We start from the raw sequence: 71,437 nt of genomic DNA on the forward strand, positions 1-71,437 counted from the left end.
CATTTCTTTTATAAAACAATGTGCTTTGAGAAGTTTCTGCATTAAAATGCTTTGTTTTTCAAAAATCTGATTTTTCCAGATTTTCGATCGATCGAACCTGTTTTTGGATCAATCGAAATTGCGATTAAAATTTTAGGGTTGAGTCTGCCTGACTCGATTGATGTTTGATCGATTCTTGATCAATCGAAACTGAAAAATTGTCAGTTTCTATGTTTTTGACCAAAATTTTTTTTATGCATCATTTGTGTTTAGGATTCACATGCATTGCATTGTTTTCTTTTTTCCATTTTGCAATTTTGCAGTCATATCTCTCATTGTTTTCACACATAGCATGCATACACTTTGCTACATTGGGTACTCAACTTGATTTAAAAATTGATTGATTAATTTTTAAGTTTTGTACATTCTAGTATATGCTATTTCTTATGTGTGAATTGTAGAAAATATTTTTCTTAAGAGATATGATAGATAATCAATGTGCTAATATTTTCTCTACTCATGCAACTTTTTATGGGTCACATAGTGCCATGTTTGCATTTATTGAAAGAGAGAATATTTTTTCTTCATGTGTATCCTCACCTTAGTTTTTAACTTTGGTTTGTGTGTTTTTAACTTTGATCTTGCTTGTGAGGATGTTCCTGATTCTGTTGGTGATGTTGCTACTGCTGCTATTTTTCCCCCAACCTCCTTTTTTTTTTCCCCAAAACTGTTTTTCCCAAAACTTGTTTTGTTTTTCCTATTTTTGATAGGGGGAGAAAAGTTTTTTTTTTTAACCTGTGTTGTTCATAGGGGGAGCTGTCTCTATTTTCTATAGAGTTGAATTGTTTTGTGTCCCCTTCTTTCTCTATTTTCTCTTATCCTTTGTTGCGTATGTTGACTGTTTCCTCTTTGTATCAGTTGTCTTTGTCAATATGTGACAAAAAGGGAGAGAAATAGTTGATATGTGAGAATATGTGTGGAAAATACAAGAATGTTATGTTTAGGGGGAGTTAACATTGTTTTTGATGTATCTAATTTAGGGGGAGAGTTAGTTTGCATATTTGTTGATTTACTGTTTTTTCTATCACACATGCGTTTATGCGTTTGTTGAGTATTTCAGGAAATATACAGGTTGATTCAACTAAGCTGTTGTCTACACTTGCAACTGATGGATAGTAGTTAAGATTGGATTTGTTGTTATGAGCATTATTTTTGTAATGGGCTTTTACTTTGTAAACTTTGAGCTTTTAGTTTGTGTTTTGTCACGGATTGCCAAAGGGGGAGTTTGTTAGGTTCTAAAGATTTAGGATTTTATGTATTTAGAACTCTAATGTGTAATGTTGGTAAACCATGATCAAAACAATATGTTTAGTCTTGTTTAGGCTTGCTCAAAGTATGTTTATTTGTAAAACTGGAATCGAGTGATTGCAGATTTATTGGACTAAATCTGTAAGGCTCGATCGATCTCTTTCCTCATTCTCTCTATCTCTTTTCAGGGATCAATTGAGTATTTTGGCCAAAAATATCTAATTTCTTTTATATGTTCAAAAACAAGTTTATGTTAGAAAATAATTGTTAACTTAATTGTATTTAACAACTAATTAAATGTAGGTCGGTGATTTTATAATTTGAAGATACTTGTAAAAGTTTAAACTTTAAATTCTTTGGTATATTAACTGAACACCATTTATTGTAATATTTTTGTTTAGTAATAATAATCCTACTAACAATGGCATAATAATAATATATCTTGCATCCAGGGGCAGAGCCACCTTATGCATTGGGGGGGCCATGGCCCCTCCGAAATTTTTTAAAACCTCTCTAATTATAGGTAAAACTAGGCTAGAATCATTTTGAGTTAAGAGTTGGCCCCACAAGATTAAAAGATTGCCCCCCCCCCCCCTCTCCAACACGTCACTTATAAAATTCTTCCCACCCCAAATACCAATTGTGCAATCATAAAAATTAACTCATTTTGTCTTTTCTATTCTTCTCTAAAGCATGATAGCCACGACCATATTTTTTTAGTCTTTAGTTATTCAATTTTTGTGAAGGAATAAAATTGAGGTGTAGTACATCAAATTACCTAATTAAAATCATATGTATTGAATTTAATTGTCTTTAAAAATAATAACATTAGTTGTATTTTATTGGTCATGTTAAACACGTGCTTGAATTTAATTGAAGAACTTAATGTATTACACTTAGGATATTGTACTTAAGTTTTGCACTTTCTCAAAACTATTACAATATCCCTTTACACTTAAAAACCACTGAAAAGACTCTCCTCATCACTTGGTGCTCTCTCTTCAGTTACTCTTCATTAACTCTTCCATGGGATGCTCTCACATAATCACATTTTCATTAGTTTCTCACTCTTCCTTAACAAAGAGTTTTCTTATTTAAAGCTAAGCAAATATTGAGAAATACCAACTTCTTCTTTTTCATCTTCTTCTGCAGTTTTGTTGTATACTTATATTTGATTTCTATGAACGTTATGGAATTCTGGTTTTTCAAAAGAATAGGAGAAACTCAATAAAAAAATACTTAAGATGCTCAATTGGTCAATTAACTTGTTAGTATTTTGATATTTGAGTGCTATAGAATTACACCAACAAAAAAATTCTATCAATAATCTTGTGTTATAAATATATTGTACTTTGAGTTTTTTGTTGAATTGCAAATCAAAATGATAATTTTACCTTGGCCACTCCAAGCAAAAATTCCTGACTACGCCTCTGCTTGCATTATTCCTATTTCAATCATGTACTTTATTAAGAATGTTACGATAATAATTATTCTATATCGATCATTCTATTTTTCAATCTTCTCTACTCAGCACCCATTTTGTAAAATACTTTTTTTTTTTTTTTTTATATAATCCTCACAGCATTTTCCATACTCCCAATCAAACAGAGCCAAGGTAGGTTATGAATTTACCCAATAAAGCTTTCATCTACCTCTCTTATTCTCTTTACTCGGGAAAAAAAAAAAGGCTATAGTAAAGTCTGGGAACACATTAATTATTCCTTGTTTTTTTAGACGGTTTCTTGTTATTGTTTGCAAATTATAGCTTAAACAATTTTTGTCCAGCCATAAATAGTACACACATATAATTGTCAAGCTTATTATAGTCGAGAGGAAAAAAAGGTGAAAAAGCTTAAACAATTTTTGTCCAGCCATAAATAGTACACACATATAATTGTCAAGCTTATTATAGTTGAGAGGAAAAAAAAAAGTGAAAAACAAACTCGTAGAGACACATTAAATGTCTCTTTCTTTCTTTTCTCATTTTTTCCCGAGTAAGAAATTTGCATAAAAGCACAAAATAGGAAATAGAAAGAGGATCGAACCCCATCTTTAATATGTTCTCAAATCGGGAACAAAAGAGATGGGTATGTTTCCCTCTTTACAACTTAAAAGGGCCCATTTGACTAAATTATGGGCAACAAAGTTAACTTCCTTATATGTATGCATTTTCCCAAACTCAATTTGGTCTTATCAATAATATGTTTAATCGCCCAATGAGGAGATGACCTAATGTTTTGTAGGAGAAGAGCTACATTCAAAGCGTCTCCTTCGCAAATTACGTGTTTGCACCTGAACTTCGCTGCCTTTGTTTTTGTTAGCCTGGTTGCTTTAGCTTATGCTTTTAGCTGGTATTGATCTTGTGTCAACTCTGTCCATACAAAAGTAATTATTTCTTGTGTTCTACCAATCACTGCTAAGCAAGCTTTCTCCTTATTGATGGTTGCATCAAAGTGTTAAGAATCCGGTGGTTACTAATGGGAATGGATAGGAATTATAGAGAAATTTATGGGAATTGTAGAAAAATTAATTTAATTCAAGGTAGTTACCCTCTATAAAGAAATATTAAGAGAGAGGATATACACTAAACAATGAGTTGGTTTACAAATAGGTATTTATATAACCATAAAATTATTCTATTAGCTCACATGACCTTATTCTAATGGTTCTATTATTCTCCATGTGCATTAATAATTCCAATACATGTTAAATGTGATTGATATGCTTGGAACTGTAACTAATTTACTAACTAACCAAATGCATTATTATTATTATTATTATTATTATTATTATTATTTTGAGAATAACACAAAGTTTACTTTTAGTATCCCAATAAATGGTTCTAGATATCTCCTCACCTACAGACTCCTAAAACAATAGTTTGATATTGTATGTTTTGTTAATTTGACCACTTAAGAGCATCCACATCAGTGGATGTAAAATTATGTAAAATAGAAAAAGAAGCTGTTTTTACACATTTTGCCTCAAAAATACACTACATCAGTCCTTCTAAAAATGTCTAAAAGTGTGTATATCTTTACACGAGCTACAGTAACCGTGTAATTTTACATGGTTACTGTAGCTTGTGTAAAGATTATTTTATTAATTTTTGTTCGCTCCTTTTTTCTCTCTCTTCTCCGTGCTCAACAAACTCAGTAGCTTCACCATTTCTCATCTTCTTCTTTTTCCTCAGATGCACACAAACACAAACACACTCACACACAAACACATCCACATAGAGCTCAGATCAATACAGAGATTCACTTGCTAAAAAAAAAAAAAAGAAAAAAAAAACACGAGATACACAAACACACCCACACACAAACAAACCCACACGGACAAACAACAAAGAGATAGATCGGAGCCTGATCGGAGCTTGACTGGAACGATCGGAGCTCGTTGATGTGTGGATCGGAGCTAGGTGAGATCACAGCTCATTGATGCGTGGATCGGAGCTAGGTGAGATCATAGCTGTGAGGGAGAGTGAGGGGTGGGATCGGAGCTGTGAGGTGAGATCGGAGTTGTGAGGGAGAGTGAGGGGTGGGATCAGAGCTGTGAAGGGTGGAATCGGAGTGGGATCGGAGCTGTGAGGTGAGATCGAAGTTGTGAGGGAGAGTGAGGCGTGGGATCGGAGCTGTGAGGGGTGGATCAGAGTGGGATCGGAGCTGTGAGGGAGAGTGATGTGTGGGTATGGAGCTTGTGATCGAAGCTAGTGTGGATTAGATAGAGAGAGAGAGAGAGAGAGATGGGTATAGAAAGATAGACCGAGAGGGAGATCGAAAGGGAGAGAGATGGGTATAAAGAATCAGAAAAAATGGAAAGAGAGAGAGAGATAGAGAGAGATAGAGCACGTATAAAAAGGGGTTAGTTGAGAAATAATAAAATAATTGAAAAAATTGATTATTTAAATAAAAAGGTGATAGAATAAATGAACTGATGTGGGTGTATTGTAAAAGTGAATGTGTAAAATAGAAAAAGTAGGTTTTTATGTATAAAATAGACAGAAATTTTACATGAGTTGATGTGAATGCTCAAAGCATAAGATCATGAACTTCCTATCATTTTTCCTCAAGATGTGATTTCTTGTCATCCAAATTATATTCGCACCAAATTGCTGTGAATATATAAAGTCTCTCTATTCCTTTTTGGCACCTTCAAAGTTGCATCTAAATGTAGCACACCTCAACCACCATTCAATAATGGAATTAAAATAGAACTCAAAAGAATCTGAATGACAAAGGTGATTATACTCATACTATTTTAGCAATTGGACAGTCTATAAAGAGGTGCTTTATGTTCTCTTCCTCAGCTTCACTCAAGATACATCCCTGAACGGTTTTAGACCCCTTAAAACACAACCAGATTGGTTAGCCTAGATTAATTAGCCAAGTTGTTACTTAGTCAAATTATGTAATTCTAGGTTAAAGCAATCAAATAATCATATCAAAATAATAAAGTAGCGGAATAATAAAAGACACAATGATATGATCACCCAGGAAACTACACGGTAAAAACCTGGGGAGGATTTGACCCACCGATCCTCAAGGTAAACCTGAATCTACTATGAAAGAATCGAAGTTCATACAAAAGGACTACAAGTTCCCCGCTTAACTTCCTAATGCTACCCACCAGTAGAACTTATTGACACGACCACGTGCAAGCTCCGAATCCACGGACTCCTTCTTTCTTGGATTCTTCAATCAGCTACAAGCACCCACGCTTGATATTCTTTAAGTTCTTGAATCTACAACTAAATGATCATCAAGGTTTTGATAATATCTCCACCTTGAAAACCCTAAGTTTTGTGTAAAGGAAAGCTCCTCAAAGATCTCACAAGAGATTTATACAAAACAGTAATATGAGCAACAAAGGATTAGAGAGGTTTGGGTACAAAACCCTAAAAATAAAAGGAGGCACAAGAGGCACTCTAATCTTTCTCTTCAAAAAAGCTGCAAAAACGTTCTAGGGTTTTCTTATATATAGGAGTGTTTTTCTTGAACCCCAAGACGTTTAAATAGAGTTTGGGCTGAATTGGAACTCTGCAGAAAAATAAATCTGNAACACATATGTAGATACCTTCTGCTATCAATGCCAAAGTAAAATAGAGTCTTGTAAAGAATTTTTTTTTTTTTTTTTTTTTAATGGAGAAAAAATTGGAAACTTTTTTTTTTCTTTCTTACAAAATTAAAAGATTTTAAGAGTAATGCTACTGACATAAAAATGTTACAAAAAATTTACAACAAAATCTAGGTGGCAAGTTATTAATGGTAGGTAAAAAAGTGATGTCAGTTGTGGATGTTGATAAAACTAATTACAACTTGTCACTTAAGGGGTTCATTTGAACCCCTTGGGTTGGTCAGGGAGCCGCCCCTACTCTGCCACTCAATCTTAACTACCTTCTCTTCTCTCAAAACCTTCACTCTGTTAGCACCTAACTATTCTCAAGGTGTGTGCAATCTCTCATCTTACACACACACACACACAAGGTAATTATAGGGAGAAATTTCATAGGAGTTTTCCTTGGTTCAAATCTCTTCCTTTCATTTCTAAATCAGAATTATTGGCATTAACACACACAAATAGAGATTAAAAATTGTTTTTAAATGTACGTATTAACCATTAGTTTTTTAGGTATTGTGTGCACATGCCCCTCGTAAAGTAATAGCTTAGTATATATATGCTTTATTTGAGAAATTTCAAATAGATTTGTTAATAGGTAGGTAATAATAGATTTCTTTCTACCGCATCGATCTACGTCATATAGAGTTGGCATTTGCAAATGTACCATTCCCTGACCCATATATTGGAGAAATCATCTCACAAGCACCAGAGCCATGAAAGAAAGGGAGGAAGAGCCCTATTTCTTTTCCATCTACCACAAGTTGCATTTCAGTAATTTCTTTTATTTTCCCACTCTATGACTTCAATATTCAATAGCCTAGCTGCTTCAAAGTCATCATCTCGCTTGGACTCATCGTCTCGCTTAGACTCATCATCCAAAGAACACGATACATATAGCAAGCCCCCTGGTTTGTGAGATTTTGGCTTAAGTATCTATGTCATTAGGTACTCATCTCGAATATTATCATCCCAGATATTCTTCAACCCTCGTCGAACATTACCCCAAGCATGCTTCAAATTACCCAAGATCCCCCCCCTTCGATGCGGGAACTAAGAAGAGCAATACAAAAAGTGATATGGTGAGAAACTTGTTTTTGCTATCAAAGGGTCCCATATTCCAAGACTTTACTATAGCCTTATTTTTTTTTTTCAAGTAAAGAGAATAAGAGGAGTAGATGAAAGTTTTAAATGTGTGAGCTTATAAGTAATCTACCTTTGCTCTCTTTGATTGGGATATGGAAAATGTTGTGACTTGAGGATAAAAAAAGAAAAAGAAAAAAAGAAGAAGAGTATTTTACATCATGTGTGCTTAGTAGAGAAAATTGAAAAGTGGAATGATATAGAAAAAATTATTATTGTGCCCTTCTTAATAAAGGCACATGATTAAAATTGGAATGATATGAAGTAAATTACTCTTATGCCATTCTTGGTAGGATTATTATTAATGAACACAAATATTACAATAAATGATGTTCAACTTATATACCAAAGATTTAAACTTTGATGAGTAACTTCAAATTATAAAATCATCAACTTGTACTTAAACATAAACTTTTTTTTTTTTTTTTGAGAAGGTACTTAAACATAAATTTATATTTTAAACATATGAAAGAAATTAGATATTTTTCAGGCTAAAATACACAATTGGCCCCCTAAGGTTAGTGAGCGCAATTGGTCTCTCAAGTTTCAGGTGAACGTTATTAGTCCCTCAAATTTAAAAAATGAGTCTTTTTAGTCAATTTGTTAAATGTCAATAGTGTCAATGCCTATGTAGCTAAAAGAGCAATGATATGTCAACTTGTAAAGTGATGTGAAAGTTTTTATGTTTAAAAAAATTACAAATACTCAAATGGCACATTAGAAATCCATAATCGCCACACTTCACCTGATTTCTAATGGATTACCCAAATCAAATCTCCCAAATTCTAAAATCTTCAATCTAAAATGCATTATGATTAGGGTCAATATTTTGATTTTCTCCTCAACTACCACTATACAAGAAGGATAATGCAAATTTTGGACTGGAATGACTATTCCAGCGTTGTAACAACGAGCAAAGTTGCAGAAGTTGAAATCCATCCAATGTGAATCATATTGTTCTTTTTAGTTTACACCTCTCATTCATAAAGATGAATCAAATGATCCAAAGTACTTTACTAAAGTTCATGAAAATATTGCTAGTTGTTACTTCTTAAAAAAATTCACAGGACACAATAAGTTTTGTTGTATTTCTTTTAAAAAATATTTGTCGGCAGGCACTACAGGCAAACTAACGAATGAAAAAAGATCAGACTTTCATTTGCTTCTATTTACTTCACACATTGAGGGAAACGCAATACAATAAAGAATTCCCTTCTTAATCATTACTCGCTGACAACACCATACTTAATGCCAGTATCTTTCCTTTGTTTTCTTGAGTTGTGTTATGAAAGGAGATGTGAGGAAAAAGCAACAAAAACACATAAAGAGGGAAAATAATTTCACATATAACAACAGTTTTTTCTTATTGAAGATTTCATATTTAGGATATTTGATTTGGGTAACCTATTAGGAATAAGGTCAAGTGTGCGGATTATGGGTTTCAAATGTGTCGTTTGAGTTTATATATATTTTTAATGAAATATTGCCACAGCGCTGCTCTATTAGCCATGTAAACATTACAATAATAACAGTTAACATAACTAACAATGCTCAACTTTAAGACCTGAGGGATCAAAATAGTTAACTTAAAAATTTAGGGGGACTGATATTACTCATTAAGTAAATTTGAGGGACCAACAATGTATTTTGGACAAAAAATTATCTAATTTCTTCATATTTTCAAAACACAAGTTTATGTTTACGTACATGTTTATGTTATAGAAAATTGTTGAATTCATCGTATTTAACAAATAATTAAATGCAAGTTGATGATTTTATAGTTTTATGTTACTCATAAAAATTTAATTTCTTTGATATATAAATTGAACATAATTTATTGTAATATTTACCTTCACTAATAGGAATCCTACTAGCATATAAGTTTGAAAGAAAGCGTTTTTTGAGTGTCTCGATAATTGTCATAATTTTTGAGTTAGCATGTGTATTCGTATTTATTGAAGGACCATTGGCAACCATTATAGTATATGCTCATTATATATACTTAAGTTACATTTCCACTATGGAGAGCACTTACATTGTTGTGGTTTTTCCTCCCACTTTTAAAGGGTTTGGTTGTAGGGTCATCAATGCAACAAATTGGTTCACAACTCTTCTAGTGACAACATGTGTTAATAATCTTATCAAAGTTTAAGAAATACTGGTCTGGCGTTGTTGTTAGAGGTATATTCCACTTAATGTAATACTTTAATCATTACCGAGATAAGAGGATTGCTTAAATAGTACAGTGCAGCTGACTAATTAGAGTTTATAATTATCTAATTTAATTTAATTTCTTAAAAAAATATTTCACTTCATAATTTATTTTATTTTATGTTCTATGTCTTTATGTAATTATATTACATATGACCCAAAAAAAAGTCATCTTCTTCAAAAATAAAATTAGAAAATGACAAATTTTCCATTCTTTTTAGGCATTTACTTAAAGTTGACTCATTGAAGTGAATTTTTTTTTTTCTTTTGTTATTTACATCACGACAGGCACATTTGTTCACTTTTCCGGAATGTACCTAGAAATAATTAAGAACTAATCACATACCAAAGCGACAAGAAAATATGTAGAAACAATTAATAATTAATCACATATAATTCTTAAATAACAATCTATGAATTCCTAAATGAGGACACTATAGTCTCCTTAATTATGATTTTTTTTTATAAAAAAAATTATGATTTTTTTTTGTTATTTACATGTTGAATTTAGAAAAATATTTATAATTTTATAGAATTTTATTTTATTTCCTTTTTCCTCTTCCTAAAAGTTTTTTTCCTTTATATGTTAGAAGCCAAAAATGTTTTGCAACTCAATTTTTGGTTTTAACGTAAAAGATCTTAATATTTTCTCTTTTATCTGTATAATATAGTACAAAAAATGTAGTGTACATATGGAATGAAAGTTATAAAATAAAATAAAATAAAATAAAATAAAAACTATTTAATTTCTTCTAGATATTTTCTTACTTTTATCCATATTTAAAATAAAAGTTTATGAATACTTTCTTAGAACTTCTTTCTATACATGTTAAATTTAAAAGAGAAAACATTATGTAGCTTAAACCGTGGTTCCATCATTAAAAAAATCCCAATATTTTCTATTTTATAGAATAGCATAGTACACAATATAAACATGTGGGATGAACGTAAAAATAATTTAATTTCTTTCGTATGTTAAAATATATATTTAAGAATATGTTCATTTTAAAATGTTTGTTATCTTTGGCTTGAGACATTTCCTTTCTTTTTAGCTTAGGAGACCTTGGGAAAGCCCTAGTTAATTATGAAATTAAAATAAATTAGACATATGCAACTAATCACATCTATAACCATAGCTAATGGCAATTACAAAAAAATGGAAAATTAAGTAAAAAAGACTCACTCTTGCACACGCATCACCTTAAGTGTCACATGTTACACACACATCATGCACCTGCATGTCACCTTGAACTTCATTAAGGATGTGGGGGTTGAATGCCGAAAAAACCCGGTACTGACACCAATTTTGCTATCTTATTGAGAGCTAATCGTGTCCTCACATGTAGCCAAATCATTGTACCTACATAATTAAATGTTTCACCGATTTCCTTACCACTTTGTTAGGCTTAACTTTGAAAATTCATTGGCATCCCTAGCTTATTGAGCGCTGTTTGTGCCCTTGCATATTGCGAATCACCTTGCTTGAATTATAATGTTTATCAGCTTTCTTATCGCTTTGTAAGGTTAGAATTTGAAACTACGTCGGCTTTTCTACCTTATTGAGGGCTAGTTGTAACCTCGCATGTAGCAAATTATCATACGAAAATAATAGAGTGCTTCGCCAGCTTCCTTACTACTTTGTAAGACTTTCTTTTGAAAATTCATTGGCTTTTTCTACCTTATTAAGGGATGTTTGTACCCTCAAGTGTAGCATATCATCCTACTTGAATAATAAAGTATTTCAACCGCTTTTTTACCAATATGTAAGGCTTGCCTTTCAAACATCGGTATTTTTTTCCTTATTAAGGGCTAATTGTATCCTTGCATACAGTGGATCACCGTGCTTGAATAATATAATGTTTAGCTAGCTTTCTTACCATTTTGTAATAACACTAACATCCGAGGATGCCAAAAAAAAAAAAATTTTATTTTACATCTTCAAACATCATTTTATTTATTTTACCAACCTATTTTATAACTTACTTAACATCTCAGTTCTTATTTTTACATATAATATAATAAAATAATATAAATTACCTAATAAAATAATAAAAAATACTATTTTCTCTCTTTTTCCTCCCACTTTCTTTTTCTCTTTACTCACAATCACAATTAATTTTTTTTTTAATTACAACCCATGAATAGTAAAGTTGCATATATGCAACCTTACTATAGTAAGATGGCAAAATTTTTTAAGAATATAAACCTCAATGTAGTGAGTTTTGGATATTTTGAGTTGTAAAATAGCAATTAGGGGTATTCACGCCCGTAATGTGCTTTAAGATCTGTCTTTGAAAAAGTACTGGCTTTTCTACCTCATTGTGGGCCCGTTGTACCCTTGCATGTTGCAAATCACCGTGCTTGCAATGAATAATAACGTGCCTTAAAATGCATCAACTTTTCAACCTTATTAAGGTTTGGTTGTGCACATGCATGTAGCGGATCATTGTGCATGAATAATAAAGTGCTTCACTGGGGAAATGGCCTAATTCAGTGATGGCCTTCTCAACGGCCCTTGGCAGTTGGCATCATGAAGAGTATTTTCAGCTCTAAAAGTTAAAGTAACCATTGAGCAAGTTCCCTAGAAAAGATCGGTCCTCGTAGTCATAGGAGTGATCTTATCGAATTGGACTTGGTAACGAGGTATACGGTGTGCCACTCTACAATGCCACTCAATATTGTTACTCAAAAATTGAAAACTAATATGGATGTGTTTTCAAAATGTGGTGTTTAAATACAATAAATTGAGAACTATAACTCAAATACTCTTGATAAAAAATAAATAAAAAATAAAAAAATTCTAACCAAACACATTTTTTCGGGGCCTACAGGTTTTAGTGTTTAAACACTGAAAGCTGTTGTTTAAGCTTGCTTAAGGGCCTGTTTGATAGTGATGTTCAAGTATTATTGTTTAAAATGTTGTGAAAACTGTATGTAAGGACTAGATTTGAGTTCCTAGCCCAAAAGGTGGATGTACTTAGGCCCAAAAAGCCCAATATATTGAATTTGTAGAGAGTGAGTTGAAAAACTGGATTTTAAAGAGTTGAACAGCAAATATAATGTATTCAAGAGACAAGAAAAAGAAGATAAATTGTTTTAAGCTAAAGAAAATCATTCTCGACACGGTCTGAGGAGATTAGTTTTTATGTATTTCTTTCAAGTGTGATTACAAAGTCAGTTCTTTATGGCTACAGTATTTCACTCTTAATTTCTCGATCCCCTTTTCCTCGGGGGTCTCTTACATTATATACCTCCCTTTAAATGATCTTGGCCCTCCATTTGTTGATCATGCAGGCCACTACTTGAGTGCTTATCCCATCAGACACCCTCTCTGAATCTTTGTGAGTTAGGGTAGCCAAGATAGCACTGTTCAGGAATCTTCTCCACATAAATGCGGATAGAAAGTTAGCTGCAAAGTACTTAATGCGGTGACAACAGTTTTTCCTTAGATATTTCCTAACTCCCATTCTTCCAGTTCGTTCATAGTGCATGTTTTTATCAATAGAACCTCCTAGAACTTCACCCTGGATGACAGGAGGTACATCTTGATCCTCCATTGCGTTTAGCCGAGGGGATATTCCTCCTCAGACAACCTCTTTCAGTCTTTACAGTCACAGTTTGCTTGTGAAGTTTGAAGTATTACGTCTTCCTTGCTGTTGATCCATTCTTGGACCATTGAACCTCCTTGGACAAGGCCCAAGGCCCAACATACACTTGGGCCTGCATCCCTACAATAGCCCCTCAAAACTCCGGTTTTCCCTTCTTATCCGAGGAGAAAAATGGGGTTTTGATGTTTAAATAATAATCCCCACTCGTTTCTTTGATTTCCGCACGTGGGAATGTCATTTCTCGTGTCCCATAACCGTTCTTGACGCTTTGGAGCTCACGACGTCCCATTAAATGCTCCAGGTGGCATTATGTTCCCTGTGTTCAACAGTGAGATATGGATCCTACGGCTAGTATTTCTCCTTGAATTTTAAGCGAGATAACTCCCACTTAATTTCGCCTCCTATATAAGGCGCCTGGGGGGAGTTATTTCCCTTCACTTTACCAACTCTCAAGCTTTCCAGAAGTTCCTAACTCTCAAGCCTCCAAGGCTTCCCAAGCTTCCAAAATCTTCAAGTCTTTCTCTTTAAAAAGTTTAAACCTTTAAGAAGTACCAGAAGCAACACACGTGCTCGTTCTTGTAAGTTTCTTCTTTTTTATGATCTTTTCTTCTCGACCAATCTCCTTGGCCTTCCCTTCTTTATTCCCTTCCTTGAAGACTTCACCCGTTTCCTATTAGCTTAACTAAATGGGTAGATTCAAGCATCTCGTAGATTCTCCCGCCGGTATAAAGGGCTTCAGGGCTAAGTACCACATTTCGCAAGGGGTGGCCCTGTGGTATTGTGCTCTGGACCAGATAGTCACTAATAAGAGAGAAGGGGAGGTCGTCATTCCAATGATCATTTTCATAAAAGGAGGAATGATGCTTCCCATGGGTAGGGTGACTCGAGACTACCTGCTTAACCATAGGTTGTGTCATCACCAATGCACGCCTAACCTATTTAGAGTCTTGGGTAGCGTTGATGCTTTTAACGAGCAAATGGGTTTGAGGCTCACTTAGCACAATGTTGTTCATATGTACGAGTGTCATTCACTTGCCGACGTCTAGCTCATATCATGTCTTCCCAAGTCCAACAAGGGCCTGAAAGATAATTACCTAATTGCCTCTGGGGAATGGCACGACAGTCTTCACTGCCTAACTTGGGAGGGAGAGCTAGGTGGGGTACCCTAGGGTTAGGTCCCATGAAATGGGATTTAGTTCTTTCAGCTTTTCTATTCTTCTCTCTTGCGTTTTCTTTGCCCTTGATGATGAATTTAATCAATCTGACTATGCTTTTGCTCCTCGGCCGTTTATGCAGATAAACAGCACGTAGCACCTTGTCTTAGTTTGGTCAACACCATGGGCCTCAACAAAATTCTAAGGTTCGAGGTGTTTGTGAGTGAGGACGGGCAGTTAAAAGTAGTCCACCTCATCCTTGATTTTGAGTCGTTAATAGACGCTTTCCAGGACATTGGCAACACCATCAGGGCAGGTGACCCTCAGCTACAGAGGATAAACATCTCAATTCCCGACTTTCTGGCCTGAAGAGACCTTCCACCCATCGAGTTGCCCGTCCGCCTTGCTATCCCCAAAGCAGTAGCCCCAAGGGAAGAAGCTACTTCCTCGTGCTCATCACTCGAGAGGGAAATTGATCAATTCCGACTCGAGGAAGAAGAAGAGGTGCGAAAGGAGCCTATTGAAATCCCAAGTTCTGAGGGTGAGCTCGACAGAGCCTCAGTAGTTGGTCATCCCCAATTGATAATCGCTGTGATCGATAGCAGTTCCGAGGGGGAAGATTTGATGTCTTTGATTCTGAGAAGAGGTTTAAAGGACTTTATGACCAGGCGGAACAAGGGGTCGTCATCCAAGGAGGTCCCCAAACCTCAGGATCTCGCCAATCTCTTTCCTTCCCCTCCTTCCGCCACAACCGCGCTCGGCCTACTTCTCATTCCTAACTTGAAGAAGAAGAGAAAGGAGCAGAAACTAGAAGAGGGGGAGATGATCCCTCAGAAGGGGGCCAAGCAGCAAAAGACTGTTAAGGATAAACGGGCCTCCTCCGTGGACAGTAGGGAGGACCCAAGTGGGGCCGAGGTGCGCTAACAGCAGCGCTCCTAGGATCCTCGGCTGGAGTTGGATGGCACTGCCATCCCCTGGGACACCTTAATCTAGGAGTTCCAGAAAGGGCACTCAGCTTATATTGCCGAGGCCTTGGAGCAGCCCCTCCTCCTGCCTAAAGATATGGAGGCTCTACGACATATGAGGTAGCTAGACCTCTTCATGTCCTTGAAGAGGGATCTCGCTATGGTAAGTTCACCACCAAATGCTTTAGATAAATGATAAGTTCCCTTTTTCAATTTCCTTTACATGGGATTCCTTTATTGTCTTTAAGCAGGTTACTCAGTAGGTTTTTGTGGTCGAGGAGTGGGTCAGGGATGTTCGTAATGCAGCTAGGGCTGAGGCTCATTCCCATGCCGAGGCTGAGAAGACACTGGGAGCCCTGAAGTAGGAGCAGCTGAAGTTGGCCACCAAGTTGACTGTTGAAGAGAGGGCGAGGAGGAGCACCGAGGCGGGGATGAAGAACACCGAGGATCAAGCTGAGGACCAACGCAAGAAGCTCTATCTTACTGAGATAGAGCTTGCCACATAGAAGCAGCAAGTCCTAGACTTGAAAGCCGAATTGGAGAAGGCTAAAGCTGCTGCCCGGGTAGCCGAGGAAGCTATGGTGGCCTCGAGGCAAGCAGCTTACAATCTTAAGGTGGAAGAAATCAAGATACGGCTGGCTGAGGAGTAGGGATTACTACAAGGATACCTGGAAAGAGGCCCTCAACCTTGCAGGGGTCCTTGCTGACTCAGAGTAGAGGCATGCTAGATGTATATATTATCATCATGATATCCGTGAAGCCATAGTTGTCCTCCTACCTCCCTCTACCCTTACCCCGGAGTCCTCTGAACAGCCCTTAACTATTCAGGCCATCCTCCCCCTTGGTGATCAGGGCTAAGGGGCCGAGGTGGCCAAGGACAAAGGCAATGTCAAGGAGGTCAAGCCGCCCTCAGAGGCTAAAGATGCTACCAAGGCCAAAGATGCAGTTGAGGCCATGAATGCTGCAATCAAAGCTAAAGAAGCTGAGGCCAAATCCAAATAGGCTAATCCTAAAGCCACAAATGCTCCTGCCTCTTAGTCGAATAAGAAAGAAGACCCTCCTCCTCTAGCCAAGGCCTAGATCTTAGGATTTTGTTTCCTTTCTACTATTTTCCTTTTCTTTTTGTATTTTTTGTTTTGTATTGTCTTTAATGACAATTTTTTATTGTATATGATGTACTTTCTTTTTATTCAATCAAAAGACTTCACTTTTTACTTCATGAATCCTTCTATTTCTTGTAAAATTAGCGCAGTTGTTGTGTTGTCTTCTGTTGAGACTTAGGATTGATAAGGTTGTTAACAGTAGTGGGTTTTTGTCACCCAAACTTTGACAAAAGCTAACAGTAGTGCATTACTGCTAATTCAAATAAATTGAACAAGTAAAAACAGTAAAGAAAATGATCATAGGTTTGAGATGAGAGCCGGACCTCTAGCAGGGCAAGTTGAATCTCATGGAGATGAGCAATATACTTAGTGAAGAATAAGTAGGGCAGACAACTAAGGACATTAACTTGCTTAAGGTAGGTGATCTGTGAAGTTAAGTTTAATCTGGGACCTGTTTATCACTTAGAAAAATAAATAGAAAGTGTCAATCTACTCAAAACATGTGGTCTGAGGAACCAGACGTAAGTAGGATTCTGTTTGATACTTAGGAAAGTGAGCTGAAGCGTTAATTTACCCAAAGTATGTAGTCCGAGAAGCCAGCCATGACTAAAGCTTTGTTTAACACATAGTGAAATAAACTGAAGTGTTAATATACCCAAAGTATATGGTCCGAGAGACCAGGCATAACTAAGGTTCTGTTTAACACTTATTGAAATGAGTTTAAGTATTAATTTACCCAAAGTATGTGGTCCAAGGGACCAGGCACAACTGAGATTTTGTTTAATACTTAGAAAAGTAACTTGATATGTCAATTTACCCAAGATATGTGGTCTGGGGAGCCAGGCATAACCAAGGTTCTATTTGATACTTAGAAAAATAAATTGAATTGTTAATTTACCCAAAGTATGTGGTCCGAGAGACCAAACATGACTAAGGTTTTGTTTAACACTTAGTAAAATAAACTGAAGTGTTAATTTAACCAAAGTATGTGGTTCGAGAGACTAGGCATAACTAAGGTTCTGTTTAACACTTAATAAAATAGCTTGATATATCAATTTACCCAAGGTATGTGGTCCGGGGAGCATGACTAAGGTTCTATTTGATATTTGGAAAAATAAACTGAAGTATTAATTTACCCAAAGTATGTGGTCCGAGAGACCATGCATGATTAAAGTTCTGTTTAACACTTAGTGAAATAAACTGAAATGTTAATTTACCCAAAGTATGTGGTCCGAGAGACCAGGTATGACTAAGGTTCTGTTTAATACTTACTAAAATAAACTAAAGTGTTAATTTATCCAAAATATGTGGTCCGAGAGACCAGACATAACTAAGGTTCTGTTTAACACTTAGTAAAATAGTATGTAGCGACTAATGTTATCAACAAAAGTATGGCAGAAAAGACTTTCATTAATAATAGTACCTTCGTAGGTTATTTACATTTCAAGGGCGTGGGATAACATGTCCATCCAGATCTTCAAGATAGTATGCACCTATTCTAGCCACTAAGGTGATGCAATACGACCCTTCCTAGTTGGTAACTAGCTTTCCCCATGCAAGGTTCTTTGCAGTACCCAAAACCTTTCTCAATACCAAGTTTCCAAGTGATAATGGTCTAAGCATTACATTGGCATTGTACTGTTGCTTGATCTTATGCTGATAATACGCCAATTGGACCATGGCATTTTCTCTCCGCTCTTCAAATAAGTCCAAGCTCTTCTCAAGCAACCTATTATTGCTGCTTGGAGTGAAAGAACTTGTTCTCAGTGTTGGGAATCCAGTCTCTAGAGGGATAATGACCTCAGTTCCATAAGTCATTGAAAAGAGTGTCTTTCCTGTTAATCTGTGAGGTGTTGTCCGATATGTTCAGAGGATATGAGGCAGCTCTTCCACCCACTTTCCTTTCGCATCGTCCAACTTCTTCTTGAGTCCGCTCACTATGAGCTTATTAACAACCCACAACCGTCGGTAACCCAAAATCAAAATCAAAACCACGACCCAGTAACACCGCACCGTGACCCAGGAAGAACACCATGACCATCGAACCATTAGACCACATCGAACCCATGACCATCAGACCACCATCACCGGACCACAACCATTGCCGGACCAAAACCATCGAGAGAGAGAAGAGAGAAGTGAGAAAAGAGAGGAGTTGTGAGAATAAAAAAGTTTTTTTTTTTTTTTTTTTTTTTACAATCTAGCTACAGTGAGCTATTATTGATAACAGCTCACTATAGTTGAATGCTAAAATCTTTAGCATTTAGCATCTTTGATGTATGTATGTTTTTATGATTTGAGGTGTTAAAAATGCTAAAAAATAGCATTTAGCATTTTTAACACCTTTGATGAGAATTATCTAAAATGTTCACAACAATTTTGTAGCATGTCTAAATTAGCATATAAGAATTTACCACATTCTATAATTTATAGGTCAATTTGAAAATGTTGTAAAATTATGATATTTTTATCAAATATCATAATTTTTATGAAATTATGATATTTTGTCTTTAAAGCTTATGGATTTCTACCTAAATTTTAGAAAAAAAAATAGTTTTTTTACCCCCTTAAATTACTTAAAACTTTATTCCTTTTGTCAATTATATATATATATATATATATAAGAGACTTGCACTACATGTACTTAAACTTTAAAAGGATTTTTTTTCCTATAAACTTTTTCTTTTTCTTTTTAGCCTTGTAATGCATATAGAATAAAACACTTTTCATCCTTAAATTTTATAAATATTATTTTTCATCTTGAAGCTATTTTATTCAGTTAAAATAAAAGCTATTTTATAAATTTTCTCTTTAAAAAAAATAAAGAAAAGATTTGTTTAGATATCCAAAGAGAGAATAAAACCTAAATACAAAAACATAGGGAAGACCAATTAAAAAAAAAGTGCTTGTTTTTTTTTTTTGGGAAAAAAAATGGTTGAGAATAGTTTATTTAATTTTTTATTGAATATCTTTTTTACTAAAATTGTATTAAATTAAAATAAAAAATAAAAATAAAAATTTTAAGAAGTTGTAAATAAAGTGTTATAAATTAAAAAGCCCGGCAGACTTTAATTCCATTGTGAAAAAAATAAAATAAAAAAACCCCTAATTTAAGCCAATCTCATACTCTCACTCGCATAACATCACACCCTCAATTCGATTCAAATCAAGCCTGCTACTTTTTACTGCCGCATAAATCTCTAATAATTCAAAACCCAAAGCTCCCACCTTTTCAATGAAAAATTTCCCAACTCTTTGTTTCTCTAATTATCATACTACTACTACTACTTTGACTGTGTAAAAAAAAAATTTCGATTTCGCTAGGGTTTTCCAGAGCCACGCGTGTCGAAATGCTAGGTGGGTTGTATGGAGACCTCCCTCCACCCTCTTCGGCCGACGAAGACAAGCCCAGCAACACCACTGTCTGGTCCAGCAGCGCCAAGATGGCTCCGCCGACACTCCGCAAGTCCTCTTCGGTCTTCGCTCCGCCGCAGACCATTCTCAAATCTCAAACCAAGCCCAAAACCCCTAATCCGGCACTGGCGGCGCAGCCGAAGAGCGTGACGTCGTTTTCGGCTTCGGCAATGCCATCGCTGATGCAGGAAGACTCGGCGCAGCCGGCATTGGTTGGGGTGACGTCGTCGGTGATCGAGGAGTACGATCCGGCGAGGCCGAATGACTACGAGGAGTACAGGAGGGAGAGGAAGAAGAGGGCGATGGAGGCGGAGGTGAGGAGGGAGCTCGATCGGCGGCGGCAGGAGGAGGAGGAGAGAGAGAGGAGGGAGAAGGAGGAGAGAGAGAGAGAAAGGGAAAGGGAAAGGGAAAGAGAGAGGGATTACAGTGATTCGCGGCTGAATATATCGGGAGAAGAAGCTTGGAGGAGGCGTGCGGCGATGAGCGGGGCGGTGCCGCGGCGGTCACCATCGCCGCCCAGCAATGCCGACGGGTTTATGATCGAGAAGTCGGAGACGGTAGGGTTGGGCGTTGGAGCCGGCGGGCAAATGACCGCGGCGCAGAGGATGATGGCGAAGATGGGGTGGAAAGAGGGGCAGGGGCTTGGGAAGCAGGAACAGGGGATCACTACTCCTTTGATGGCGAAGAAGACGGACCGGCGTGCTGGGGTGATTGTCAATGCCAGTGAGGTGAAGCAGGATAAGAAGGTGAAAGGCGTCAGCTTTAATGGGTCGCCTACTCGGGTTTTGCTGCTTAGAAACATGGTATGCTTATATGCCCAATTTGTTTACTTGGAACTTCAATTATTTTTTTTTTTCAATTGGTTTCATGTGAATGCACATTTTTAGTGAAGTGTATGTGTTTATTTTTGTGCTTGTTTCTAATGCTGCTATCAAATAAAGCCGACTTTCTAATCAGTACTAAAATTAAATTGATCCGTTTTGGGTTGTTTGTAGTTTCTGATTCAGTTGTTACTTTGATTTTTTGTTGCTAGAAAATATCAATTCTTTGTGCTGCTTATTTGTTGGTCCTTTTCTGTTCATTTGCTTCGTTTAGTTCTTATTGTATAACAGTTACATCAGATTAAAAGTAACTTTTAAGTATGTTGCTTTACAGGGTTATATCTTGATGTATAAGTTGTTGAGTAAATCATCAATTGGGTTTTAGATTCAAAGTTAGCACCTTTTTGACTTGCAGTTGTCAATAAGAATTGTTTGTTAACAAAGTAGAGGTCTGTTCAGGGGGCTAGTCCAATCTTTTATGGTCTGCACATAGACCCTTTTTTAGCCTAGTTAGGTTGTTGGACACTAGGGTATTTGTGTATGGCCTAGTTAAATAATTAGTTTTTTTTTTTTCAAAGCACTGGCTTTTGCATATTCATGTAATGATCATGTTCTAAGGTATCTGAATGTGAACAGAGTAGAGGTTTGTTCAGAGGGTTAGTCCAATCCTTGATGGTCTGCACATAGACCATTTTTTTAGCCTAGTTAGGTTGTTTTACGCTAAGGTATTTGTATATGACCTAGGTAAATAATTAGTTTTTTCAAAGCACTGGCTTTAGCATATTCATGTAATGATCATGTTCTAAGCTGTGAGTGTGTAGCACTATTGATAAAAAGTGTTGGCAAGCTAGTGTTTACAATGGTCTTCAAGATTTCATTTTGCATAATGTTGGCTAGGCAATATCTAGAACGTTTTTTTTGGTTTATTCAGGATCCATGGCCTTTATATAAGGCTTAAGTCAGTAGTGGTAGTTCACAAGTGTTGTCATTACGCTTTAAGGTCATAAATTAATAGTTGGGCATGCAGCCAGACAACACTGAGCCGTAGAAGGTCTTTCTACTCCACATGTTAGTGGGAATTGAGGTATTTCCAGGCTGATCTGGAAATATACAGAGCCGTAGAAGGTCTTTCTCGTCCACATGTTAGTGGCGCTAGATAGATTTTTATCAGTTGATTATCTTATTGAAAGAAATCGAGCTATTCTTTTGTTTAAGTATGAGTTGGGCAAAGCCTAAGCAGATTCAAATGGACCATCTTTTTATCCAGTGGTTGTTCTAGGATGAGAACTGGGCTTTCTTTCTTACATATTTTTTCATATATTTTTTCATTTCTAGTTAACCAGCTTGTGGGTAATTGGATTCAGAAGGTTTGGCCTCTAAAATCTATTAAAGATATTGAAGAATTTCTTGAAATCTTGGTATTTATTTTCTATTTGATGCCTTATTGTTGGTATGTGTGGATGTTCCTTTTGTATCTGTTTATTCATCCTCATTGTCATTCATCCTTCTTGTAGGTGTAATACATGCCTTATTAGTATTCACCCTTAATTGCTTTCCGTAAATGCAAAAACATTTCCTTTTTTGTGAGTGTGTGTGTGGGAGGGGCCGCGGGGGGGGGGGGGGGGGGGGGGAATCATTCAAGTTACTTTGTGATAATTAGCTACGAACTTGGCGTTAATGGAAATCAATAGTGAAGTTTAGTTGTTACTAGAACTGTTACATTAACTTCTAGAGGGTGGACGGCTACCAAAAGAATGATCAAGCTTAAATGCTGTAAAAGCCTATGACTTTAATAAATTTATTGGTATTGCCCCAGTCTCAACAATGAAATAAAAAGTGTAATGTATATGATAAAGAGTTTGAGAAAATACAAGATTAAATTCCACAACATTCAAGAATTGTGGTCTAGTTTTGATGTGGGACCTTCTCTGCACATTTCATAGTATACTTTAGATATTATTGAGTCTAAGTATTGAGTTTCTTTAGGTTAGAAAGTTGCTGGTTCAATTTTAATTAAGTTGTTAGAATAAGGGCAATTTGGTAGATTCCATTTTTTCTGGAATGGTCTATCCTTGGCTGTAAAAAAGGTCTATAATAAGTTCTATAGAGTCCTATTACTTCTAAGAAAGGATGTAGGCTATAGCCTATATAGAGGCATTATTGTAGTCAATAGCATTTGTAGTGAGATTGATTTTAATTTTTTTTTTGATAAGTAACGTAAGGATATTATTAATAATAGAAAAAGTGCCAAGCCGAGTACATTGGGGGTGAGATTTTATCTTCCTTTGCTCTCATTCTATTCATTTTTTAATACCAAAGCCATCAAACATATTAAAGATCCAATCTTTTATTCACCTATATCCACTTAAACCATTAACATCAAACCCTCTTCAAGATCTCATCCAGAATCTAATTTAGTGCTGAATTTCTGAAGATCCTCCATCAAAGTGATGGCCTCAACTCTTCAACCCTCTTGCACATACAACACCAATCTACAACTGTACTATTTTGATTGCAAAGATTGTCAACTGCAAAATTTTACCCAATGTTACTGTCAAAGTAAAAAAGGCAACCTCTCAAGGTACCTTAGCACCCCAAAAATGCACCTTCATGGGAATCATATTCATGTAGATCTTTTCATGTCATAACATGGGCAAACTACTAACTTTTCTTTCTTAGTAAAACGCCAAGGTACCTGATCCTCTTGTTGAGTAGATGGAAAGTTAGAATACAATTAGATTAAAGAAATTCTCTACATACTCTAATTTTCAATCCTGAAGGAACTAAGTGAATTTAAGATTACATTGCCAAGTACCTTGATTATCTGTGAGATACATGACTATAGATGCATCCTCTTTTTTTCTTGGTTAAGTACTATTGATGTATTATTATCCACTGCCAATCTAAACTGCTCATGAAAGAGATCCTTGAGGGGGCAATCCTCACACCATGATCAGGCCAAATGTGAACACGAGCCATTTCCAATAATAAATTTAATATATTTAGGTTGCCTGTAGGTTTTACTGGTTAAAGGAGACAAAAGGTCTCCTCTAGAAAGGTTCCCTATGTTATTAAAAAATAATAATAATAATAATAGAAAAGCATTCCACCCTTCTCTAACACTTTTCATAGACCAACCTGCTGTGTATCTCCATATTTCACTAAAATAACACATCTCCAGAGGTGCTTCTTCTTAACTCCAAAACTTCATAGCCATTTCCCTGAAATGGCTTGATTAAATTACTCAATTTATGAATCCCCAAGTCTCCCTTCTTCAATGGAGAATATGCTATATACTAGTCTACCAGATTGAATTTAAAGGCATCTCCTGTCCCTCCCTCAGAAAATCTCTTTGGGGTTTTTCCAGCCTATTTACCATATGAATTGGCATAGTGACGAGTTACATGACATACCTAGGAAGGGAAGATAATGCGTTTTTGCTGAGAGTGACCCTTCCCACCTTTTGAAAGGTACAACTTTTTCCACCCAGCAAGCCTTCCCATCAATAATGGCATTCCAAATTGCTCAATTTTTAAGGAAGAACTAGAAGGTCGTTTGAAATTACCTACTTTACGGCCCCCTACTGAGGCTAACTCAATTTTATCGCTGTCTTCCTTCACCCACTGGCACTGGTTCCCTAATTTATTTCTAAACTTGAAACTGCTTCAAAACAAACGAGGAGGCATCAAAGGTACCCTAGTTGTTCTGGATTTGCATTGGAAAATTTTTTGGTGTCATTAGTAAAGAGCAAGTGTGAAAATTCCATAACTCCTCCATGGCCTCCTCCAACCTTGAACCTCAATAAGAACCCGACACTGAAAAATGCTTTGTAAACAACCATTTTGAACACAATTGGCACATTGGATTGAGTAGAATCACATGAAGTTGAAGACAAGGTTGGATGGTAATTAGAGAATGTTAGGCAAAATATAAGTGCAAAAATATTTTTGCCTTGCCTCAATCCTCTCGAACTTTTAAAGAAACCGTCTGAACTACCGTATACTATAATGGAGAACCGAATGGTTGAAATGCAATTCCAAATTAATTTTTGCTGTTTTTCACCAAATCCAAACCTTTCCAATTAGAATTGCAAACAATCCCAATTAACATGTTTGTATGGCTTTTCAATATCTAGCTTACATAATACCCCAGGGATACCACTCCACATTCTACCGTCCAAGCCATTTGTTTCTTTAACAATAATTATTGAATCAAGAATTTGTCTTCTGGAGACGATCCCAATTACTTTGATTGTCTGTTTTTGAGTTCAATGTATTACTAGAATACTACTTCAGGTGATAACCCTTTTTGTTGAAAGCTTATTTTCTTATTTGCTGAACATATAAGCTGTTGCCAAACTAAATACATTAATTTTTATCACATTAAAGGAACATTAAATGATATACATTTAAAATACTGTTATGAGAAAAATGTTACGATACCTATTTTTAGTATGAAATTCTCTTCCTTGACAATTTAATGCAACGTTACATTCCTAAACATATATATGGATAGATGAGTAAATGGAAGAGTTGGAAACAGGACATTAGGTCATTTTACATTTCATGTATTTCCTTGGGAATTAGTGTATATTGTTGAAGTATTCTAGTGGTAGCATCCATATACTTCCATTATCTATTAAAATTGGTTTCTCCTGGAATCAGTTTCAACCTAACACTTCTGTAGGCATTTCCTTGGAACTCCTACACCATACATAATACATATATACACCATGAATCACCAATAATAGTTTAATCATGCTTGGTGCATAAAATTTGGTGTGGATAAAAAAAAAAAAAAAAAACTGTATACTCTTTATTGTGGTTTTGGAAAGCGGAGATTATTAAAACGCAGCTAGAAACCCTCATCAATTACTGCTTGTAGCACAAGAATGTTAATTTTATGTTGACAATTATACCTCACTTTCTAAAATTGATTGGCTTCTTCTGATGTTGGTTACCCTATATGGGCCATGCAGGCTGTCATTTGTCTTCCACCCTCTAATATTTAAATATCTTGGCCAAGAGCATTGTAGCTCTCCTGGTGTTTTCAAATGGAGACATCTAGGGCTCAAATCCTCCCTCCCTCAGTTATAATATAAAAAAAATAAAAAATAAAAATATTGTGCAGGATTTCCCCAGTGCCTGCTGTGATATATTTCCCAAAGACATTCTTATTGGCTGTATCTTTTATGTTTTATCTCCTTCCTTTTCTTTCTTTAATTAAATATTTTTTAAATCACTATTAAAATCTCTCTAATTGGATGGAGTAGCTATAAATCAATATTTAAACATAAACTTAGTGGTCATCATACTAAATTATTGTCTTCAGACGTTTGTTTTCTTCATGCTTTTTTATTATGTGATGCTTTACCAAACAAAATGAAGATGAGGATGGATAATTATCTTGCTTTCCTATTCCCCTCCCCTTGGTGCTAAAACTTATTAAAAAGAAAACTGTTTGCTTTCTTCTTGAAGGTGGGCCCTGGTGAGGTTGATGATGAGCTTGAAGATGAGGTAGGATCAGAGTGCGCTAAGTATGGGACAGTAACTCGGGTTCTCATTTTTGAGATAACCGAGCCAAATTTTCCAGTGACTGAGGCAGTCAGAATCTTTGTTCAGTTTGAGAGACCAGAAGAAACAACCAAAGCACTTGTTGACCTAGATGGTCGATACTTTGGAGGTAGGGTGGTCCGAGGCTCATTCTATGATGAGGAGAGGTTTAGCAAGAATGAGCTGGCTCCAATGCCAGGAGAAATCCCGGGCTTTACATAAATTAATGGACTGTTTTGTTCCAATTCAAATGTCCCTTGTCTAGGGTAGATAGATCAACTTGGATTTAATTTTCATTGCTGTGTGAGAGTTGCGTGGTGTTGTAAGTAGCATTCAAAATCAAGGACCAACTCTCCATCTCTTAACTAGGTCCAGGTGATGTTTGTAACAGAGGCAAACAGTAGTTGCATAAGGAAATTGTTGAAATCATATGGACAGCCTTTTATTTTAACAATTTGCCTGCTGATGGTGTATTGTGGTTAAATTGTGTCCAGGAAAAAAGTATGGCTATTGCGAAGTTATGATTTCGTTGGGGGAAACAAGGTTGGAAATCATCAAGGCTGTCCTTAGATGTGTAAGGAAAAGTTACTTCTAATGCTTTATGATAAAATTATTCCTGATAGACTTTTTGTGCATTCATTACAAATGGTATTGAATTTATTAGTTTTCAGTTTTATGTATTTTGTTGGAATCCCATTAAGAGCTCTATCTCCCTCTGTCAAATGTGAGGAGATTAGTTGTTGGAGTAATATCACTATTTTGGATGGATAACTCAACTAATTCTATTCTTTTTGAGTTTCTAACTTTTAATTTGAGAACAATAGTTAACCAAATATATGTGACAGTGATGATATCGTCAGCTCATCAGTGATGATATCATCAGTTCTTTAAGGGTGTATTTGTTTGGAGGTGAAATAAGATGGATAGAAAACTTTGGAGAGAAAATGAGAAAAGAAAACTTTTTAGAGGGTGTTTGATTGGAAGGGGGAGAGGAAAAAAAAATGTGGTGAGACTTAGGTGTTTTCTTCTCGGGCTCATCAAAATGTTTTCTTCCCAAATTGGGGAGAAAACTGGAGAGAACAAAAATTGACAAAAGCAGCAGTTGAGCTTGCTCAACGTTAACTGGGTGTTTTTTTTTTTTTTTTGGATAAGCAAACTGGGTTTTCTCTTTGGTGTTTTATTCTATTTTTTGTCATTTTCTGTTCAGCCGTTAACTTTTTTTTTTTTAATATATTTCATTTCCTACTTTCGTTAAATTGGTTTTTGCTTTTTTATATACTTCATATATTCGGTTGTTTTGTTTTTTTTTTTTTGTTTTTTTTTTTTTTCTTCCTAATTTGTTACTTTTTTTTTTTTTTTATAATTTAGTAGGGACATAAAAGTAATTCTCCAGCTCCAGTGGTCAACTAGTGTGGTTTCAGTTTTGTTTTGGATCCAAACCTTTCTTACCCTTTTGGCTAAATACTTTGAAAAGCAATATTTTTTTTTTTTTTTTTTTTTTTTTTTTTTTGGACAGAAAAGGCAAATTACATTAGCACTTAGCAACGTTAGACAACATTGTACCAAAAAATAATCTACTTGTTCTAAAGTTAANAAATTTAAAGAACTTTTTTTATCAGTTTTCAAATAACATTGTTCAATAACATTTTTGTAAATATGTTGAAACTCATAAGTCCTATCTAATTATACCACACTTAACAGAACTTCCTTCTCTCTTTCACGCCTCTCTCTCACAACTGGACTTCTTTTCTCACTCTTTCCTACCATTCATGCTGGGCTTCTCTCTAACGCTTCAAACTTCTCTCTCTCCCTCTTTCACAACAGATTGGACGCTATCTCATAATGCCAACAAGGGGATAGTGTGTTACAAGGAAAACTGTGTATACTCTTACTATCTACAGCAAGAAAGTCGTTCGTTCTATCTTGAAGCTATTTCCAAGACAAGATCGCTTTAATTAAAATAAAAAATAAAATTGGGAGCCAACTACGACCTCGTGCAGCAAATTTTATAAATGATAACAAATAACAAATGAATAGAACAGAGGGTAAAAGAATTAAAGAGAATATGTTCGAGTTGGAACATGTAATAGGTACCCCAATAAACAAATAGGAAAATTATTAGTTTGAAAAAATATATTGTAGACTAAACATACAATATTGTACACATTTACAAAAAAATATAATATTGTACATATTTGTTTAGTCTATAATACAAATTTTATATTGATAGTAAAATATAAACCGATAATTGTCTAAACAAATATTTCAATATTTTATACCTGTCCAAACAGATATTTTAATATTGTATACTGTTTTTTAACATATATAAATATTTTTTGGAAGGAAAATACTGTTATGAAGACCAATTAGGTTATAAAATATACTTTTTAAGTTTGTTATATAAAATTTGTTTTACATAGAAAAGATTGGAAATGAGAAATCCATTTAAAGTAAGATTAAAAATGAGAAATCCACTTAAAGTAAGATTCAAAATGAGAAATCCACTTAAGTAAGATTCAAAATGAGAAATCCACTTAAAGTAGGGGAGGTCCTATTGGTTAAAAAAAAAAAAAAAAAAAAGGAGAAGCAATTGTCATTGAAATCAAGTGAATTGATTCAAGATGAAAAAAAAATGAAAGATTGATGAAGATAAAAATAGCTTTAATAGATATAACGAGAAAGGACATGGCAATGAATAAAATAATAGAGAAAAAAAAATACATGTGAGGATTTACAACCAATCTCAAAAATTTTGGAACTATTTATATATAAATAAATTTACTAGTTGTTGACTACTACTTGTTATATATAAATAAATTTACTTATACATAAAAATTACTTATCAAATACATATTAATTATCTCTTTAATATTATACTAATGAGGAATTACTATGCTTAATATCAACTGTTTTTACTCTCGAATTTTTTTCTTCCATGAGTTCTGAAGGTTCATAAAGCACATGCTTACAAGAGTTTTAAAAGTTCTTAAAACAACTAACTTCCAGATGTGTAATCCCTGTCTTTACCATTACAATATTTATTAAAAACACATATGACCACCTTGTTTTAAATTTTTCATTACAATCAAGGAACCAATGGTAAGAAAAGAAAAAATACACACACACACACACACACATTATTCTCTTTCACTTAATCATTAATTTGGACATCTTATTCTCTTTCAATTAATCTTGCATCTCTGTGACCATTTTACAATGATCCTTTCTTTACTCCTTTTTTTTGGAATATTAAAGTCAGAAAGTAAGTAAGAACTATGACTTCATTGAATCCGATATGATATATATATCTCTCTTTTATAATTTTTTTTTTTTAATATTAGGTTAACATTTAATATGATTAGTATTTTCTCAACCAAAAAAGAAAAAAAAGAAAAAAAAGAAGATTAGTGCTAACCTCAAAAAGAAAATGAAATACATTTTGATAAGATATGATCAATTGTTAATAACTTATAAATAATGTTCCTAATAACTTTTTTTTTTTCCACCATTAATATGAGCCACAACCCTAAGCCAAAGAGAAAGAGATATAGTAATATTAATCCAAAAACTCTTACTAATAACAAACTGGGGGTTTCTTCTTCATCAATTAAGGGAAAAAAAAATTAAGAAAAACCCACATCGATACCTGTTTTTCCTATTCTTCTATTCTTTTCCATTACTATTCTAATTGTTTCCAATTTCAGCCTCCATAGTACCACAGAATCAAAAAAAGTTTCCAACTTTCTAATTTCTTATCAAGCGCGACGCAGAGGCGAACCCACCGGCGTGTTCTGATTAGAAGCCATGGCTTCCTGCACGTACAACTGACTTTGCTGCTGCTGCTGAGGATATTGGGGTCCCATTACCAACGGCCCACCAACGCAGCCACCAGAAGCGGAGGAGGGGTGGTGGTGGAGCCCACCGGGAAGCCCATTATCGTAGATGTAGAGCTCTAGTGGACTATTGTCACCTTCGGGCAGCGAACTACTCGTGGACCCACCAAATCCAATCTTGTTAATGTTGTTGTTCACCATAGACACAGACATAGACATAGACATAGACACAGAGTCTCCTATAGGCGACGCAGTGGTTGAAGCACAGTACTCTCCTCCACCACCCCCACCACCCATCACAACAGAGCTGCACGGCGTCGTATTGTTGCTCGTTATCCCGGTCCCACACATAGCACAGCAACTCAAACCCTTAAAACAAAACAAACACAGTACTGCATTAGCTACTGTTTGGTTGGTGAGAAAGTAATACTAAAAAAGAGAGAAACTTTGCAGCTGCTACCATACATTGGAGGAGGAAGTGGCGGAAGAGCGGAAAGTGGTTCCGTCAGGAAGGACGACCCAGCCAGCCTCACTGGCGAGGTGGCGAAGGAGCTCGTTGATGTCGGCGCGAGGAGAAAGGCAGTAACCGCCGTGTTTCCTCAAGCCCTGAAAGATCTTGGTGGTGATAGCCCTTCTGTTCCTCTCTCTCATCTTCGTCTTCTCCTTCTCGCTCTCTGTCCTCCCCAAACTACTGCCACCATTTGGTCTCTTCATATTCCTTCCCTGATGGGTCCCACTAGCTTCTGCTTCCTCCACTGCATTTCCCATGGCTGCTTCCTTCATCTTCTACTCTCTCTCTCAGTCTCTGTTTGCTTTGTTTCTGTTTTTCTTTTACTTTTGTAGCAGTGGTGGCAGGGAGGGTCTTGGCTTTGTTTTGGGTTTGAGATCGGACGGGTGTGGGAGTGACACGTTTACGGTTGTGATGTGTTGAGAGAGGGAAGGAGATTCTCTATTTGATTTTGTGGTGTACTGATGATATGTACTGTTTCTCTTCTCTTCGTTTTGCATGAGACGGGGAAGGTGAAGGAGTCACAAACGCGTGTTCTGGTTTTGAGAGAGAGCTAAGGAGAGGTACGCGCTGAGATTAGCGCGTGAGGGGGATTGGGATTGATTGATAGAGTCTGGAAGTGGTAACTGGTAACTGGTAAGAGAAAGAGAGAGGACGACGGGTGGGCTTGGCGGCTGAAGTGATAGACTTACTCATTGCTCAAGATCAGCATATTATAGAGTGCCTTTACTTTCTCTGACAAAATTAGTTACTCTATTTGTTTTTACTCAGTTTAATTGGCCCCTTCGAAACTAAATCAAAGATTATATTTAGTCCGCTTTAATTATGTTTTCCTTACCAAAAAAAATAATCTTTTAATTAAAATGTGCTAGTTAATTTATCACAACTGGCATCTGTTTGTTATAATTTAAGTGAAAGGGAGATATGATTATGAAATTTATTTTTCTTTTTTGGTAGATAATTTGATAATTGACACTTGAGAGTGAGAGAGGGGAGTTTGAATTTTGTATATCTTTATTGAAAACATCAAATAGTTTCGTATGAGTTACAAAGCTTTCGGATTAGAAAATTGAATTAATTTTGTATCAATTAATTAGGTCATATATCTTAGTAATAATTAATTTGATAAAATATAAAACTGACCTTTTAACTTTTTTTAAATTTCATTTCAGTCATTTAATTTTATTTTTGTTCATTTTAGTCCTCTAACTTTCAAGTTTATTCAATTAAGATTTTTCTATCAACTTTTGTTATATGTTGTAGTTAATTTTTCAATTTTATAAATTTTTCTTCAAATTTTTTAAATTAAAAAAAATTCAATTAATGATTAAAAAATATTTTCCAGATTTAAAATTTTTTTTTTAACAAAAGTTAACGGAAATGCCTTAATTGAATAATTTGAAACTTAGGGGACTAAAATGAATGGAAGTAAAGTTAGAGGACTAAAATAAAATCTGAAGAAAGTTAGAGGGTCAATTTTTCATTTTAGCCTTATTAATTAATTACATAATTTTGCGTTAGTGTTTTAGCTCAATCAGCTCAAGAGAAAGTCTATGTGCATGTACAATAAATTATCATAATAACTTTATTTTAAATTGCAGTGATTCTATTTATTTTTAGTTTATTTAAAGTTATGGTAGGTTGACATTTTTAATTTATTGTGAAAATATTATGAGATTTTGTCGTGACAAATAAAAGAACTCTTTCACCCAAACATCCAAAGGCCCAAGATTTCATGTGAGAATTTGAGATATCAAATAAGGTTGATGAGAAAATTATTAGATATACTGAGTATACCATGTGCGAAGAGAAATGAGAGGCAACAAGCAAAACTAGTCACATATAATGCAACATAAATAAAATATATAAAAATTGTATCAACTAGCATGTAACCTGTACTATGTGTGGCTACAATTCTACATACACTAAGATTTGAAGATCCTTTACTACAAAAAAATAAATAAATAAATTCTAGATCATATGTTTAGCTATAGTATTTTAATATTTTTAGGTTTTATTTTTTATTTTAAAGCCCTTTATATTGTAGCTTATATTTAACTTAAACATTGATAATTTCATTTAATTTTTTCTTATTTTGAATATTCTATCATATAGTTTCAAGAAGTTCTTTTGATCCTAATCAACATGTATATGCTTACAATTTGGTCAATAATTTATCATTTTTTTAGGTACTAAAACGAAACTAATCAGTTGCCACATGTTGCTTCTAGCATATTACATAGTTCATAAAATGCCACATATTATCCCAAGATCAATTTTAAGGTGATTTAGATCATACGTATTTATACAAAAAGAAAGATTAAATTAGGTGTATAATTAGTTATATATATATATATATGTAGGGTCTGTTTTTGTTGCCCAAGCCCAAAGGATATGAGTTAAAGGCCCAACGAACCCAGAACAATGAATTTGTAGAGAGTGGATCGAAGGTTTAGGTGCTGACCGGCGCTCACGAAGCATGAACTCCTTTCTTTTATTGAAGAAAAAAATACTTAGAACAATTTACAACTGGGGGATGCTCCTCGGCCCATGGCCGAGGAGGCTTTCTCTTCCCCCATTCCAAAAACTCTTCCCCAAAACCCCCCCCCCATATTTACATTTTGCTCACCTTTCTTATATATCCCTCTCTTCTTCCTCCTATTGATCATCTATTAGCCTTCCTCCTGACAGCCTATCCCATCAAAGGTCATATCCGTGCTCAAGTGGTTCACCCTGATCGATGTCGCCCTACCAAGAGGTTATATCTCCATTAATGCTGCCAGAGGGGTTAGGTGAACGTATTCAATGCCGAGGTGACAGTTTGCCCAAAGCTTATCCTTCTCCGTACCGAGGTCTCGGACGACCGAGGATAGGGTCATCCTCGGACCCATCATGCGTCCTCGGCGTGGGCCATTTGGGCCTGAGTTGAAGTGGGCCGAGGCTACCCGATTTTTGGCCCCACAATATAAAATATGGTTAATTTAATGTTGGACTCTTCATTTTTTTTCAATGAATAATTAACTTGGCACCAAAAAAAAAACTTAAATTGGATTGGATTGGGTTGGTCAACCATGCATTGTATATCTTAGGTTTTTTTTCCCCTAAATAAATTGTGGGGTTGATTTTATGTCTTTTTTTCTATTTATTTATTTTTGATTAAATTGACCCGCATTAGTACGAGTATACAACCTTAACAAGGGGGAATCTGGGTAACTAAACTCCAAAATCAAACTTTATAGTTAGTTGGCCCGGTTGCGAAGTATATAAGATAATAGCATCTCGAGCCTAAAAGGGTCGATTTTCGGTCAGAAATCGACCCTTTAAAAATCGGTTTCTATGTTTTGACGTGGAAAGTATCCTACTGGAAATCGAGTCTTATAAACTCGGTTTTTATATAGAGCCTTAAAAGCTCGATTTTAGTAGCTTGATATGCCACGTTTACGACACATAGATCTCGAGGTTTAGAGAGTCTGTTTGATAAAAGTGAAATCGAGTCTCAGAAACTCGATTTTCTAACAGTGATCAGCAACTGACACGTGGTCTGTCTCTCAGTCCTTCAGGTCACTTCATTTGTCCTTGTTCAGTTCACTTTATTTGTCTCATATTTTTCTCTTACATGTGTTCCTAAAGAGCAACAATTTCACGTGAAGAAGTTCACTTCAGCTCTGTCTCTCAGTCCTTCAGTTCACTTCATTAGTCCTTGTTCAGTTCACTTCATTTGTCTCATATGTTCACTGCATTTTTCTCTTACATGTTCACTCACCTTTGCTTAATTTCAAAGCAGCTTAACTGAGTCTTCCCTCTCTCACTCTCCCTCTCACTCTCATACAATCCCAGCACATCCTCATGTCAGGTAAGGGTCTCACTCTCTTGTTTGTTGTTTGGTGTAAGGGTCTTTAATTTATTTATATATATATATATATATATTTTTTTTTTGCTTGAGTATGAAATTATAATCATTGATTTGGTGATGTAATTGCTTCATTTTGGTTTTGCCATCTACTAAAAATATCAAATGTTGCTCCAAAAAATAAGAGCTGCCCCTTACAAAAAAGTATTAAATAATTTAAGAACGTTGAGATCTATTTCAATCCAATTTTGACCACTTCAGTCCATTTAGTCAATTTTGGTCCATTTTGGTCCACATTGGTCCATGCAGGTCACTTTGGTCATTTGCTCTTTTTTGTCCACTTCGGTCCACTTCGGTCTCTTAAGTCCACTTCAGTCAATTCGGTACATTCAGTCCACTTTGGTCATTCACTCTTTTTGGTCCATTTCGGTCCCATAGGTACACTTTAGTGCATTCAGTCCAATTTAGTCTATTCGGTCCATTTTGGTCTATTAGGTCCACCTTGGTACATCCAGTCCACTTTAGTCCACTTCAGTCCATTCGGTATATTCAGTCGAGTTTGGTCATTCACTCTTTTTGGTCCATTTCGGTCCTATAGGTACACTTTAGTCCATTCGGTCCATTTTGGTCTATTGGGTCCACCTTGGTGCATCGAGTCCACTTCGGTCCACTTCAGTCCATTCGGTCCATCCAGTCCAATTCGGTCCAAGTTAATATAAATCATAAGAAAATAAAATAGTCATTTAACATAAACGTGTAATGTGATAAAACCACTGAAATCCCATCAATTAGAGTAAATATTATTCTCTAAACTCTGATTTCATTTTTTTGCTTGGGTATGAAAGAATGATTGATATATATTTAAGATGTATTCTTGGTTTATTTGTATTGTTAGGTTTTTAATGATTATATTGTTGTTTGGTTTGATTTTTTTATTTATATTTTTGTTAGAGCTGATTTGAAATTTTGCAATGGGATGACTTTTGTCTTTAGATTTTATTTTATTATTATTTTTTTTTTTTGTGTTAGTATGAAATGATAATGATTGTGTGCGTGTATGTGATGTGGGGTGAGTATACAACTAGTAAAATATAGGACTACTAAAAGTCGTATATTTTATAAATATATAGATAGAAAATTTTTTGTAATTGATGTTAAATGAAAGAGAGAAAAATATGTCACTAACATATTATACTTGACTCTCTAATAGGTTCACAATCTCTGAAAAATATTGAGTTAAATGTATATTTCGGTGGACCTCTTGACAATCCTGGAGGGATTGATGGATTCCCATTTAGAGGGGAGGGTATCGAATGCTACTATATGATGATACGTCGTAAATTGAAGACGTTGAATGATTTGAAGAGGAAAATAATGGAGGAATTGAATTTGAACCGTGCTTGGTATGACATAAAGATTACTTATCGATACCCACAAGAAGTCCTTCATGAACGGATAAATTACGGGTATATGGCAATCACAGAAGACAAACATGTAAAAATGATGTTTAATAGGATCCAGAAAATGCCCCAAGTAAATGCTGCTGAGTTGTACGTAAGTTTGGAGGCGCTTGCAGAAGTTTATACTGAGACGGTGCAACAAACAACGACGTCTTTACAATTTACAGCCCTAGATGATGGATGCACTATAATGGGAGATCATACAACGGGAGGGTATACAATGGGAGAGTATACAATGGGAGAATATACAATGGCAGGTTATACGCTCCCCAGTCAAGATCATGTTGCCAATACTGGTGAAACCGTCCACCCTCAAGAGACACATTTAGAAGAGGAAGACGAAGACGAAGATCATGCTATGAATGATGGTGAAAATGTTGATGATGTGGACGAGTACGAAGAGAGGATTGACCGAGGCGACTTTGAGTACGATGTGGATGACCATGAAGTTGTTCCCATTTTTGAAGAGGAAAATATGGAGAACCATGATGAACGTGATGCAGACGATGATATTGGCGTCCAGTATGATACAAATACGACTACTGCCTATGCACCTCCTAGCGAGTCCTTTTACGCAAATACTTGGGAAAATATGGTTGATCCTTCAGCTCTTCAGATACCATTAGTTTCTACTTGGGAAGATGGGATGCATTTTAGTAAAGGGTTGACTTTTGCAAATAAAGCGGCTGTGAAGCGTGCATTGATAATATACGCAGCAAGTGATAATAGACATTTTATTATCCGCAGGTCGACCACAACTAAATTGTGCGCCGCATGCATTGACACCAACTGTAAGTGGTACGTTGGGGCATTCAAGAAGGATAAACTTAATGGTTTGTGGATGGTCACATCTTATGTGGGTCCACATACTTGTATACCCTTTGGTCGGCGAAGAGACGGTAAAATGATGGATTCTAATTTTGTTGCATCAGAAATTATGGGGAAATTGCGACAAAAGCACACTACTCCTATTGATGAGCTATGGGAGATCATACATACTAAGTATAACCATGAACTTTCTTACTATAAGGTATGGGACGCAAAACAAAAGGCAATTGCTAAGATATATGGGGATTGGGAGGAGTCTTACCAGAGGTTGCGAAAGTTGTTGTTGGCATACTTGGATCAGGATTCGGGTACCCGGTACAGCTATTACACCATACCTAGGGGCATAGATGATACTACGTTACTGCGCTATGTATTTTGGGCATTCGCTCCATGCATTGCTGCATTTAGATTTTGCAGGCCGGTGATCAGTATTGATGGGACTCATTTGTATGGTAAATATCGAGGGGTGTTGATGATTGCAATGGCAACCGATGCTAACCAAAAGGTTCTGCCTCTCGCCTTTGCTGTTGTAGACAAGGAGTCAGGGGCTAGTTGGGGATGGTTTTTAGAGTGTCTCAGGACTGCGATAGAGCATGTCATACCTACCGATGGCATTTGTATTATTTCTGACCGACATAAAGGTATCAAATCCGCCATTCGAGAGTGGCCTAGAGGTCAGGACGGAAGAGAACGGGTATTTCACCGATATTGCCTTCGACATGTTGCTAGCAACTTCAACACACACTTTGATGACCCGACTCTAAAGGCATTGGCTTTGAAAGCTGGATATGCGACTAATGAAGCTAAATTTGAATCCATAATGCAAACCATTAAGGATGTTGAGATTAATATGTTGAGGGGTGTAAGACCTGATGATCCCAATATTACACGCTATATGCCATATACATATCTAGTGAGTTTGGATGCGGAGAAATGGACCCAGTCACATGATGGTGGAAGACGTTACGGGGCAATGACAACCAATATCTCTGAGTGCTTTAATGGGGTACTTAAAGGTGCCCGCGGTTTGCCCATTGCTGCAATGGTTGAGTTCATTTGGTGCAAACTTGTTGCATATTTCCACGATCGAAATAAACTAATTACTTCTGATCTCTCTCAAGGTAAGGTGTGGAGTGATTATGCAATGGGGATCTATACCAAAAATGAGCAGAAAATTGTAGGACACACTGTGAGGAATTTTAATCATGAACTTGGTATATATCAAGTGGTTACCCCGTACAACGACCATAGAGGTGGAGGGGGAAACCACAGTCATGACGTGCGCATATTTGCTAGAACATGTGGTTGTGGAAAGTGGGAAAACATTAAGATCCCTTGTTCACATGCAATTAAAGTTCTTCAAGGTCTGCACCTCAATGCCACAACCTATATTGACCCATGTTACAGTTTGAAGAACGCCACTGACACATATGCACATCATTTTGTGGTGCCACTGTCAGAGTCATTGTGGAGGGACGTTCGCGGACCACGGTGGGTGCCTGACCCACAGCTGTTGCGAGCCAAAGGTCGTCCTGTGAAGTCAAGATTAAGGAATGAAATGGATGGGGTACGGCGAGAACGGGGAAGCCAGAGGGAAGATCCGGACTTGAGGGAGATTCAACCGAGGCAGCGATGCGGAGTGTGTCATGAAGAGGGGCATAACCGCAGAAGATGTCCCAATTCACGTGGGGCTTTGACAAGCAGTTCCCATGGGGCTTCGACAAGTGGTAACGTTACAAACTAGGCAAGTGTTGTCACTGTTTTTTTATAATATGCTTAGAATTTCATTTGGTTTTTACTCTTCGCATTTGGGAACTAACGACTGTACAACAATGTTTGTCAGGCGACCGGAGGCTCGATTTTGGAATGGCATTGTACGTGGGACTTCAGGTTATCTTCAATATGGACAAGTGCTAGGTGACTATGTAGACTATGTTGTATCGAGTCAATTGTTATTATGTTTATGGCTGAATGTTGTTGTAATTGAACTATTTGTTATCCATTGTACTCGTTACATTAGTTGTGTTGTGCAACGTTTGCCTATAATGTCGAAAATGATAGTACTATGGCAAGTTCAATGATAGCTAGTAATGGTGTTTTTATTTGTGTGCCTTATGTAGAGGTTAAATCTGTTTGGTATGTACAGCATAGGGCAACGGTATTGCCCATGAACAGTAACTTGCTTAATCTCATGTGCTCTCCCTTTTACTAGTGGTTGCAGAAACATATAGATATATACATATATATATATATATATATATTACGCTCGTGGGGTAAGGAAAAAGAAGTTCCTAGTTTGTGGATCTGGGTTTAATGCAGGTGGGAGAAGGAAAAAATAGTGGGGAGGGGAAAAAAAAATTCCCAGTAAAAATCGAGTTTTAGAGTGTTTGATTTATGGTTTATCTTTGCTATTTTAATGCAATATTAGCTGATTTGGTAGATGTTAATTGAAAATATTTTAGTGTTTTACTTTTCGATTATGGTGAATCTTAATGTATTTTTGTTTATTTGAAATAGTTCATAATGGGGTATTGGATTGGTTTCGTTTGTCTGATAGACAAAGTGCTTCATATGTATTTCATAGACCAATAATTGTGTATACAACTGCAAATAACATAGAAAAAGTAGAAAATAAATATGTTTCTTGCCCCTTCTACTCCTCATTTGTTTTTAATAGTGTGACAGAACAGCTATTGGCCTCCCTTAACTTGTTACTCGGTAGATATTGTTTAAGCTATCAATCATTTCTACTCCCTCCAACAAAACAGCTCGTATTGCTCAAGTTCTCTGCTATTGTGACCTATTTTATCTTTTATATGTTAGTGTAGTTATCTTTTATATGTTTTATATGTCGTTTGTCATTTCAAAGCTTTGCTTTGAAAAAGTGCAATTGGACATTGCCACCTTTACGTTGCATTTGGACGTTGGAGAACTACATTCTTTGTTTTAATTTCAATTGTTTACTTGTCCAAAAAAAAATTGCAGTTTCAAACCACATTACCACATGGGCACTAAGGCTCTCTTACACAAAACGCTTAGGTTCCACATTAGTAAAATTCAGCCATTAAGGCTTACAATAATCAACAGTCACACAATGAAACTAAACAATAGTTTTTATGAATATACACATGCACAGCACAAAAATAAATTATTTATTTCCCATGAAGTACGAAGCACACTAAGGCTCCCTCTCTTAAAAAACTCATTCAGGTTTTGCCTTTGTAAAATTCAGCCACTAAGGCCTACAATACACACAATTACAGAGATTACAGTGTTTTCCCCCATTAACAGCCTTTGTTTTTTCCTCTGCATAGCACACTAAGAATTTATAGGAGTGAACTCCTAAATTTTATTACTTTGCCTCAAAGTACAAAGGACACAGGCTTTTTTATGCACAACATTTAAACTGTATTTATCCAATAATAAAATACGCATATTGTGGAGAACAAATTATAGAAAATTGGAATCTTGTGGACAAAATTACATGTAGTAAAGGTTAAAAAATTACTCTGTTCATAACAAATGGGTCCTGAAAAGGATAAACTAAGTGTCAAATGTACAGAAAGGGCAGTCCCACATAGTGTTGTGCCATTCTGATGATGGTACTCACAAGACTCTGCTCACCGTGATAATAAGCTGAATGCTCAAACACATAACCAGAAAACTGGGCAACTTTTGCTTCCTTCACAAAGTTCCTCTTGAAAGAGCATAACAGAATCTTCCTTTGGCCACGCAAAAGGCCATCAACCATGGAGAGTACCAGATGTTTAGTTAGACGGAATTAAACTTTCTACATTATTACTAACATATAAAACTATTTTCAAAGAGATCTAGAACGTTTGTACCATGACCTCTAGCTTACAGTATCTGCTGCCACAGCAATTTATGTGTCAATTTTGACAAATTTTACTTGGAGGACTCCACAACAAACGTGACATTAGACAAGCCTGACCCATAATGAATTATGGAGTTAACAAGTGCACAAATTGGATTCCATAATCCATATTGGTAATGGATTAAAACTTCCAAGGGAATAATTTGTTTAAAACCGATTGCTCCATTGTTGAAATTGATGTGTTTAACAGAAATTTGAACAATACTCCACGGTTCATACGGAGTACAAATGCATTAAAATCTGTTGCGAAATACATAAACTTAGAAGGAAATACATTTTACTTTTTTCCAATTAAAAGCGAGTAATGTATATGCAACACCTCTCTCATGTGGGGGTGAACACAACAAAGGGGAGATCCATATCTATGTGAGAGGAATGTATACCCATTATGCAATATACCCCCTCCGAAACCAGAGGGAGAATTCAGGTAGGCAGTATGTGCCTAATAAGTCATAACAATAGAACACCTGGACAAGCTAGTGGAAGAAACAAATTCAGAAGCCTAGATGTCTGTAACCACTGTCACAGATGGCAGATGCTCATATGGCTCAAACACCACTATGACTCCAACCAAGCTGGATCCAAACTTTAAACGCTACCAAGCCTGATGCAATCTCACAAAGGAGTGAGTCAACAGCTAATAAACCTGCCAATGGATTTTGGAAAAATGTGTGCAAGTCTCAAAGGATTCAGTGGGGGGAGGAAGCAGAAATAGATTGCAATGAGGGAAAAAGGAAGACACCAAAATGATTCTCAAAACACAGTATGAAACAATTATGCATTAAATGTAACTTTGTGCTTAACAGTAACTGAGCTTTGTAACAAATGTTTATGCATATAGAATACGGAACTCTTGATTGAATTATCCAAACAACCACAAAACCAATATATTACATAAAATGACCCCAGCAAGTTTTCATTGTTTACATAAAAGAAGACAGCACTGCTTCGTCCAAATTACAGGTTCCACAAAAATCAATAAACAGTACTTCCATTTTGCAGATATGCCAGCATATCTCAGTTACCGCCACCACCAGCCGGTCCTCCACCAAAGAGGTAGCCCAGAGAAGATCCACCACCAGGGGCAGAATGGACCTTAGTAGAGGGCCGATCCTGCATCCAGGAATAAAACATATCAATCTTTATCCTTATTTTTTAGTAAGTACTTATGCTAAGTTATTTACCTATTTACAGTTTAGTTATATCGGGAAAAATAACTCAACTGTAACATTAGTAATATTCAATTACCTACTACATAAGCCACAAACGTTAAATACCTTCTCTCAACTCCATAATGTCCCCAAAAAACTTGATAAGAATTGTAATCAAATCTACTTTTGCAAAACTGACGTTCATTAACATAATGCTTAATACTAGCAAAAAGAAAACATCATCTTGAACCTCAAAAAGGGTAAAGATTGATGCTTTAAAGACAATTCTTTCTAAATATTTATAATCAAACTTCATGAAAACAAAGATAAAGCAGAGATAAACAAAGCCCTTCACGTATGATTCAATGTATGATACACAAGCTGAGACTAAATATACACATATTGGAAAATGAGGTATCGAGTGTTCTCGCCATTCTACCAAATTACAAGGCTGTTATATCCTTAACAGGCTCAAGTACGAGTCTAAATGCAGAGCTCTTCCTTCAAAAACATCTATAACCTAAACATTATGCTGTGAGAGAGAGAGAGAGCGAGAGCTAGGGAAGGGAAAAGAAACCTTCAAACATTCAGACTCCCCGGCAGCATAAATCAATAACAGCAAAAACAAAAATTGGAACACAAAAAAGGGAAAAACAGGTCTGAAAGATGAAAAGAAACCAAAACATATGAATATTGCATGCAAAGCATTGCAAAACAAGTGGCAACAGCAATCGATGTTATAACTTATCTTTTTTTTTTGGTCCTTATTTCTAACCAAACCTTTAAATATATTGTTATTAAAATACTAATAACAGCTTTAAGTGAAAAAGATGCCAGCTTTTGCAACTGCGTCTACTCTTTTAATGTTACACAAAATTTTGTACTATTTTTAGAATGACAATGTCCCTGTGAATTGCATTAGGAAAGAGGCAAAGATATCGTGAGTATAGTCATACCGTGATGAAATTCCCAGTGTTTTGACCATCTGCTCGCATGTAGTTATTTGTAGAAGTACTATGGATACCAGCAGGGATCTGCTTGGTAACATCTACTGGTGGAGAAGCCGCGGCAGGTTTGGGAGCAGGTGAATTATTCACAGCTGGCGCTTCACTTGGAGCAGCTTGAACATTAGTTTGGACAGGTTTAGGAGCAGGAGCCTCTCCACTGCCAAACAAAAACAGGGGGTGAAAAAAAAAAAAAAACAAAAAAGAAGCACAATCACCCCACGCTCACAACTCACAAGATTAACAAAGCTCACCAAATTTCTAGTTAAATACCTACATTGTCTTCACCAAACCCCCCTTTTTGGTTTAATCTAAGTTAATACCATAATTATGACAATCGAAATCCACCTCAGTTTTGCTCACTTACTACATTAAATGTATATCTCTATAACTATCAAAAGAGGCATAAACCCAATTGCATACTATTAACAATGGCAAAAAAATTTCATCCAACAACAACAAAACCTTAGTCCCAAACCTATGGGATCAACTATGGATCCTCAACAGACTAATCAGGATTGTTCACATGCACTCTTCTCAGCCATTCTAACCTACCTAAAACCACACCTTAATTAAATGTCCCTTTATTTACTTCTTCTACTAGTATTATTTTATGTCTTCCTCAAACTCTCTTTTCATTTCCTCCACTTGAAACCTACCACTGGTCGCGACCACATGAGTAATTTTTGAGAAATTATAATATAACAAGAGCAGATACGAAACCAGAATGACATGGGTACGACGCCCCAGATGAAGTTTGCACATTACCAAACCATTCAGATAAATTTCATCCATTTCACATAAAAAGAATGAATTTTTCACATGAATAAATAAAGAAAACTGATCAGACACACCCATGCACGCATAAAAAAAATTCCCCCATCAACTTACCAATGTGTCTCCAGTGAAAACAGCTGGGTCTTCTTCCTCTTTGCTAGTCACATAATAACTAATGTGACAATTGGTGTGGCTGATTAGAGCAAGTCAAAGACACACAGATAAAGTTAAAAACAATAAAGATGTAAGGCATACCCGTGCAAAACGCTAAAACCAATATGTCTCAGATAAATAAATTGGCAATAAGCTTTAGCTGCAATGGCACTTGGTTCTTTTTTCATAATAATGGGATGGAAGGTGAGGTCAAGAGCCATTGGTGGGTATGTAAGAATCTGGTGAGAGCATCATATTCATAGACATAGCATGGTGGAGTGCAGGGATAGGTTCTTTCTACCCACATGTTTAGATTTTCCAGCATGATCATAGAAATTAAATAGAGAGACAAGGTGGTGTTTTGTGAACAAAGTACAGAAAAATATACCACCCCCAAAAACAGGGGGTTAAGTCTTGAGTTGACATAAAAATAGAAGATTAAATCTGAGAAGCATTAATGTTGGAAGTAAAACAAAAAAAATCAAATCATGCTTATTGAGCTACTTATGCTGGAGCCTGTAACACAGTAGCAGAAGAAAGCAGCAGACATATATATATATAGTGAAAACAAGAAAGAAGGGGGAAAGTGATTAAGAAGAAGAAGAAGAAGCATACGAAGGAGTGTGAAGAGAGAGTATATTGAGATGAGCACCAAGAGTGATGTTATCACCGTTTTCCAGTTTACCAGTGCAACCCTTCACGTTATCTAACGAACCACCATAAACCTTAATCCCCGGTAGCAGCTCCTTTATTTTTTCATTTCCACCAGCATGATCCCTAATTTATTATTTACTATTAATATCACCAGAACCAGAAGAAGAAAGCAGTCAAAAAAAAAAAGAAAGAATTGGAATGCCATACCATACATACATACATACATAAATACCAGTGATGGTGTGTGGTGAGAACGAACTTGAGAAGGACGCCGTGTTGTTTGGCAAATTGTACTACCTTCTCAGCCTCTACTGGATCCACTACTGCCGCTTCTTTTCACCTCTCATCGATTATGCTGCGCAATTTAATTTGCAACAAATCAATCGCCCTAATTACTAATAATCAAATTTCTCATCGAAATTCTAAGCAAAAAAGGATTAACTTACAGGTAGGAGTAGTTGTCCTCCAAGCAAGGAACGTGGTATACTTTCATATCTCTCCCTCTCTCTCTCTCTGCTCCTCCAACAACCGCTACGATCTTTTCTTCTGCTTCTTCTGCTTTCTAATAATCAAACCTCTCCTGCTTCTTCTGCTTTCATGGACTCGTAAACATGAGTTGGACTCGTAAACATCTTGTGAAACCTCACACTTGGACCCAAAACTGCTTTCACGAACTGTCAGGATTTCTTTAGTTTGGGAATCAAAAGTAGGGTTGTCAATAAGAGCATTGACAAAAACCCACAAGTAGTTCTTCACATTATGGGCTTTGATGTTGGCATTCTTATCTACAAAATTCATTATATGGTTTGTAATTTGATTAGTGATATAATCAACATGAGTTCCATCCTTGGTTGTGGCAATCGAATTCACAAAGCTGACCTGGTTAAAAAACCAAAAAACCATGTAAGTCTCACACAATTGCAATTTCAATTGACTCATTATTCCCTTTGCTTCAAAAGGCGTAGGTACCTGTTGAAACTGCCTGTCACTAAGATTCATGCATATCTCCCACCTATCATTAACTTTCACATGATAGCTGAGGAAACAAATGATTCTAGTAAGCAATTATTACTATGAAGGGGGAAAATACAAATAAAATAGAAACATTCAGAGTTTCATAGAAAGAACCTTCCAGGTTTATCAGGTTTAGATTTAGCAGCAGACTCTAAGTAGAGATTATCATAATCAGTAAATGATTTTATGGGGAACTGAGTTCCATTCAGTTCAACCTTCACAGACTTCCCAACGCACCCAGCCAAGTCAAACACCCGCTTTTTCATCAGCGCAACCACGTCGTCCTCAACGTAAGTCATGTTAAATTTTGCCAAGTCAGGCTTAAATGAAACCTTACTCCAGTTCTCACTCTCTTTGCACTTTGAAATTACTGGCTCAGATTTCGTTCCCATGTTGTTGGAAAATACCTTCAGATCACCAAAACCATGTTACTGAATTAGCACATTGATGATATGCAGCCTTCTTTGAAGGGAATAAGACTTAATCTAGACCAGGATGCTAAAATTGCTGAACGAAATATCTATGAACTACATTAAACAATAAATTTCAGTGACCAATATTATGTCTCCACAAAGTGAACAGAACTCTAAACCACATTAGGCAATAAAACACCCACAAATGTATGAACTATTAACATTTTAATTATAATATAATCACTAAAATAACCCATGAAACCCAGAACCTTGTGCATATGCATCTAGACAAGAACCCTTCTATAACTACACAACAGTAATACTTTTGTACAGTTTTTTTCTTTTTATTTGATAAATAAGCCAAGTACTAAAAAACATAAAATTAGCAGCAGCACTACGTATCCTACCGGTCTGATTGGAATTGCTTTAAATGCATTGGCACTGCAGTAGAACGTTTTAAAGTTCCGCTTCAGCAGCAGCAACATTCTCTTTACGTTTAATGATTCGTCGTTGACGAGATTCCCTTGCATCCTCACCTCTTCCATTTCTTTATATTTTCCCCTCGGACCCCGAGGGAAAAATATAAAGAAATGGAAGAAGAGAGGAAGCAAGAAGAATGTCGGCAACGATGAATCATTAAAGCTAGGGCTAACTTTTGCTGATGCTGAAGCAGTAGTTGACAACCTGGCCGCATATGACAACACCATGGGATGAACTTCTTGCTAACTTTTCTAGCCAATTGTTGATGTTTGCTGCCGGGGTGGGTGTTTTGTCCGGGTTGCTGAGAACCTGCCATAAATCACGTTCAATGTTTTATCTCTCTCCAATATTGCTACTTTCTAAGGATTTTAATCAATACTATTAACAGTTTTTGAACCATTTTGGTTATGATCATGATCCAAGACCGTAGGACAGTACTGTTTTACTAGCAGGTCCAGTTCACTAGTCTAATGCACAGGACACTACTCCAAGCCTAACAGTACCAATACGTTAGACTATATTGTAGCAGTTATGCTTACAAGTTCCACTGAAGTGTCTATTGTCAAATTTGCTGACAGAACAATTGACATCTTCACACAGCCAAGCTGGCAAGCTGGTATTACGGGAAGTTCTGAATTCTACAAGTTTATTGTTGGTATAGTGGTTACTGTGCACAAAAAGGAATGGAAAACTATCTTTACATTGAAAAGATTCAGCTACACTCTATTTTGTTTTTCTATTTTTTATATGCATTTCAGCTACACTCCTTTTATGAAATCACGGTATATGATTGGTCTTTGCTGTATATACAAGCTGAGTTCTGAACTATGCTTTACAACTACTCATATATCAGGAAGGTCGTCATTGTGTACTTGGGAAAATCCAATGCAAAATACCTACCATACGTTCCCTCCCTAATAGAGAGAGACAGACAGATGAAATGCACAACACAGAACTCAGAGAGAGCCAAATATATCATTCTACCAAATTAAGAGCAATTGAGCAGAGGTAATACCAAAAATTCATGCAGCCACTTGCTATAGAAGTCAGCCAGAACATCATCACGAGTTTTACCAGGGTTCTGGCCTATGGCCGCCAAAGCTGCAAATTGATCAGTCATATTTGTGGCAGTTCTATACTCCTGCAACGCAAGCTCGGTATACTCTGGAGCTTCAAGTGATGCAAGATACAGTATAGAAAATACAAAACACACAATTAATCAATTTATAAAAGTTTATCAGGGGCCAATCTTGCAAAAATACAATTAAAGCAAAACATACCTACTGCAATATTCTTCAAAGCACGCCTTGCCATATTAGGGTGGTCAAAGACATACTCTTCTGAGCTCCAATTTTTTTCAACCTGTGAAGCATTAACACAAACTATTTATTACTCAACAAAAAAAAAAAAAAAAAAAAAAAAAAAAAGATAGAAGCAGAAAATAGTAATTAATATATCATATTTATGCAACTCCTAGGAAGAATGCATACTGTGCTGAGTAACTCTGCTTTCAGTTCCTGGGCAAGCTGCTTCCTGATGAAAGTGCGAACAGAATGAACAGCATCAGGATCTGCAACTCCCATCATGTCCATTATTTCCCCTTCTCCAGGTAGAGTCATTGTGTTTGCAACAAATTCCTGGAAAAGCAGAGGTCATTGAATTGAAGTTACATTAGTACATTCACCCTTCCCCCAGTATTTTTTTTTTTTTTTCAAAAAGAAAGTAGCCATACATTATCCAAGCTTGAGTCACCGAGTATGCTTCTGAGCCCATGCACAAAATTTGGATTCAGAACCAATGGCTTGTTTTGTTGGAAATCAGCCACCAAGCTGAGCATCAGCTTGCGTGCCAGCAGCTGTGCAGCCTCCCAACTGAACAGAAAAATAATCAAGCAAATTTCTGTCCATCAGTTGCTCAATTACAAAAAAGAAACAGAAAAAATGGGGTATTTGTGGGTTGAGCAATAGTGTTGGACCTGGTAACAAATATACTTCCATGGGAGTAACACTTCCAGTTGGCTTCAATATATTTGTTTTTGGGGTAGCAAAGAAAAGGTTAAATATCCATTCCCATAATGATTTAAAGCTAACATCCAACTTTACAAAAAATTTAGTAGGTGTCATTCACCAAATCTTCACTCCAGACGGAACAGTGTTTTGTTAAGATTGTCTGAAACCACAATACTTTTTGCAAAAATATAACTATACAAACTTAATCCATGGTTGGTGCCAAAGTGGTATATTAGTGTGTGAGGTGCATGATTTTAAATCAGTGTGAACTTCCCTGATCAAAGTGAAAATATGAAAATAGCCTAAACAGTATGCACAAAAAAGAAAAGGGTTCACATCTAATACATGCCAATCTAATACATATAATACATGCCAATCTTATGTGCAGATGCAATTATACATAGTAGATGTGAGTTTTAACTTTAAAGAAATATGCCAATATAATAGCTATGCTACCATTACAGAAAGGAAATAGAGGAAAATTGCAGAGCTATTGGCTACCTCTTCTATGAAATATCGAACTTGATCCTGCCACAAATCAATAGAGTAAACAAGCTCACTTGCCCACGGTTCAGTTTCATCTCCAAAGCCCCAAGCAGAATCTTTCCTCTCCAATGTATTTCCTTCACTAGAACCAGGAGTAGGATTTTCAGATGGCAATGACATGCCTTGCCCAAGAAAATCAATTGCCCAAACTCTAAAATCACGTCCTAAATCCTTCAGTTGTTTCTCATAATGAAAAGAACCAACACCAAAACCAGGAAGAAAGAGCACTGGTGGGGAAGTCGCTTTTTCACACCCTGATTTCTCATAATGTACATTGAACTTGGGCTTCCATTCCCAAAAGCAACTACTGACTGCAGCACTAGATTCACCATTAGATTCATCTGGCATGCCTGGAATTACAACCTTAGTTTCTGACTCTCCTGGTTTTGAAATATCTCTTGCATCCTCTTTCCCATCAATCACATACCCATCATAGTTTCCACTTGAGACCTTTAAATCAACATTTCTAAAGCCCCCAAGGGTACTAGATGACCTAAATCTGCCCTGATGACTGTGTTGCTTTAAGAGAGACTGATCTATATTGTACAATCTAAAGGACCAACATCTGGAATTAATTTCAGTGCACCTAAATTTATGTTTTCTAAAAGTAAGCTTTGACTGATGCAAATCTGAACTTCTCACAACCAATTCCAACCGTAAATTTACTACATGAGAGCAAGGCGCACCACTGTATGAGAGAATATCCATACCCAGAAACTGTCCCTGAGACAAAGCAAATGATTTAGCAACAACCCAACTTTACCATCTGTTTGGTTGCAGAGAAAAAAATAGGGATATAAATGATGTGATTTTGAATTCCAAAGTTGTTAAGTTTTTTTCATTTTCAAAATGCAAAAATCTAAAGCTTCAAAATTGGAAAGGAAACATTATAAACAGATAGTATTATTAAAAACTATTCTTAGTCCTAGGAATTAGTAGTAGAGTAGTAGTGTTGCTTGCTATAGATATTTAAATGAAAGGAAACTGCTTGTTAAGAAAGAGAAAGGGAGGACAAGTTGCTTTCTATATGTGTTGATCCATTAAATGAAGTTAAGGATATTGTAATTCCCTTTTTATTTTTCTTGGTCAAGATATGCTTTTCCTCTTTTGTTTTTTTGTTTTGTGTTTTTGTGCCCCCTTTTTAACGAAAAAGGAAAGTTGAAGTGAAAAATAAGAGTTCCATCTAGCGCTCAAGATTAACATATAGTCATTTTTAAACATGTGTTCATGTCATGTACGTGTCATGTATGATACATAATGGTCAATGGATGCATTCCAAACCCTAAAGGAAAGCAAAGGAAATGTTAGTAGTTTCTTCTATCTATTTTAGGTACTCATCTCTGCTAGTGGGTTGCCTAGCTAAGAGGACATAAAATGTAAAACAAGTTACGGTCACCTAAACCAAACCAAACTCACGCCCCACTCGTAAAGGTTAACTCTATTAGGTAATTAATGTTATTGTTAAATTTTTACATACATTGAGGTTGATCACTTCCACAGGCACCTTAAGTAGGTAAGACAGCTATAAAATCTCCAACACTCATAGTCATATGCATGTAAAAATACTCCAGAATTTATGAACAAAATGAAACATATACCATAGTCATACTAAGCATATTGCCATCAAGCATCACTTCATTAGAGAGGTTTTGGAAGATGATGAAATTCATTAGTAAGCACCCTATTATTTGTGTGTAACTGCAAATGCGTAGTTTGCGTTACCCTTGCTAACTTGTCTACACTTTAATTATAAGTCTACCACCACGGAAATGAAGGAAAGATGGGATTACCAGAATGGGCAGTAGGGCCACTGAAGGAGCTATCAACTTTTGATTTTGAAGACAATAAGCATACTAACTACTTCAAAGTGGTACACCAACATCCAGACTCAGCTACCTCTCCCCCATCTTTCTTATTCCTTCCCTTTGACTTGCCCACATCCAAAGCCACGTCCTCTTTAATCAGAATTCTGTTCTAAATTCTGTTTAGAACCTGGACAACACACACAGCCGTGCTTGATATTTTTAGAAAATAGCACAAGTTTTATAAGAGAATGACACTTTTGAAGAAGAAGAACCTGAATAAAACACACACACAAATTCAGGACAGACATAGACACATAAAGAAAATACTCAAAGCATAAAAGAAAGAAATGATGCGTTATACTCAAAATTTGATACCTACAAACGGGTAGAGCTATAGCAATGAAAAATGCATCCACGCAAGCTTGCAAAGGCGTATTAGCGTGATCCAGTTTGATCTCTAAATTGGTAAAGTCTCTTTTTCTCACCTTCAACCAATCAAATTGAATTCAAATCAATGAAAACAACATAAATAATATGTTAAACCCACAACCTCACCATCCACTTCACTCTTACAAAGGAATAAGCTATCTTCACTCTTACAAAGGAATAAGGTATTGGATGAGTTACCTTTTTTGAACCTTAGGGTGTCCATGTTTGTGCCCCCCTGTCCCACAAGGAGGTGCCTTTGATATGCGTTTCGGCCGACCTTCTGGCACTGCAGGTAACCCAACAGCCTGCTCAGGCTCAACAAGGGGTGGGTCGATGGCCAAAGAAGGGCCAGTAGGCGTATTGTGGGACGGTGGCTCCTGCTGCATGTGAGGAGGGGTTGGACCAATACCTAAGTGTAATGATGGAATGGGTGACAGCTCAAGGAACTCCTGTGGGGTGGGTGGAGGGATGATGGGGCTAGGGAATGGATGTGGGATGGGTGAAGGGATGGTGAGGCTAGGGGATGGAGGTGGGATGGGTGAAGAGATGAGGCTAGGGGATGGATGTGGGATGGGTGAAGAGATGGTGAGGGTAGGGGATGGATGTGAGATGGAGGAAGGGATGGTAAGCCTAAGAGATGGATGTGGGGTGTATGGAGAGGGATCGGGGGTAGGGAGGCCTCCAAGGGTAGCAACAGGCTGAGGAGAGGGACATCCAGTCGGAGCTGTGCTCGTGCTTGGGCCCTCAGTAGTGCTTGGGCCCTCAGTAGTGCTTGGGCCCGCAGGAGAAGCTGCCTCCTCATTCGGGGCCTCAGGGATGGGAGGTTGTACACGATCAATATGATGCACTGCCGTCAGCACATCATTAATGTCAGTGTGCTCCTCCGTGCCCACTGGGTGATGCCGCAACAAACGGTTCACAAGTGAAACCTGCACATGGAAAACCCACATATATTAGTAATGCCTAAATCATCAACAATGCCAATCGAGAATAAAATAAATGTTGGTTTTGAATTAATTAATTGGTAGTAATAATTGGAAATTATCGGGAGAGCAAGTGCTAAGCAGAAAATGTAGCATATTTATTCCATATCATTGCAAGTGCCGTCCTAGTTTGCTGAATTTTTTTATTTTTTCTTTTTCTCGTACTTCTTTCCTTGCTCTTCATGACCATTTCAAGTAATTTTTCTTTCTATTCCATTATGGATTTAATTTTCCCAAAGTTGAACTCTTCCCATGCGTTGTGATCCATAAATTTTCAGCTATAAAGTTTAATTCCTGTATGCAATGTTTTTTTATTGCAAAGTAACAATGTTTACGATGTAAAATAGTAGATATATGAATGAACTAGTCGCTAAATCGTGCGATGCACGGGATAGTTGGTTAAATAACAATTACAAATAATCAGATAAAGCCCCAATGTTATTCGATTACAAATGCAGAGTGCTCCACGTAACACATAAAGGCCACACCTTGGTTGCTATATGGCAATGAAAAAATTATTACTAACATTCCAAAAGCTCATACACAGATGTGGGCATAATTTGAATTCATATAATGCTCAACTATAATTGAATTTATAGTCCAACACCAATATAAAGCATGTTGTCTTGTGCACTTGGCTGTATAACTAACTGGATCACTTAAAAACTACTTTATAGTAGTTGACTGAGGAAGACAACACACAGTCAACTATTGCAATAAGAGAAACTGAGAAAAGATATTGCAAAATTAATTATATATAATTTTTTTTGGCTGCATTGGATGCCAAGTCCACAGTTTTTTATTTATTTTTAATTCAATCCTAGTTTGTGAATTTGTGTAACTTATATTAGAATATTAAATTATTAATGTTAAAATTTGTACAAATTATTTGGTTTTATACCTTAGATAGTTAGATTTCTAATTAAATTTAACCGCATGACTATATTGACTAATGAAGCACAAACAACACTATTTTTCTCAAAAGCAGTGAAATTTAACTATGTCATTTATTGAATTTAAGTGGGACCCTAAGTTCCTGAAAAACCTATTCTAAGCTTTACCCCGTTATTGATGGGTACTGAAAGGAGCCACTGTTCAGACTTCAGACTAAGAATATTGACCAATTAAATGTCTCCTTCTTAAATGTCTTTGAACCTCCTGAAATGTCTCATACTGCTCAAGGATGTGGACTATAGCGAAACATAGTTCTTTTTTTTTTTCCCTCATAACTTTTATTTAGCTTACCCTAAATTAAAAGTTTTCAACTTGGCTTGGCAGACTTCTAAAAAACAAAACAAAAACAAATGTGTCCTAAAGTTTGATTGTTGAAATTTTAATTCTTAATAGAGGCCCAAATAGCAATAGAGTCCAAAATTTTTGGTTCCTAAAACTTTCATTGCAGAAATTTTAGTAGTTTAATAGAGGCACATATTCAAAATGGACCATGGTTATCAACGTCTAGCCTGGTTTTTTATTATAATAAAAATAAATAAATAAAAAATGAACCCCTAGCCCAAACAGGCAACCCATTCTGATGTTTAAAATTTCAAAAATTTAAGCTCAGCCCATCACTATCAGTTGGCCCAACCAACCTAACAAACCAAGGAAAGTCTTTCTACTAGACAAAGAAAGAACAAGAGAGTTTCGGATCATGGCAAGTCTCTCTCATCTCCAAAAGGGGGAGGTGTTATTAATTTGAGCTATGATTGACCAAAACTTTACAATAAGTGAAGAATTCAAGCTAACTGTGAAGGGATTCCTTTCAATAGATAAATAAAATAGCTCAGTTGCTAGTGACTATGACATGTTTATAACTTTTCATGCTTAGAAATGAAAATGAAAATATATATCTTATGAGATGATCTCATTACACCTCCCATCGTGTGTTGATCCTACATATTGTAATAGGGTGATCCCGTACGGTATTATCTCATCTAAGCACTACATAGTTCCTTCCCATTTAAAAAACCAGGACCATCCAACAATGCTATATAAATTGGATGAAACTCAAATGGTCCAAGTTGACAAAAAAATATTGCTAAATACTAACTTAACAAGTTGTAAACCACCTAGGCCGAAACAGATGGTGGGAGAAACTGGTCCAAAACTATCTTTGCTATATAACTTGAAGCTCAATGCTCCCAACAGAATCATAGGTAGTGGTATCACTCCTAAGTCCTTACAACAAAATGCTAGAATTGTGTTTTTTTCAGCTATATTTGTAAGACAACCACATTCATTACCACATTCTCTAAGGGGAGCAATCAAAGACAATGTAATGATTAAAAGAAAAAAAAATGATTCTTTAGATGCTGTCATAATAAAGAAGAATGGAAATACTCAAATAAAAAATTTTAAAAAATTTAATTTAATTATGCCTTCGTCTTCTTCAATCATAATAGGATTTCATAAACACAGTCGCAAGTTTCACCAGAGTAGCAGCTTTTGTATTTAGATTTTCTTGAGATTAGCATTGAGTATTTCAGTTACAAAGGAAGTGGGTCTACCACAAGCCAAAAAATATATAAATACATAAATAAACAAAATAGGGTATGAACAAGAAAGAAACAGTGGTTTCATGCTAACAAGTACGGTACGATGTAGAAGACTTGGAGAACTTACCAGCATAGTCAATTTAGCACCGGGCCTATCAATGAACCTCCGAGTTACCCTGTTGAACCAGCCGAAGTACTCGTGGTGTGGAGGCATCTCACCAAGCACTACTTCAAAACGCCGTTGAAGGCGATCACCCCAGTGGCCTATATGCACAGCATGTTTCCGCATCCAATCCACACCGACCTTCCCCCTCAAATCAATTTTATGTAGCACTCTATCAGTGTCAACATCCTCGGGAATATTTTGGATCATCCCAAACTGACGAACGACACGATCCGGCGTATGTTTCTCTACTAAGTGGAAACATACAAGCGGCACTGTTGCCGTCCACACGGCCCTCCCTGCAACGCACCACGGCGGAAGGTTCTCGAACTCAGCTTCATATGGCTGCCACACCACCTACAACAGCAAACAACACAAGTACACAACACATTAAGCTTTACATTTCAGAATTCACCAAACCTATAAGATTGTTCCTAAAAGTGTAAAACAGGGCATTCTCATACCTGGTTTGGCAACATTGAAGCTATTTGCTCGCGATACCTGTCCCTAAAGATGTGGGCGGGCCTATTTTTCTTGTTTGGGACCCACAACCACCTACAACAATGAAGAACAAGAGATCAATATCAACAACTTGCCTACTAAGATAATGTTATGATTAAAACTATAATGTAGAGACATTAACAAGTAAGATAATCTTATAGGATTTTACTCAATTGAGGATGGGATTCAATAGAAACTTACTTTAGGGATAGTGGAGCACGCACTGGAGGACCGTAAGCACCCACTGGCGGGCCACGCTCAACTGCCGGGCACAAATAAGGGAACCTCGCCCATGCCCAATACTGGACCAACAATAAACACCCACCGATCTGGTTGGTGTCCCTATCACTTGCCCTGCATAACTCTCGGTACATCCATGCAAGGCAAGCACTTCCCCAACTGTACACTTGTGGGTTGCGCAGGTCTTCCAATAGCTGTACCCACATTAGATGCACCCTATCGCCGGATTTGTCGCCGAATAGTGTGTCCCCTAATAGTGCTAGGATGTAGCAGCGTGCGTACTTATGCAGCTGATCCTCTTCAGCATTAGCTGGCAATGCTTCAGCAACTTGCTCCAAGAGTCGGCTGATGAGAATCCTCTGACCAATGAGTTGCTTATGCTGATCTTGATTTACAGGTTCAAACCCAAGGAAATCTCGGCAAACTATAGTCCAAGTTTTCTGTGTGCTCCCTGTTATAGCAGCACCATCAACAGGAAGCCCGATAAGAACCTCCACGTCTTGCAATGTGATGCTGACCTCACCATGCGGCATGTGGAATGTGTGAGTCTCGGGCCGCCATCGCTCCACTAAGGCCGTTATCAGGCCATGGTCAATCTCTCTACCCGGGAGCCAGAGGAGTCCCTCCAAACCAAGTGCCTTAATGATGTTAACGATACGATCGTCCACCATTGCCGCTCGTTTGGAGAACTCCTTACTACGGCTACGGCAGGTAAGGGTCCCTGGATCCTGCACAGAACAGAATAATGGATTAATATATGCCAAAGCATGTACATTGTATAAATTAAATTGGTGTACGTTAGTTAAAGATTGACTGTTGCGTTTTACCTGCCTATTCCAAATAGCTTCGGACCGATGGTTGGCCTGCTGTTGCAACACCGAGGTGTCAATGGGACCAGGGTCTGCATGATTAATCCGTCCAGCATTTGCAGCAGCCATACTGCACAAAAATGATACACAGTTAGCATGTAATACATATTGTTTAGAACAAAAACAAAAACAATGTAAGAAAGATTATAAAAAAATAAATTCTACTCTTGATTATTTATCAGTTCTCTATTAAAGATGATTGTTGCGAAAATAAACCCATGTAGGCAAGATTAAAGAAAAGAGAAGAAATATATAGACACGAGGATTTGCACAATATGCCTATGTCCACATATGTAATTATACTTTTCCCTACATGAATTGTCGCATCACTAACTTAAAGGATGTATATATATTAAGTTGCTTGGGGTATTAACATTGCACTAACTTGCTTGGGGTATTAACATTGCTTGATGTACTAATTAAATGGAAAGAGCTTTACGGTGGCCTTGTAGATTTTAGAAGAAAACTATCGTCCTAATAAGTCGTTTTTGGTAACCATATAACTGGTACTTTTACTAATGGCGTTTGTTAAGGCGACCTACATTGTCAAGGCAATCATGGTTGCTACCATAGATGCCAACAGAAGCCCAAAAGACAACTTTTATAAGGAAGTGATGTGCACCTTACATACAGAAATTGAATAGATCATTATTATTGCAAGTTGTTTGATATGTTTAAATTCTCAAGATTAATTACTAGAGAAATTTTTGGTTTTAGGTGGTGAAAGCCTTTGCTATGATTTTAGAAATTTTACTAAAAAAAAATGTCTGTTTTTGTTCCCATGATGAGTACCACAAAGAAGACAATCTTTCTGTGCGAAATCTTACTCTTTCACTCTCCTATTTATACAGTTTTGGAATTTTCTCAGGGTAGGTAACCTGTATTTTCGTTGACACTGCACAGAAATGTTATACAGAGAAGTGAATAATTTTCTAGAAGTACTTTAAAAGCATTTATCATAACACAAGGTAAAGTGGGTTACTGGATGAGACCATAATTTTATGGGCAGCCAAATTTCTGCTTATTAAAACTTTCTAGCACATATCAAGACACATGCTTTGTTAAGAATGGAGGAATGAACCATGAACATATGCAAGTGCAATGTTCTTATGATAATGTGAACATTTGTTGCTTTACATTTATTAAAATTACTAGGTTATGGTAAGACATATGGCTGTGCATTCCATGACATTAATACTGAACTCTCTTCATTTTACTGAAACAGAACAGAATTGGAAATTATTTTGCTCCTGTTAAAATGATAGCATTACACTTTAGGATGATGTGGCATAATGTAGCCAATGAATTCCAGCTCAGATGACACTTATTCACATAAGATGGGTGGAGGGTGAGGTCAAGGTTCAAAACTCACCAAGCGTTTGCGTAATTTTTTAATTTTTTAAAGGCATGCTCAGTGCACAAGGCTCCTGCTTCTGTGGGGCCTAGGAAACTGGTTTGTCAGCAGCCTTCCCCCAATATTTTTGGAGAGGCTAATTCCTAAACTCAAACCCGTGATACCTCACTTAGACAGTGGGCTTCTCCACCCGTGATACCTCACTTTGAAAAAACATATCTTTGCTTCATCACTTTGAGACATTGAAGGATAAAAACTTAAAGTAGCCCAGGCCCCAAGCTTTTAACTGCTGGAATGTCCAAATGTAAGCATCTTAGGCCATAAGCTATATTTCATAGATGAGATTAAAACATAAAAATAAGGTCAGGTTAACATCTTGTCTCACATCTGGATTCATTACTCTTCTATTAGGTTTGTGCATAAGGCTTGCCATTTGTGAGATAATGTTGCCTTATAATCACTTGGATGGATTGCCTGTAATTTTGCTGAACTTGCAGTGTTGAAGGGATCTCTGGCTGTTTTCGTTTTCGTTTATGGTCTTCGGGGTATCTTATGCCATATATGGGTTATGGAGGAGTATGGTGTGGCTGAATCTTGGAGTAGAAAATATTTGGTACCAATGAATTGGGTTTGGGATGGTTATTTCTTTGGCTGCATTGATAACGGTGAACTTCTAATTAAGAATGCCACTGGGTAGATTTCAATTGACCCTGAGAGTCCAAATCAGAACATTCTTGCAATTGAAGATGCTGATTGGATGGGTTTCACAGCTAATTCAATGGAGAGATTGATTTTACTTGATGGGGGAAAGTAAATGTGAAACTTAACTTTAGCTATTATATTGCTTACAGAGCTGAGAGCTTCAGTTTTTCCATCGTCATCGTGAAAATTAACTTTATCTATTATAGTTTTATATGTATTTAAGTCTATGGAAACTCAAAGCTTTTGATGCTGAAACCAAGGTTGTAATTGTTTCCATCCTTGACTTCAAGAAATATGTCAATATGAATGGGTGAAGTTAGCTAAGTTACATTTGAGGATTGATAGTTCAAAGTGTTGAATTGAAGTGAATCTTATTAGTTTTGTTTTTCTCTTTTCAATGTGCATTTCTTACAAGCAAATTACAGCTTGAGAATGCTATGCTTAGGGTCTTTGGCCCTGTTTTAATATTCCTAGGTGATTTCAACCCTGGAGTTGACACTATCACTTATGCTTATTTTTCGTTGTTTCTTTTATTTTCCTTAGATTTTTTAGCAACCAAACAGTGACTCTGATTAATTAGGATTGTGGAGACAAAATTCAATAATGATTAGCTTTTTTTGTTTCCTTGATTTCATTCTATATTGGCTTTGTTTAGAGTCTCATTTTGTTTGGTTCTTTTTTCTTTCTTTTTTCCCTTTTAAGGCTCTGGCTGGTTGCTAACCAAATGGAAGGAAAATGATTGTTAAGTCAGTGTTAATATTAGTTTTTGCCCTACCATTTTTCAAATTAACATCAGTAGTGGCTAGAGAGAATGCAACAATTTCAAATAGTAACAGTTTTACTGTGTTTTTGTACTATATAATATATATAGGAAGGAGGATTATTTAGCTGTTTGTGCCTGTGTTTGGTGAAAGTAATTGTGGGTGGCAATGCGTATTTAGGTTTGGGGAAATTTTCATTCAGTGCCATCTACTTATTTTTATACAGATTTGGTTATTATTGCCAGGAATATCCAGAAATTTTGTGTATATTATAGGTGTTATCAATGTTGCAAGTAGCAACAAGATGCTTTAAGAGTATAGCATCGTAGTATAGTACTTAGCAACTCCGAAATGTGCTCAAAGGAGGATTTCAGATGGCTTAAGTAATTCTGTTCTATTGTGCTTTCGCCATGACTATACCGAAACCCTTTAGTCTAATTGGCTTGCTTAGCAATATTTAATTCCATGGCTATTTGTGATAGAATATAGTGGTCAGTTGTTCTCAAGTCCAACAACTAGCAATAGCTGAAATTTTGCTTCCCATAAGTTCAAAACTATGGAATCCTGATTGACCATAATTGACACTGTCAAAAACCAAAAATTGCATTAATTTCACTAGTAGGTGTTGATGTAAGAATGAAGTAGGACAGATTTGAAGTGCCTCCCATATGAATGTGTTGGACTCTATTATTATTATCAGCAACCGACAGCTGCCGCCACAGCAGTTGGCAGCATCGGCAGCCGCAGCAAGGAACTGTGGGTAGCAGTATATCATTTGATAAGTAAAGAACTATTTTAGTGCAACAAGACTACATTATGTACAAAAGACACATAAGTATAAAGAAATACAGAACGTTATTAGTAATATGAACTCTGTAATGAGATTTTGTTAGTGAAACACCATGCCAGAGATTAATCAAATAAAGAACAAGTAAACATAGCTAACAATTGGGGTTATGGCAATGACAATTCCACCAAAATCAGCATGTTGTAGGCTTCAGTTTGGTAATCAACCTCTCCCAAAATAATTGTGGATAAGACTGCTTGCTAACCTCCTCTCTCAATTCTTGTAAAAGTGGTAGTTTTGTGTAGTAGGTATGACCCTTTTTTTTTTTTTTTTGATAAGTGTAGTAGGACTTGCTAACCTCCTCTCTCAATTCTTGTAAAAGTGGTAGTTTTGTGTAGTAGGTATGACCCTTTTTTTTTTTTTTTGATAAGTGTAGTAGGTATGACCTTTTATAAAGGTTTTAAAGGGGTGAGAAGGGATGTTATTTGGGAGACAGAGTACAAGAGATATTTCTTCTCGTAACCTAAGCCCTAGGGTTTTGGCTTTTGTTCCATTTTTTCAATTACCGAGATGATTGGGATCTACTTATAACTTATGTGTTAGTTTACTGTCTGAGAAAGTGTAAAACTGGTATAGTCGTGCATTTTCTTCATGTCTTTGAATTTACTACATTTTTTCGGAAGTTGAATATAATAGCATTAAAATCTTCACTGATTTTTGGAGGATCTTGTGACAAACAACAATGCGCTATAGACACAATCATACAACAAATTTCACAACTTTTTTTCACAATTTGTTGAGTTAGTAGATTGTGATCAGTGTAATATCACTTTCGTTGGGACCACCATTGACATCACTATTATTATTGCATACCAAATTTTCAATCACAACCTTATACCTCATCAGTTATGAAAATAATGAAATTTGTTGTGACATTAGACTAATTGTGTGACAAAATGATTAGGTAATAATTTGAATATGGCCACTACACAAGGACAGGAATGGAGGTGATCTGATAGTTAAGAAGATTTCAAGTAATTCATTATCAATTAATGGATGAACCTTTGAATTTATTTGACTCAATTCCTGACATTGAAGCAACATAGGCGAAATCTCTATCAATGTGATTGTTTTCAGGTTGGAATTAAATGATTGTTGGTATTAAATGCTAAATTAATATATCTTATTTGCAGGAAGATAGTATCTTCCAGCTTGTGAAAAGTATTTGGCTTGATCAATAGTTCTGTCTTTGCATATGGACAGGTATTGTTTAGATTGCTTTTGTTTCTTTTCTATTTTGTTAGACAGGAAGTGAAAATACTTAAACCATTTGGTGTCTGGCCAATACCTTGTTGGAAAAAAAAAATTATCCAATGATCAAGTCTTAATCCCGTGTGTTTTTTTAGAGACTCTTTGCCCGTATAAATGAATCTCTTATTTATTGAGCTCATTTAAGCTTATATCATAGTATTGAACTATAGTCCTAATTTTTTTTTATTTGTATCATATTATTGAACTATCAAATATCACATTCAAATATATTACAAAAATTATCAAAATTTAGGAGTTAGAATAAATTATTTAATTGCCGTATCCATGCTGTGTTGTATCCTTATTTTTAAAAAATTGCCATACCCCCATGTCTGTGTCCGTGTCATATCCGTGTCCGTGTCCGTGTCGGTGCAACATAGTTTATTCGTTGTCATACTGAGTAATAAGAGAGCTTTAGCTAGGAGTTCCTGTTATTATAAAAATCTCTTTTTTTAGGTATTTTGCTTTTCTATCAGAAACATGAAGATGCAATGGAATGGAAACTTCTTACATTTTAGGTTTTCATGATGATGGTTTTTATGACTTGATTGACTCTTCTAGGTGAGACACTTGGGTAATTTGTCTACATGTGGTTGTGGTGGGTTTAGGTTTAGGAGAATTTGTGATTTAGGGTTTAGAATTGTTGAAGAAATGGTTATGGGATTGTGTTACAAATTAAAAGATGGTTGGTTGAGTTGTTCAATAGTTATTTGGTAGAAGAAAGTATGTCAGGTTTTATGGTTTTGATAGGTAAAAGACGGCTTGATTTGGGGTTATAAAGAGGAGGAAAAAGACAAAACTTATGGTGTTTGGGGGCTGTATGAACAATACCTGTGAATAGTACCACAAGAAAGTGGAGAAGAAAAGAGAAAGGAAGAAATGAACATGCAAAGGTCAGCATTTCCCAATGCTAAAAAAAAAACTCCATATTTTTATTAATCAACTTCAGGTACTTTGAACGTATTGAGCATAAATATATATAAAGACTCTTTCTTTTAATGGTAGTATTAGGGCTCCTAGTGGTATTACCACTTCTAGTTTGACTAGTGAACTAAAATCTAATAAAAGACTAACTGGACTCAAAGGAAATTCTAAGATACTTAGGATCTCCTAGAAAATTCTAGACTAATACGATTAATATGTAGGAATTGTGGAAATTACAGTTTTTCCCCTAAATACAAAAATGAGTCATGACCATCACTAATAAAATAAAAACACAAATAAAGAAATGTTTTAACCCACAGAAACACATAACTAGGACTTGAGAAGTTTAGAACCACACAACTTTCATTTCAATTGGACTTCAAATGTGACCCCATAATATAATTCATGAATAGGCAAATTTGCAGAGTAATAGCAAATCAATCTTCCATGGCTGCATCAAGTATGACCCTGAGATTCTATCAAAATTTAACCATTATTCTAACAAAACCAAATCAACCCTAGAATGGTTACACTGTGCCACATGTCTTTTTTGTGTTGGAGATTTTGTTAATTCTATAAAAGTAATTAATATTTTCACTGATCTCATTAAATATATCAACATGAAAATATGACCATGTTTATACCTTTGTTTCTACTATAAACCTTTGTTTATACTTTTCCTTATAATTGTGATCACCTTCTCTTTTGTTTATTAGTTTGAGTGTTCCTATTATAGTTAGAGTTACAACAGCTAAAGTCATTAAGTCAAACATAACTAACTAGCTATTTATCTTGATCACATTTTTATAACATTAAAATTTAATCGGGATTTGTTTAAGTAAGATTATTCAATGCTTTAAACTTTGATATCTTTATATTTTAATACCATATAGAAAATCAGCAATTCTTTAAACTTACCATTGGTTTCAGCTAATCCAGATGAACACATGCCTATTCTTATCATATCAATGACAGAAGCCTATATTAACGTATAGATATTATATAGAAATTTAATCTCAATTTTTATATTGGATTACCAAATGCGTGAAGTTCAGTATCTTTATGTTATAAATACTAAATAGAAATTCAACTTTTCTTTATGCTTAGCTATGAATATCAACTCATTTAGGTTATTACATGTGGCCAACCCTAACTAATGTATGGATCACCCTAACTAATTTACTGAGGATCCATACAATCCCAACAATTTGGGACAGAGGATTGTTGTTGTTATTGTTTAGATTAATACATGTTCTGATCATGTAATTGACCTACGGCTATGCTAACATATACATTTTATAAATATACAACTGAAAATCATGCAGATAGTAGTTCTTGACCCCATATGACGGATTCCATCAACTTTATATATTGTGTATAGATACTTTTATCCTAACTTAAAATTTTGAAGACATGTGAATTGATAAATACTCTTCACGTAAATTTCTTATTGTTAGTTTCTCCATGTCACAATCTAAAATTATATAGTTACTAATAAGAAAACTAAAGGTAGTGGACAAGTATTATTAATTTCTAAATTTAAAAATAAGAATAATAAGCGTTATAAAAACTGTAGTGTCCAACAAAAAATCATTTGTGTCTCATTGTGATAGATACTGGAGGACTAGTATCTATCACAATGAGACACTCTTGACTGTCTCCCCCACCTGGACAAGTTCAATTTCTGGATTAGCAATTGGAAAGAAGGCTACTTTCATACGCCAGAAGAATGGAGCTGAGCTCCTTAAGAGCTTGAAAGCATTTACATATATTTTTGATCCACTTCTGGAGAAGATCTCAAGATCCATTTGATCAAGCATTTGGGATTTCTTTTGCTCAACCCCTAAACTCGCTTATAAGATCTAAACAACCAGCTAGTCCAATGTACACTAAAGGATGAAGGTGGACTTCAGAAAGTCTGATGGATTTCCCTTTGAAGGGAACAAAATAACCATTGTCCACACATTTAATGGTTGGGTATGTAAAGATTGGAATTAGAGGGGGTCATTTACTTGAATGGCAGTATATTTATCCTTATGAAAGGATTGAGGTGTCAACATTAAGCCCAAAGTGTAAAAGATCCACATCATAAATCTCGTGGCATTTGGGTACTTGTGACTCCTTAATCTTAAGAATTCACATAGTCCCATTCCTATATACTCCCTATGTCCCAAATTGGTAGTCCTCTATTCCATTTTGAGATATCCCAAAATGAAGTCCTCTTTGAAAAGTCAATAAATAAATTTCTTAACACACCCTTTACTTTACTTAAAAAGTTAATACCCCTCTTTCACTAAAGTTTAAATTATGGAGGTTAGTTTTCGAAGCTTGTACCTTTTTATGTAAAAGACAATGCATTAAATGGTGTTCCCTTAAAAAGTTGTATTTTCTAAACAGACCAAACAATATGGGATGGATGGAGTATCATATAGGACCTCAAAGGGGTAAAGTAGAGATAAGAACATTGATGTAGTATATGTGGCACAGACACACATGATACCAAGCTGTCATATGCCTGTATATGTGCAGCTTGAACATCCTACAACTAGGACAGGAGCAGGCAGGACGCACTCTTCCACATAACACATATCCTACAACTAGAGAATGTTAAATATCAATCCATCTTACACAATATCTGATGACCTCCAGGAGATCATCCATCAGGGAAACCAAGCTGGCCTAGATATTAAAAGCAGGGAAATCAACCTAAAATGCATTTTAAGGTAACATGAAATAGTAACAGCTTAGAAACTCAGTACCAAGTTATCCTAGAACCCATTAATATGCTGCCTTATATATGCATGTAGGCAGAAGCAACAATTTAGTTTTATAGTCTTCTTAAGTTACCACTAAAAGATGGAACTATTTTAGCACTAAAACAAAAATATCTTAGCTGAATTTCATAAAGAGAACCAATAACAGAAGATTTAATATTAAATATTCAAACTTACAAAGTAAAAACAAGAAATGCTAGGCACAAAATTCTTCAACCATAGGCAATACAATTTCACTTAAGGCAAATGAACTAGAATTGGCCATTGGTAATGTGAACCATCCTATAATGTGAACTAGAATCAGTCTCTGAAAATTTAAAATGTTCCCCATTTTGTTCTTTCATCCACTTTCATTAAGATTTTGGTTGGTGTGTCTGACAGAATGCATCTTTTAGGGACCAATATAGCACTTAGCCTATATTTTACAAATGAAAAGATACAGTTATGTTCTATTTTTATCCCTAAAATATTGTCCAAATTCTATTTTTGTCTCTTTCATTAGACATCTCAGCAAAAAACTTAACGGGAGTGGAAAGAAGGAAAAAAATATAGAATATTCTAAATTTGAATGGATGGATATAGAAATTTATTTAAAAATAAAACCTGAACTATATTTCAAGGAAGAAAAAATTATTTTAACCCAATAAATAAAGTTCTTGCAAGTGGTAGCCCATTATGAACAGTTGGTCTTGGTTATACTACTCTTCCATATATATCTAAATGCTATATGACTGATCAAAACAAAATCTAGATGCCATACGAGTGATAAAAAAAAATTAAAAAAAAAAAAAAACTAAATGCTAGATGCATTGGTTGTTTTTTTTTTTTTTTTAAGCCAGAGGTGAAAATTGAGTTTGGTTCATATTTGTCATTTTGTCCGACTAAAATGGGAAATTTAGGAGGGTTCGCTCCCCTTCAATTAACCAGCAAAGCCAAAATTTATAGAGAATAGGCCTAAAAAATTATACAAACTGCAGTATACTCCTGCAATACATAGATTAATTAAACTTCACATGTAAAGTAAGATCATAAATATTAGTGATAATAAACTGGCCACTAAGAAGAATTTCTTAGCACTGGCCACTAGAGTTACATGGACATGTTTTTATGAGCTTCTGTGGCATGTCATATGAGCATTAGCACTGGCCACTAAGAAGAATTTCTCTATGGCATCAGTACAAGTGAGTTGTGACATGCAAGAGCCAAAAAAAATCTGATGAAGATTAGATGACCAGTGGTATTTTAGCATTGGACCTTACTAACAATCCCCTACAGTTTAGAGAAGTGGGTATTTAGGATTTGACCTTACCTAACAATCCCCTACAGTTAAGAGAAGTGGTATTTTAGCATTGGACCTTACTAATCTAAACAACGCATCTATGTAAAGGGGCAGTTAGCCATACAAGGAAACCAATAACCAAGCAGCTGGCATTATACTTGCAAAATGATTATAGCACCAAAGGTGCACAATGGTATATTTTCAGTTCTTAAATATTATTTCTCCTCATTTTATCTATATATGACTCTTTTATTTTATTTTTCCTATTTTATACTTCTGAATTTTGGGCCTGTTAACTAGAGAATTTTGGTTTTGTATTTCCGAAATTGCTCCTCTATAAAGGAACTCATGAAACTCCTCACATATATAAGCTTCTTCAACATAATTTCGCGGGGTTGGATCTTCTCTTTGAATGATATCTAATTGTTTTCAAATAAGGGTCACCTGTACGGAAACTTTTCCAATCCCTGATTTTACGTTTGTACTAAAACCTTATAACTAAAACATATCACAACCTATTTTACCATCAGACCTACATATAGCCTGTTTACCACTTTCATAACTGAAAAATGAGGCATACATATTAATTTTATTACTATAAGCATGGATTAAGATAAGCATATTTATGAAATAAAAAATAAATACATAAAGGATTAAGATGAGAGCAGCCCAACCTGATGAAATGTCCAGACAAGATGAGGCTGAAAGTTGGTCTGAAATGTGATTGGCCCAACCTGCAAAAGAATAGTGAATCAAAAGTCATTTTTTTTTCCCAATCGCATAAAGAAACACTTCTTCAAATTTAATCTCCAAAACCTAAATTTACTATAATTTGAAGTATCAACCTTCACATATAAGTACAATGAAAAATCAGCCTTATTTTTAACACATATCAATAACTGAGAACTTCAGAGCAGAGCAACATATTCTATTTTTATGACCTCTACACAATTTCAAATTCACAATTTAAGCATGCATCCATGTAAAAAAACAAACCAGGTGAAGAAAAAATCCCAAAAAATAACTAGAGCTTTCTCTCTTCATTAAAACAGAGTACCATCACACCATTAAACATAAACTCAATCAAAATTTCTAAAATTTCTATACACTTGTGAACAATTGCATGTCATCATAGGAATATACACATGCAAAGCACTAAAATTAAATCCTCAGCAAATATAAACAAACCCAGCAACATAATCCGATTTCCACAAACCAATTCAATCTCAAACAACAAATATAAAGTTTCTCAAAACAGAACCCATAAACCCACTAAAATTAAATTTTCAGCAAATATAAAGTTGTCCTTTTTTAGAAATTCAAAACAGAACCCACAAACCCACTGTTTCTCGGCAACCAAACGGAGAAACCCATTATATATAAACATTGTTTCTCACCTTTTTTTTTTGGTTTTCACAGACCGCGTAGACTGATCAAAGCTCTGTGAGTGAGATTTTTCTACTTCGGTGGCCTTTATCAAACTTTCGGAGGAGACGCCTGAGACGGTACACCTCGCTGTGCCTTTACCAAACTCTTCGCCGAATAGGGTGACTGAGGGTGGAGAGGGTGACTGAGACTGAGAGTGGAGAGGGTGACTGAGAGAGGAACTCAAGTGTGAGAGTGAGACGAAGAGGGAGAGGGCGAGTGAGAGACCGTGAGAATGGAGAGGTGAGAGAGCTCTGTGAGTGAGACTGAAGAGGTGAGAGATGAAAGACTGTGAGAGAGGCGTTATTTTTCAAAAATGTCTCTGATTTCTCTGATTTTTCACACGTGCCAACTGAAACGGACAAGACAGATGACCATTACTAGAAATCGAGTTTTTGAGAATCGATAACTGAGTCTTTAAGCCTCGAGATCTAAGTGTCGTCCACGTCATTATCATTGCTAGGTGTAGGCTACGTGGATGCTTGGTCAGAAATCGACTTTATAAGACTCGAATTCCACGTGTACTCTACGTGGCTGTAGACCAGGTCAATTTAAGAAAACCGAGCCTGAAAGAGTCGATTTATTTAGACGAAAATCGAGTCTGATAGACTAGAGATGTTAGTAATCTATATACACAGTAATCATGTCCAACTAACTGTATAGTTGTACAGTTATGGTTAAATACCAATTTCGTTCTCAACCAATGTAAATTGGTTCTTTCCAAACTGCTTCCCTTAGCACCAAATGAACCTTCTCACAAACGTGGGTGTGGTGAGATAAGGATTTGGTCAATGGCCTCTCAAGGATGTGACAATGGAGAGGAAGAGAGTAGAGGAATTTGTAGAGTCTCTAAGGTAAAGATTGGGGATGAGGCAATCTTGTTTTTCTCTAGGGTTTCTCTCATAAAAATTCTCTCTAGAAGCTCTCATAAAATCGTGGGTATAAAGGTCTATATATAGTGGGGTAAGAAAGGAATACGAAGAGACATTTTTTGCCAAATAGGGTAAATTGGCGGCTTGGTCTCGCGGCTTGTCCAAGTTGCGAGTTCAAGTCGCGGCGTAACGGCCTGGCCAGCCTGGGACTTTTGTCCTGTAATGGGACAGCTGACGCCACCCTTCAGCTTCCCTGTGTGCATCTCACGTACCTGCATTTGGCGGCTTGTAGCCACGAGCCACCCGCGAGTCCTAGCTACGAAGCTCTGCTTCTTTGCACATACTTGAGCTTTTCTTCACATCTTCTCACACACTACCCTTACAATAATCCCACCTAAATACATGGTTACTAAGTGCTAAATTACAAGTAAATTGGCACGGAATAAAGCCAACAAGATGGTTGATAAATTTCAACCTTACATGTAACTTGAACCCAACCCATATATATATTCTTTCTTATTTTCAGCTCCATCCCTGCTCTACCCAATGATTGGTGTCACAGTGGATAAGAATTTTTCCTTTCCATCCAATTTTTTCTAGAATGCTTGGTGTTAATCTCTCTCGAAAAATAAAATGTACCTCATTTTTTTCTATAATACTTGTAAATTTCAATCTATCTCAAAAATAAAATGTACTAGAAGGTAAACTTTTTCCCCCAATGTGCTAGGAAATAAATTTGTAATTTTTTTTTAATCCAACTTAAATGTTTTAATTTTTAATTTTTCATATTGGTTAAAAATGCTTCTAATACACCCAAATAACTCTCTATCACAAATTTAAAACTAAAGAACCAAATACAAACCAAAGAACCAAAGGTTCACAAATACCAAATATGAATTGCACACAAACCAAAGAGAGAGTCACAAATCAAATCCAAAAGTTGCAATGTACCAAGAGAGAGCAAATCAACAAACCGCAGAACCAAAACCAAGTAACAACAAACATCTCTCACTATTCCAAATTACAACCCACAAATATCAAATAACCAAATAAAGAAAGAGTCTTTTTCTCACACACTTTCATCTATCTCTCTAATTTTCTGTAGACAAACTTGAAGGGATGTCAGACAAGGATTGAGAAAAGATTAATAGACAAGCTTGTGGCACTATTCGTTTGTGTTTTGCCAAGGATGTTATTTTTGGTGGTGACATGGTGATCAAGCCTTTGCACAAGTTCAAGTGTTACTTGGACTTGTTCGGTATTTGCAATTTGAATTAGCCCGTAGGGGCTTTGGTGGTGGCGACAGAGAAGTTTCGTTTGTGGTGATATGCACTTTGTTTTGGATTCTTATTTGGATTTAGCACCATATTTGGGTGCATTTGGCATCCATTGGCGCATTTAGTAGTGTTTTTGGATAATTTGCATTTTTTCTAGTTAGGCTATGATTTGATTGAGTGCTTTACATTTGTGGTTTGGGAGATGTCTTGTCAAGGTGGGGACTTGTTAAGGATTTGTATTTGGTGGTTTGCAAATGTTGTTTGTGAGGCTTGATGGAATTCAAGCCAAGGTGGAGATTTGTAGAATATGGCTTGAATTAGGCCTTCGACTCTTTGTTGGATTTGGATAAAGGAATTTTATTCCTTTTGGGTTATTGTTGTTTGAAGTCATCAAAATTTATTATAAGTTTTGTCTACCACTTAATTTTGAGTTCTATTTGGAGTAGGAGTGATTCTCCTTTTGTGTGTGGAAAAGAAGTCCAATCCTTTTTAGTTTTGGATTACTAGCTGACTCAAGTCTCTATATAAGCATAGTGCTGCTACAGAAAATTAGAGAGAAAGATGAGAGTGTGTGAGGAAAAGGCTTCTCTCTTCATTTGGTTATTTGATATTTGTGGGTTGCAATTTGGAATAGTGAGAGAGGTTCGTTGCCGCTTTGTTTTGGTTCTGCAGTTTGGTGATTTGCTCTCTCTTGGTGCATTGCAACTTTTGGATTTGATTTATGACTCTCTCTTTGGTTTGTGTGCAATTCATATTTGGTATTATGAGCCTTTGGTTCGTATTTGGTTTTGTATTTGTGAGAGAAAGTTATTTGGGTGTATTGGAGATTTGAGTTTGTGAGAGTGCCTCTGCACCAATTTGTATTATCCCAAATTTGTTATTGTGAAATTTGTTCGTCGTCGCCCGTGGATATAGGCTATTGCCGAACTACGTAAATCTTGATGTTTTGTGTTTATTTTCTTTTGGAATAATTTTCTTCGTTCCTATTGTTAGCTTGAAGATCTTTCACAAGCCTAAAATATTTTTACAATCAATCTTGATAATTTGAGCTTTCGCTACTATACAACAAACTGGTATCAGAGCTAAGGTTCGCTACCTAGGTGTTTGGATTTGTTCTCTTTTGAGATTTTGGTGATTGGTTCGTGAATCTGATTATTGGGAGAAAGATGTCAAGTGATTCCTCTATAAAATCTTCGGCGGATTCTTTTGAAAAAATTTTGTCAGAGTCTTCTGCAAAACCTTTGGCGATTAGGACGATGGTTTCTAATGCCAAATTTGAAGTAGAGGAATTTGATGAAATGAATAACTTTGGCATGTGGCAATGCGAAGTTATGGATGTCTTGGTTCAACAAGAGTTGGATATTACTTTGGAAGACAAACTTGAAGGGATGTCAGACAAGGATTGAGAAAAAATTAATAGACAAGCTTGTAGCACTATTCGTTTGTGTTTGGCCAAGGATGTTATTTTTGGTGGTGACATGGTGATTAAGCCTTTGCACAAGTTCAAGTGTTGCTTGGACTTGTTCGGTATTTGC

The 71,437-nt window shown here is 36.0% G+C and overlaps 6 protein-coding genes across 9 annotated transcripts; 2 read left to right on the forward strand and 4 right to left on the reverse strand.

Annotated features, from left to right (window-relative positions):
- The first annotated feature begins 19,675 nt into the window (after nt 1-19,675).
- On the forward strand, nt 19,676-26,998 carry LOC112038830 (DNA-damage-repair/toleration protein DRT111, chloroplastic). Its single transcript, XM_024071686.2, has 2 exons — nt 19,676-20,806; nt 26,302-26,998. Exons 1-2 carry the CDS (start codon nt 19,940-19,942, stop codon nt 26,596-26,598), a joined length of 1,164 nt encoding a protein of 387 aa, XP_023927454.1. The 5' UTR covers nt 19,676-19,939; the 3' UTR covers nt 26,599-26,998.
- Nucleotides 26,999-29,861: 2,863 nt separating this feature from the next.
- LOC112038803 (protein BZR1 homolog 4) lies at nt 29,862-31,427 on the reverse strand. Its single transcript, XM_024071662.2, has 2 exons — nt 30,675-31,427; nt 29,862-30,578 (listed from the first exon to the last, which is right to left on the reverse strand). Exons 1-2 carry the CDS (start codon nt 30,990-30,992, stop codon nt 30,132-30,134), a joined length of 765 nt encoding a protein of 254 aa, XP_023927430.1. The 5' UTR covers nt 30,993-31,427; the 3' UTR covers nt 29,862-30,131.
- A 4,081-nt stretch (nt 31,428-35,508) lies between these two features.
- Nucleotides 35,509-39,066, forward strand: LOC136067389 (uncharacterized). 2 transcript variants are annotated; one of them, XM_065773156.1, is made up of 2 exons: nt 35,509-38,582; nt 38,699-39,066. In XM_065773156.1, the coding sequence occupies exons 1-2, from the start codon at nt 35,891-35,893 to the stop codon at nt 38,770-38,772; spliced, it is 2,766 nt and encodes a 921-aa protein (XP_065629228.1). In that variant the 5' UTR covers nt 35,509-35,890; the 3' UTR covers nt 38,773-39,066. The 2 variants fall into 2 exon arrangements, with proteins under 2 accessions (XP_065629228.1, XP_065629229.1); XM_065773157.1 differs by having other exon boundaries at nt 35,510-38,599.
- Nucleotides 39,067-41,607: 2,541 nt separating this feature from the next.
- On the reverse strand, nt 41,608-43,450 carry LOC112016647 (protein SPIRAL1-like 1). The gene is made up of 3 exons (XM_024049176.2): nt 43,432-43,450; nt 42,858-43,129; nt 41,608-41,863 (listed from the first exon to the last, which is right to left on the reverse strand). Exons 1-3 carry the CDS (start codon nt 43,448-43,450, stop codon nt 41,768-41,770), a joined length of 387 nt encoding a protein of 128 aa, XP_023904944.1. The 3' UTR covers nt 41,608-41,767.
- LOC112016646 (DNA topoisomerase 2-like) lies at nt 42,954-47,617 on the reverse strand. Of its 3 annotated transcripts, XM_065773159.1 has the most exons (8): nt 47,412-47,524; nt 46,324-46,705; nt 45,618-45,910; nt 45,459-45,525; nt 44,936-45,368; nt 44,722-44,844; nt 44,451-44,612; nt 42,954-43,875 (listed from the first exon to the last, which is right to left on the reverse strand). In XM_065773159.1, exons 2-5 carry the CDS (start codon nt 46,621-46,623, stop codon nt 45,021-45,023), a joined length of 1,008 nt encoding a protein of 335 aa, XP_065629231.1. In that variant the 5' UTR covers nt 46,624-46,705; nt 47,412-47,524; the 3' UTR covers nt 42,954-43,875; nt 44,451-44,612; nt 44,722-44,844; nt 44,936-45,020. The 3 variants fall into 3 exon arrangements, with proteins under 3 accessions (XP_065629231.1, XP_065629232.1, XP_065629233.1); XM_065773160.1 differs by lacking the exon at nt 46,324-46,705 and having other exon boundaries at nt 47,412-47,617; XM_065773161.1 differs by lacking the exons at nt 42,954-43,875; nt 44,451-44,612; nt 44,722-44,844 and having other exon boundaries at nt 45,166-45,274.
- A 3,127-nt stretch (nt 47,618-50,744) lies between these two features.
- Nucleotides 50,745-67,838, reverse strand: LOC136067390 (serine/threonine-protein phosphatase 7 long form homolog). Its single transcript, XM_065773158.1, has 9 exons — nt 67,726-67,838; nt 67,003-67,062; nt 56,395-56,506; nt 55,529-56,295; nt 55,291-55,381; nt 54,791-55,183; nt 51,384-52,114; nt 51,132-51,241; nt 50,745-50,943 (listed from the first exon to the last, which is right to left on the reverse strand). Exons 3-8 carry the CDS (start codon nt 56,503-56,505, stop codon nt 51,238-51,240), a joined length of 2,097 nt encoding a protein of 698 aa, XP_065629230.1. The 5' UTR covers nt 56,506; nt 67,003-67,062; nt 67,726-67,838; the 3' UTR covers nt 50,745-50,943; nt 51,132-51,237.
- Between the last annotated feature and the right edge of the window lie 3,599 nt (nt 67,839-71,437).

This window comes from Quercus suber, unplaced genomic scaffold, assembly GCF_002906115.3.
Source record: "Quercus suber isolate HL8 unplaced genomic scaffold, Cork oak 2.0 scaffold_70, whole genome shotgun sequence".
NCBI lineage: Eukaryota > Viridiplantae > Streptophyta > Magnoliopsida > Fagales > Fagaceae > Quercus > Quercus suber.

Bases quoted from the DNA above. Each gene is read 5' to 3' on its own strand.
- LOC112038830 (XM_024071686.2), top strand. From the start codon at position 19,940: ATGCTAGGTGGGTTGTATGGAGACCTCCCTCCACCCTCTTCGGCCGAC. The intron at 20,807-26,301 runs GTATGCTTATAT...TTCTTCTTGAAG, and splicing joins TTTTGCTGCTTAGAAACATG to GTGGGCCCTGGTGAGGTTGA.
- LOC112038803 (XM_024071662.2), bottom strand. From the start codon at position 30,992: ATGAAGGAAGCAGCCATGGGAAATGCAGTGGAGGAAGCAGAAGCTAGT. The intron at 30,579-30,674 runs GTATGGTAGCAG...TTTTGTTTTAAG, and splicing joins CCGCCACTTCCTCCTCCAAT to GGTTTGAGTTGCTGTGCTAT.
- LOC136067389 (XM_065773156.1), top strand. From the start codon at position 35,891: ATGATGATACGTCGTAAATTGAAGACGTTGAATGATTTGAAGAGGAAA. The intron at 38,583-38,698 runs GTAACGTTACAA...AATGTTTGTCAG, and splicing joins CCATGGGGCTTCGACAAGTG to GCGACCGGAGGCTCGATTTT.
- LOC112016647 (XM_024049176.2), bottom strand. The intron at 41,864-42,857 runs GTATGACTATAC...TCCTGGATGCAG, and splicing joins ACACTGGGAATTTCATCACG to GATCGGCCCTCTACTAAGGT.
- LOC112016646 (XM_065773159.1), bottom strand. From the start codon at position 46,623: ATGGTGTTGTCATATGCGGCCAGGTTGTCAACTACTGCTTCAGCATCA. The intron at 45,911-46,323 runs GTAGGATACGTA...GGTGATCTGAAG, and splicing joins AAGCAATTCCAATCAGACCG to GTATTTTCCAACAACATGGG. The intron at 45,526-45,617 runs GTTCTTTCTATG...TTGTTTCCTCAG, and splicing joins AAACCTGATAAACCTGGAAG to CTATCATGTGAAAGTTAATG.
- LOC136067390 (XM_065773158.1), bottom strand. From the start codon at position 56,505: ATGGCTGCTGCAAATGCTGGACGGATTAATCATGCAGACCCTGGTCCC. The intron at 56,296-56,394 runs GTAAAACGCAAC...TGTTCTGTGCAG, and splicing joins AAGCTATTTGGAATAGGCAG to GATCCAGGGACCCTTACCTG. The intron at 55,382-55,528 runs GTAAGTTTCTAT...TCATTGTTGTAG, and splicing joins CGTGCTCCACTATCCCTAAA to GTGGTTGTGGGTCCCAAACA.